The 71791-nt window shown below is 36.2% G+C and overlaps 5 protein-coding genes and 2 long non-coding RNA genes across 9 annotated transcripts in view; 4 read left to right on the forward strand and 3 right to left on the reverse strand.

Annotated features, from left to right (window-relative positions):
• LOC104898776 (WAT1-related protein At2g37460) overlaps positions 1-6783 on the forward strand; it is a 7065-nt gene extending 282 nt beyond the window's left edge. Inside the window, exons 1-7 of one of the 2 annotated variants that reach the window (XM_010685881.3) lie at positions 1-106; positions 533-595; positions 733-849; positions 3701-3944; positions 4098-4259; positions 6053-6204; positions 6370-6783. The exon at positions 1-106 is cut by the window's left edge and continues 279 nt beyond it. In XM_010685881.3, coding sequence (XP_010684183.1) covers positions 1-106; positions 533-595; positions 733-849; positions 3701-3944; positions 4098-4259; positions 6053-6204; positions 6370-6571 — 1046 coding nt within the window. In that variant the 3' untranslated portion in view covers positions 6572-6783. The remainder of the gene's footprint in view (positions 107-532; positions 596-732; positions 850-3700; positions 3945-4097; positions 4260-6052; positions 6205-6369) is intronic. The other variant, XM_048648571.2, reaches the window with a different exon arrangement.
• Positions 6784-18740: 11957 nt separating this feature from the next.
• Positions 18741-26516, forward strand: LOC104898775 (protein transport protein SEC23 A). Of its 2 annotated transcripts, none has more exons than XM_010685880.4 (6): positions 18741-19011; positions 19167-19640; positions 19985-21808; positions 24930-25046; positions 25160-25231; positions 25663-26516. In XM_010685880.4, exons 2-6 carry the CDS (start codon positions 19209-19211, stop codon positions 25798-25800), a joined length of 2583 nt encoding a protein of 860 aa, XP_010684182.1. In that variant the 5' UTR covers positions 18741-19011; positions 19167-19208; the 3' UTR covers positions 25801-26516. The 2 variants fall into 2 exon arrangements, with proteins under 2 accessions (XP_010684182.1, XP_048489676.1); XM_048633719.2 differs by having other exon boundaries at positions 18741-18964.
• Positions 26517-28389: 1873 nt separating this feature from the next.
• On the forward strand, positions 28390-37885 carry LOC104898774 (uncharacterized). Its single transcript, XM_010685878.4, has 4 exons — positions 28390-28789; positions 34706-35359; positions 35451-35651; positions 37506-37885. The coding sequence occupies exons 2-4, from the start codon at positions 35249-35251 to the stop codon at positions 37539-37541; spliced, it is 348 nt and encodes a 115-aa protein (XP_010684180.1). The 5' UTR covers positions 28390-28789; positions 34706-35248; the 3' UTR covers positions 37542-37885.
• Positions 35460-36026, reverse strand: LOC130592115 (uncharacterized). Its single transcript, XR_008970303.1, has 2 exons — positions 35965-36026; positions 35460-35825 (listed from the first exon to the last, which is right to left on the reverse strand). It is a non-coding gene; the product is annotated as an uncharacterized LOC130592115 (long non-coding RNA).
• A 4486-nt stretch (positions 37886-42371) lies between the features above and the next one.
• LOC104898773 (leucine-rich repeat extensin-like protein 5) lies at positions 42372-46758 on the forward strand. Its single transcript, XM_010685877.4, has 3 exons — positions 42372-42792; positions 44043-44954; positions 46312-46758. Exons 1-3 carry the CDS (start codon positions 42708-42710, stop codon positions 46341-46343), a joined length of 1029 nt encoding a protein of 342 aa, XP_010684179.1. The 5' UTR covers positions 42372-42707; the 3' UTR covers positions 46344-46758.
• A 2293-nt stretch (positions 46759-49051) lies between these two features.
• LOC104898803 (uncharacterized) lies at positions 49052-50774 on the reverse strand. Its single transcript, XR_007276489.2, has 2 exons — positions 49865-50774; positions 49052-49645 (listed from the first exon to the last, which is right to left on the reverse strand). It is a non-coding gene; the product is annotated as an uncharacterized LOC104898803 (long non-coding RNA).
• Positions 50775-55660: 4886 nt separating this feature from the next.
• On the reverse strand, positions 55661-63401 carry LOC104898772 (soluble inorganic pyrophosphatase 1). Its single transcript, XM_010685876.4, has 9 exons — positions 63152-63401; positions 60866-61027; positions 60706-60734; positions 57842-57907; positions 57644-57751; positions 57098-57163; positions 56912-57032; positions 56615-56696; positions 55661-55961 (listed from the first exon to the last, which is right to left on the reverse strand). Exons 2-9 carry the CDS (start codon positions 61014-61016, stop codon positions 55919-55921), a joined length of 666 nt encoding a protein of 221 aa, XP_010684178.1. The 5' UTR covers positions 61017-61027; positions 63152-63401; the 3' UTR covers positions 55661-55918.
• Positions 63402-71791: the final 8390 nt, after the last annotated feature.

A 71791-nucleotide genomic window follows, 5' to 3' on the forward strand; every position in this document is an offset into this window, starting at 1 on the left:
TCTCAAAGGTTGCACTCAACCATGGAATGAGCAACTATGTACTCGTTGTCTATCGCCATGCAGTTGCCACTATTGTCATCACTCCTTTTGCTCTTTTTTTTGACAAGTCTCTGATCTCTCTCTTTCCTTCTCCAATTTTTTTATAGCTCGAATCTCTATTCGCATGATGATTGCATGAGCGCCGTCAAAATTATACAGTAATATGCAAAAAAATATTTGGAATTTAGGGAAATTTTTTTGAAGAATTTTGGAGATACATAAAACTTACTCAATAATCTTATAAGAGACCTACATGCATTAATTATGGTAAAATATTAGTAATTATTCTATTTTAAAAGGTGATTCCTAATATATAACTTTTAACTTTTTACATAAGTTATTGTAAGTTCGCTTCACTGAGCGGCTGAGCCTTGTATCTTAGAGTGAGGGTCAGACAAATTTGATTGAGGATTTTGATTTATTGTTATAAATTCAATTAGATTACTACCAAAACTACTTATGTTTACGTATACAATTGAATTCTTCTGTGCAGGAAGGTGAGGCCAAAGATGACCTTATCAATTTTTATCAAGTTATTACTACTCAGTTTGCTTGAGTAATGATTCTTTCATCAAATATAATTATAATTTTTTTCCCTACTTTTTGAAGATTCATTCTTAATTTAATCAATCATTGAGAATCCAATTTATGTGCAATTATTAATTTACTCTTGAATTCTGCATTAATTGCTAGGCCTGTTATTGACCAGAACTTGTATTATATGGGAATGAAGTACACATCAGCAACTTTTGCTGCCACGATGGTGAATGTTCTTCCAGCAATAACATTTGTAATGGCTTGGATACTAAGGTAATCATTCAGAAGCAGCTTAATACTTTAATATAAGTAAAATGGGTATGATTATTTTAATTAAATCGGGAATTCTAGGGTTCATTTCATATGATTTCACCAATCAAAGAAAAAGAAATGGAACAAACGTTATTATTAGTCCGATATCCCCCACTAGCCACCAATATGTGTAGGAGTAGCATAAGAATTTCATCTCTATTCTATATGTGAATTCTAGAGTTGTTCAAGGGCGGGACGGTCCGCTAAATCCACCGAAACCGGCAACTTTGAAGTTGCAGACTTAGCTTGGACAATAATTTTGAAAAGAAATTCTAAATGGACGGGCCTAGTCTGGCCCACTAATATTAATGGGCGGGTATGGACAACCTCAAACATATTGCGGGCTAGCACGCCTGGCCCGTTTATCATAATATCTATTTTCTATAAAATTTAATTTTTTAAATCTTACTAATTCGGTGTTGATTTATCTTTTCGAATATATAGTTTATTTGCACTAATATAGCTTTGGTAACACATAATTATCTTTATTCTTACCTTTGCAACTTAATTTATCGTCCTCTAACATTTTGTTTTGCGAAAATTTTAACTTTATCTTTATCTTATGTTGTGATTATCAACTTATTTTCTATTTTAACCAAAATTATGTTTTAATCTATATATATTAAAGGAAATTAGGTAGACTTATTTGAAAAAAGAAAAGAAAGGTATTATTAGGTTTGTTAGGCCCGCTGGCAAACCCACTCGTTTATTAGGACAGGTCATGGAGAAGTAGTTAAGCTCGCATAAAAGGGCTTGGACTAAGCCCGCTCTAATTACCTAAATACATCCAACTATCACTAAATATTACTCCCTCCGTCCCATATTATAGTGCTTCTTTCCTTATAAGGCGTCCCAAAATATAATTATTGTTTTCATTTTTTATTCCACACATTTCCATGATTTTCCTAGAAAAATTGTGCCACCATTATTTATTTGCTTCTTGGAAATAGTTTTTTGCTTTGGTTTATCAACTCAAAGGTTGAATGAGTCATGCATTTAATTCTCTTTCACCACTTATGGTCATTCTCTCTCCTAAATCAGCTTTTCCCCATAACATTTATTTTCAATACACAAAAACTCTTTACATTTCTCTTAGATTCTATTTACCTTAATAAACGTGAAAAAACAGAATCAGGCACTATAATATGGGACGGAGGGAGTACAAAACTGATACAAATATCTATTATATATGGCAACGCATAGGGGACACCAAAAAGTAAAATTTAGAAAATGAAAAAACAAACAAGCTAACTGCCTACTTTAATTAAACAAAAAATAAATAAGATCACCGTATCTCTTTCTTTGTTATATATGAAGAATTTTATATGGTTTCGCATGCACGCATCACGTACATTACTTCATTTTTTTTAAGAGGCTAAAACATAACTCGTAAGAAAATTTACATGGAGATAGAAGTTTTCAATAAATCGGTCTGTTAACTTTATTCTATTAATATTAGTTGTACCGAGATCATAGTTAGGATTATAAATAGCTATCTCTGTTTGGCATTACTAGCTGAAAATAAACTGAGATCATAGTTAGGATTATAAATAGCTATCTCTTTTTGGCATTACTAGTTGAAAATAAACTGAAACTGATAAGTTAACTGAAACTGATAAGATAAAGCTGAAACTGATAAGATAAAGCTGAAACTGATAAGATAAAGCTGAAACTGATAAGGTGCTAGAACTGATAAGGTAACTAATTAGTTTAATTATTTGGCAAAATTAGTTGATTAAGTTTATAAGCTATTTTAGCAAAATTAGTTATTGTCAAAATTTTGAAAAGATTTTCCAAAATTTCAGTCACCTGATTTTGAAAAGGCAAATTTTTTAACTTATCATTTAAGTCATTTTAGCCACCAGAAATTTTATTTAAGGAGCTCCCCAAACATTACTAATTATTTTACCACCTAAAATATGTTAGCACATTATCATTTAATATAAGGTAGATAAAATGATTTCCCAAATAGAGCTAAAAGAAGATAGATAAGCATATAATTATTGCTCTTTAAGTTTATAAGCTATTAAATAGTGGACACTACTCTTGAATTATTTCAAACTCAAACCAAACATTAATCATTAATTCTTAATTAGTTAATTAAGATAAATACTGAATAGCTCGCGGAGAAATGAATGATTATTCCCTGGCAAGTAATTAAGTGCCAAGTGTGGTAGTTTTTATGGTGATCCGTGATCTTCAATTAACAATTCTATTAGTATCTTAAATTATATAGTGGTAAAATATTGTGATTTATTCTAAATTACGAAAACGAGACAAATTGAACAATATTACACAATTTTCTAAATATTTACGTGTAGAAATAATAAACATGGTTAAAGTGTTGTAATTTGACAACATACATAAATCATGAGTGGATTGTTTTTTGTAAAACAAAAGGAGTGATTAAAAGTATAATCATTGCTCACTAGATATAACAGAAAATGATGTAATAGAAAAATACTACTACCTCCGTTTCTTAATAAGTGCAACATTTCCCTTATTTAATATGCCATCAAAAAGCAAGAGGGGACCACAACTTTTTTGTTTCATCACTTAAATTACTCTACTTTATTGTGGTCCCTACTTTCTCTCTCTACATTCCTTGGTATTCTCCCACTTTCTCTATATTGCACTTATTAAGAAACGGATATCTCTCAACTAAAGGAGGAGGTACCACTTAACTTGTAAGTTTATCATCAAATTCACACTTATATATATATTAAAAAATTTGGCATGTATCTTACCAACTATCCAACTATGATAGATAAAGACACATTATTAATAACTGAAGTCTAATGTGGATGATTAGGCTTGAAAGAGTGAAGTGTAGAAGCATACGTAGTCAAGCAAAGATAGTAGGAACAGTGGCAACAGTTGGTGGGGCAATGATGATGACATTAATAAAAGGCCCAGCACTTACTTCTTGGTCTAAAAATACCGCAACTGATCATAATGGGGTTAAACCACTTGATATTAGTGTACACGATGCAATTAAAGGTTCCATTATGATCATTATTGGTTGCTTTAGTTGGGCTGCTTTTGTCATTCTTCAGGTACGTCGTATATACATCAATATTTATTGGACTTTCCTTTTTACTTTAATAATTTTATACTCACTTTTTACAATCCATACATAATACAACATAACTAATAATTACAAACTAACAGCTAAAAAGTTTTGGTATTGCTTTACTTTTTGTATGTAGGCTATTACTTTGAAGACATATCCTGTTGAGTTATCTCTAACTGCATGGATATGCCTTTTGGGCACACTTGAGGGTACAGCACTTGCTCTTGTTATGGAGAAAGGAAGATCCTCTGTATGGGCAATTAATTGGGATGCTAATTTATTGGCTGCCGTTTATAGTGTATGTTCATCGCTCCAAACCTCACTTGCATATATAATGGCTTCTTCTATCTCATTTTGTTACACACAACTTATTTTACTCAAATGAAAATAGACTAATTTACTTTTTATTCATTAATATTTGTTTTCTTAATGATAATTATAGTTTTTCTAAAAAAAGAATTATTGTATTTTCATTTATTGTATTTTCATTTATTATGGATATGCCGTTTATAGTAATCGATTTTCTTTTAAAAAAAGAATTATTGTATTTTCTATTATAATGATTGCTTTTCTCCGTTTTAATTAATGCCCAATACTATTGTTTTTATGTACTCAATACGTATTGGGATTATTATTTATTGTATTAATTAGTATTGGGCTTCATTTATTATGTGTGTTTGGTGTGAACATTAAAGACCAACTTTCTATTGATTTTTTGGAGACCCCTTTCGAGAATTCGTGGTAAGATGAACCTCTGGCCTGCCCTCGCACAACCGTACAGGACCACTTACCCAGCGGCTTAACAAGCCCCAAACCTCTGCTCCCTCCAAAAATATTGAATTTTACTTCTAACAAACTTTGAACCTCGGTCTCCCATGTGGGATATAAGAAGTCATACCATTAATCCCAAGGATCCTTGCTAACTTTGTATTGATTAGGTTGTACTCCCTCTGTCCCAAAATATAGTTCTCATTTTCCTTTTTCACGGTAATTTATGCAAGTAGAATATAAGAGGGATAGTAAAGATTTTTTGTTTATTTAAATAAATGTTGTATGGGAAAAGATGATTTTAGGAGAGAGAGTGGAGATTTGGAGAATAATTGGTGAAAGAGCATTAATTGTAACATTTTGGTTGAATAAATAAAGGAAAAAACAAAATTCAAGAAGCAAATAAATGATGGGACACGATTTTCTAGACAAATCACGAAAGAATGTGGAACTAAATATAGAAATGGGAACTATATTTTGGGACACTCAAAATAGAAATGGGAAGTATATTTTGGGACGGATGGAGTATATATAGATATTACTATGCAAAAACTATATATACAGGCTACAACCTAACCAATTGGGCTCTAATGTTTACACCAAAAACACATAATAAATGAAGCTCAATACTAATTATAATACAATGATAACTAATCTCAATAATACTCTCTATCCATTTTTCATAGAGATGCTTTCATTTGCTTTACTCAACCTAAGTATTCAGATTGTATTTTTTACCACTAAGATCTTATACTTCCTCCGTTTCTAAATAAGTGCAACATTTGCATAGTGTTTACTATTCACAGTTTAAACTTTAATTAGCTTTGGAAATTTACATTTTAGGAAAAACATAATCATGTGGGATCTTGTTAGATTCGTCTGAATGTGAATTTTTTTAATATCAACTTTTTATAATTTTTACTTATTGATAATTAAAGTTATTAATGGTTAAAATAATGCATTGGCAAACGTGAAAATAAGAAATGTTGCACTTATTTAGAAACGGAGAAAGTATATACGTAAAATTAGTATTTTGAATGTAAACATTGTAAAAAATCTAACAAGATTTCATATCATAATGTTATCTTTTTTTCTTACTAACAAATCACCAACTAAATACTGTTTGAATTTATTTGAACTTCAATTAAATGATTATAGAAAGCAAGCAGCTGACAAGCTAAGTCATACATATAAAGATTATTGAAATTGGAGCTGTCAATTCTATAGCTTTTGGTTAGCCATTTTAAATTGAAGTGAACCAATAAAAAACATCTGCGCAATGACATACCGATATAATTAAGCTAAGTACTTTCATGATTATAGGGCATATTTTGTTCTGGATTGCTGTATTTTATACAAGGAGTTGTGATGAAAGAAAGAGGCCCAGTCTTCGTCACCGCCTTCAGTCCTTTGTGCATGGTAATTGTTGCTATATTGAGCACCTTCTTCATGGCGGAAAAGATGTATCTTGGAAGGTACTTTCTTAATATCTTACTTCTTTTTTTTTCTTATTGTTGTAACTGACTTGAATTTTATCTTTTTGTGGGTATATTAAAATTGTTAAAATTAAAGTAAGTGTTGAATTGACAAAAGAAGAGTGGTAGATACGTGAAGAAGTCTAATGTTATGCCATTTTTTAGGGTACTTGGAGCTGTCGTTATTGTAGTCGGCTTGTATATGGTTATATGGGGCAAAGGCAAGGACTATGACGCTCCTCCACTAGATGAAGAAGATAAAACAGGCGAGAAAGTGACAACACAAGTACAATTTCAAGGTCCAGAGCAGGATAATCCGAACAAAAACTTTCACGTCTTGCAAATTAATCAAGATATTCATGTATAGCTTTCCACTAATCAACAAAGATAGAACTACAGCCATGGCGCCATTAGTTCTGAGCCTTGCTGCTGAAGAGGAATTAATTTCGATCTTTGCTAATGGCTCCTAATTTAACTTGTTTGTTGATACTTCATATTTGTATGTGCTAGTTGAGTTTATTTACAACTCATTGGAATATCAAATCTCACGTGGGATAAAAAATTGTACCCTTGCATCTATGAAGAGAAGAGTCAACCTTGCACGTCAAATGAGGCTTATGCCTCAGTCTAATCATTACCATACATTTGTCTCTTTATCCGAACAAATTAAATGGAAAGGACGGGTACATTCTCATTCCAAGTTTCGATTTTTGATTGTTTGAAAAATTATTTCCAAATATTAACAACACTATAATATGTATAAACAGTGGTGTCCAACTGGGTCACTAGGTGGGTTTGAGTTGACCCAACCTGGGTCGGAATGATATAGGTGAGAGTGGGTCGTGGGTCGAGTGTGCGTGGTTATAGGTGGCTCTAGGTGGGGTCCAACTGGATGAGGGTCAGGTTGGGGTGGTGTCAGGTGTTAGTTGGGCTGGGTGAACTTGGGTCAAACTTGAATAGGGTGAATTCGGCCCAAATTGGGTCTCGGATGGACCTGAGTCTGAACCAATTGGCTATCGGAAGAACTTGGGTCTCCGGTGTCGAATGACCTTGGGTCGACTCAAACTGGTTTCGGGTGACCTTGGGTAGGCTCAAGCTGGCTTTAAAGGGATTGGTCGGCTCAAGCCAGTGTTGGATGGACTTGGGTAAGCTCAAGTTGGCATCGGATGGGTTTAGATCGGCTTATGGCTTTCAGAAGGACTTGGGTCAGCTCTAGCCTGCATCATATGGAGTGAGGTCGGCTCAAGCCGTCTTTCGGATGGATTTGGCCACTTAGCTCGGCTCAAGCCAACTTGCAGAAGGACTTAATTGGGTCGGGTTTGATCCTTGGTAAACCTGAGTCGCTTCTGTGCCAGGACATAGCTGCATTTAGATTAAGTAGCATTTGAAGCGCATATTGGGTCTGGTTGGTTTGGTTCAGATATAATCGCAAATGGTTTATAGAAATTATAAATATCTATCAAGAAATATCAATAAAATCATAAAATACAATTATTTTAATTAACATGTGATATATGAACGATGAATCCTCATAACTGATATACTTGACTTATGATATCATTATCCATTATGGTATTGTCCATTACTGCAGTGTCATGAAAACATTAAATATTTGGATCAAATAATCAACACCCTGAATTATTTGTTAATATAGTACTACGTTTAGTATGTTATATAACAAGTTGTCACGTTAGCAACAAGAACATTAGCTGATAATTGAATGAAGGGTTTTTTCACCAAATACCCCTTACAAATTTTTTTATTCACCAGATACCCCAACTTTTTTTCGAATTCACCGTATACTCTTGACTTTCTAAAAAAAATACATCCAAATGCCCTTAATGACTAACAGCGGTTAACTCTGTTAGTCATTAGTGTTAATTAATCCTAAAACCCTTAATTAACTCCAAAAATCCTAGTAAACCCTAATTAACCCTAAAATCCTAACTAACCCTAAAAACCCTAACTAACCCTAATCCATCCATAGCCCAACAGCCCCCCACCCACCCCCATCCCACCACCCCCATAACCCCATCCCCACCAGCCCCCCTCCCCACCACCCCCAGCCCCCATCCCCTCTCCCTTTCGAAACAATATAAAGTTGTCGGCAGTTTTGTCCCTCGATCTCCCCCTTCGATCTGCTGGCAGTTTTGAGAGGTCGATCTCCCCCCTCGATCCGCCGGTAGTTTTGTGTTTTTCGAAAGAGGTTTTCAACGACATTTTGTGTTTTTCGAAGGGGGTGGGAAGGTTGCGGGCTGGAGGTGGTCGAGGCAAAGAGAGTTAGGGCTACGAGGGTGGTGGGGAGGGCGAGGCGCAACGGCGGGGGAGATCGAGGGGGGGGAGGCTATGAGGGAGAGGGAGAAGGGTTGGTGGGGATGGGCTAGGGGGGGCTGGTGGGGTTGGGGGCGGGTTAGGGAGAGAGAGAGTTGGGTTGACTTAGGGTTAATTGGGTTGATTTAGGTTTTTTGGGCTAATTAGGGTTTTTTAGGATTAATTAGGGTTTTTAGGATTAATTAACGTTAATGACTAACGGAGTTAACCATCGTTAGTCATTAAGGGTATTTTGTGTCATTTTTTGAAAAGTCAGGAGTATATGGTGAATTTTGAAAAGTGTTGGGGTATCTGTGGATAAAAAAATTTGTCAAGGTTATTTGATGAAAAACCCGTTGAATTAAATAATGAGAAATCGAGAATATGATATTAGAATATTAGATAATAGATATATGTACAATTGAAACTTATGAAACATACTAAGAAATAAGAATTGCAAAGTATGAACTTATGAAGTTAGTTATAAAAAAAGGAAATATATTGAATGATTACACTAATAACATATTGAATTTATTAAATAATATATATGAAGTTTCTAATTGCTAATAATGATAATAATAATGCATAGGATACTTGTATTACTAATTTATAAAGTTACTATATTAAGACTTGAATTATTGGTAATTTGCTTATTGCATTAATGCATTATGAAATTAATTAACTATTACATATATATATATATAATATATATATATATATATATATATATATATATATACATTGAAGTCATTAATAATCAATCATCACTATTATATAAGCCAAGTGGGGAGTAATATAATAGTTTCCTATTAGAAATTTAATTAATTGTCCATCCACAACAAAAATATTACATTCTAAATTTCCAAATACAACCTCTAGCAGTTAATCAAAACCAATTCCATACATAAACTTGCCAAAAAAAAAAATCAATCAAATCTCTATTAAATCCAAACAACTCATATAATGTTCAATCACATAAACTTGCTAATAAAAAAGATTCAATCAAAATAAAAAATTCATAATCAAGAATTTACCACACATTAATACCACGTACAATCAAAATAAAAAAATACATGACAACATTCTCAGCATTAAAGAGACAACATAACTTCAAACTTAAAACAAAATTTCCATAACGCAAACTGAATTACAAACAGAGACTTAAAACAAAAACAAAAAAAATAAGTTCTCTTCATAGATTGGAGCTTCATGACATTTCAAATACGATTCTTAAATTTGCGGATATTGTACTATTAATCAGGTACGCAATTTGTTATTGAAAATAAATATAGGTGTAATTTTCTATGTTCAGTAAATCTTAAAAGATATGTACTATATATGTTCGAGTAAGTTTAAACTCAAATAACAGTAAATATTAAGAACATGTCTTGTGTTAGATTTTTTTTAAAAAAAAAAAATTTAACTCAAATTACAATTTATTTAAAATTTCATTCAAATATAGTTGAAATTCTAATTAAAATTACATCAGAAATGGTCGGAAAAAATATCAGGTCAAAAAATATCTTCAAATTTGGGCCTAGATATTGAAAAAATTGAGACAAAATACTTAAACACGAATTATTTTTATACCCAGATATTAAAAAGAATTTGAGAAAAAATACTTCAAACCATATATTAAAATCAAAAATTTGTGCCTGTAATCAAATTTCAGCTCATCAACTCGATATTTAAAAATACCTTATTGACGACATGAAGAGCATCGCCATGACAGCCAAAGCCAGCTCCAACGTTGAAGAAATCATAATCGAAGGTCTCAGGAGAGTGAACTCGGCGACTCGGGAGCTGAACTCAACAAAAACTCACTAAGAAACTCAACGCTTCTCTTTTACGTCCACAAAAGCGGATTAAGATTGAGAGGTTTAGCTAAAAATGAGAATCGAGTGTGTGGTTTGATTTGGGGAAGATTAAGGAAGATGATGAAAAGGAGAGAAAAAGTGACGACTGCATTTTTTTTCAATTAAATAGAGAGGGAAAAATAATTACGTGAAATTAAGAGATTAGTTTGGGAAAAAAAAACTACATGCAATTTCATTACTTATACTTAACTATTAATGTGTTTTTAAATACTATTTGTATGTATTTCAATCTTTCTTATTCACAAAATGGAGGTGAACTTAGATACGAACTTTCGTTATTGATTTTTTTTACTACCGAGTAATAGTTATTCTCAAAATATCGTCGCATGCATAGTGTGCATAAAAAGCTAGTCAAATCTAACTTTTTTTAGACATTCGATACTTTGGTTCTTTGTGAAAAACTAACAACCATTCTGATTAATAATTAGAGTAGATAGACTAAGTCACTTAGTGACTAACTCACTTAGAGTTAGAATGTTAAACACTTACTCAACATATAACAACGAAAAGTTAAGTGAAATTAAAAAATGAGAAATTGAAAAATGAGAATATAATATTAGAATACTAGAGTATGATTATATGAAGTATGAATTTATGAAATTATAAATAAGGAAGTGTGAAGAATAGAGTATGAACTTATACTAACTCACTTACTCACAATATAACAACAAAAAGTTAAGTTATATATATGAAGACTAGAGTATGATTGTATGAAGTATGAACCTATGAAATTATAAATAGGAAAGTGTGAAGTTTGAACTTACAAAATTTTACAATAACTGATTAATGAATATTTTTTATTTCTTAGTATTTGAATATTTTGTGTTTATTAAATATTTATTATGAGTGTTATTATTTCAAATTTATTTGACTTGTTCGAGTTGATAAAAGTTATAGAGGGTGATTCCTTCACTACTTTAGTGTCAATTTGATAATTTTTGTATATACTTAAAAATTTAAAATTATTTTCATTATTTAGCTTATTGGAATTAATGAGAGTTATCATGGGTGACTCCTTGACTTTATTATTAATTTGATATGTTTATACTATTTATAAAATTTAGATACATTTTAATATTAAATACTATTAAGTTGATAATTTAAGTTTTAATGGGTGATTCCATCAACTCATTTTATAAATTTGATGAATTTGATGATGTTAATGTATTCTTAAACTTTAATACCTCTAGAATCTATTTTAATGTCTTTGTTATCATTGTTACCTTTTGTTTGTTTTTATGATTTAATTAAATTATTTTCATGTGAGCTTTTATTTTAAACCGTTTAAAAATACATCGATATCTTATTTTTCGAAATTATATTATTTAAAAGTGAAAACAACTAATACACCATAAAAATCAACTATTTAGATATATTAACCAATAATATGAATTCAAAACATAAGATACCAATGTATTTTTAAACGGTTTAAAATAAAACTTCACATGAAAATAATTTAATTAAATCATAAAAACAAACAAAAGGTAACAACGATAACAATGACATCAAAGTTATTAGGCTGTTTACATGACCCAATAGGTTGGAAAGAAAATGAATGTACATTAAGTACATGATTAAAGAAGTCATTCAAGGAGAGAGAAATAAGGAATGATGGAGGATATAATATAGAGAAAGAAGGAACGAGGTCAAATTTTTGAGAGAAAGGAACATGAGATTATAAAACAATAGGTCAAACCGATAAAGACTCGTGAATCACCACACTGATCTCATCGATGGACTACTTCAAGGTAGGATTTTCAACCAATGGGTTTTCCTTTAAAATATCTATCATGTTGATTTTTTTCTATAATTTGAACATCAATCCCATAACACTCATTTTCTATCCAACCCACATCATCATCATCATAAATATACGATTGGAGATGAGAATTTTGAGTAGAATAATCAAATTCATATTGGGGTGAGGGGTTAAAATTATTCACTAATGTAGCATCACACAAAGAATATAATAAAAGTAGAGTGACAATTCGAAGAATAAGGTGTTATAATATACATATGGGGTTGTGGGGTTGGTCTAGCATATTAAGACATATTCCACTCATAGTTATTCTTAGTCAACCACTCAATCAAATCCCAACTATAATATGGTGATTGGGCTAGAGATTTCTTGTTAGACATAGAATCAAACGCCATCCTAGTTTCTTCATTTAAACCTTCATAAATCAATAGGCACATATCCCAAATTTCAATTCCATGGTTAGTACCAAAAAAACTGCCAAGTCTATAATAGTATTTCCAAAACAATTCATTCATATATTGAGGAAAAGAAAAAAATTGCTCTTATATTACTAGCAAGAATATTGGGTTCATGGAACATATATGGTAATTCATGAGAACACATGAAAAAATCGGGAGAATTTTGATATGATGCATTAAAATTATAAACATGAGAACCACAAGAATCATTAATATGTTGCCTAGCATAAGAATTATTCTCATCATAATAATAATATGGCTCCATGATACCGAAAAAAACTATATTCACAAAAGAAAGCAAAAAAAAGTATCTACAATCGAGTCTCACTAGATAAAAAATCTAGATAAAAAAAAATTTCTCTCCGACAACAGTGCCAAAATTTGGTATGCGTGTTGCGCACCTAACAAAAAAGTTAACCTAACTGACCTCTTAACCATGTAGTAGGGTAAGTCAGGGTCGATCCATAGAGAGAAAGTTGTTCTATGATTAGCCCTTAAGTAATAGTAAGACTAAAGGAGATTAATATCAAGAATAGTAGAATCAACTATACTAATCAATTAATTCATAAAGTTTCTAGAGCTAAGTATCTCAACTAACAATGAATTAATACGATAATAATTCCTACCCCAAACTAATCAATTAAATCTTCACACAGAAAAGTACACCATATAAAATACCACAAACCCCTCCCGAGTATCTATGGCTTCCCTAATATGCACTTAAACCTACTCTCGTGGAATCATGCAAATTAAAGACATTAAACGCGACACTCTAACTTCCTAACAATCTATTCTAGCTACTCTTGTGGAGAACTTCATGTCCTTAATTGTAATATTCAAATCCGTCAAAATCCAAAGCTCGTTGTGATCAAGACAATGAAATCATAACAATACTAGTTTTCCCTAATCTGGTATTATTGAAATATGCACAAGGAATTAAGCAAGAACAATTAAGTAATTAATTTGGAAATTTAAAGGTATAATCATGAATTTATTCATACTAAGGTTCAACTTAACCATAGATTATAAACTATGAAAGCATAATTGAAATAAATAAAATATAGAGAAGAATAATAAAACATAATAATAGAAAACAAGGACAAAAGAAGAAGAAAAGAGATACTTGAATTAGTGGAAAAAAGGTAGAGTCCTGAAAAACAATGGAAATCTACAAGTTTTTTCTCTGCAACTTCTCTCTCTGAAAACCCTAAGTATAAACTAATAATGATGATAGTAATATCTAAAATATTGAGAATAAGGTTTAAAGTTCTATTTATAAGCTAAGTATAATATAAACCGACATAAGTTAGGACATGAGAAAAATACGACAATACAGCAAGTGGTAAGGTCAAGCAACTTCTTGCATTGTCGTACACGGTTGTGTAAAATCTCGACTGATCGTGTGAGCAAGGATTGCAGGTTGCACAGTCAAGCACAAATCCGCACGGGCGTGTGAGCGAGGCAGAGGTTTCAGATAACTTTTGATTTAGAGTTCTGTTTTACATATATAATATATAGTTAGAAAGCCCTTGAAGTATATTTTTAATCTCTAATAAGATTCGTATTATAATTTTTATGTCAAAAGTTATGGAAAAAATGGTGCACATGTGTCATATTTTGCACAAGTACACAAAATCATGTGTATCTTCTTGTTTTCCAATCTATTTTAGGCACATGATATATCGTTTTCAAGGTCATCCAAGTGCTTTAATCATCGTGTCCTCAAATAGGAGTCCAAAGAACCTGAGAATACATCAAAAGACAAAACAACTCGTAAAAGTATCGTAACGTATAATAAAAAGGGACCTAAATATGCATTATGCAATGTAAATGCTCTAATACTACATCAAAATGTACCTAATATGCAACTAAATAATGTTAGAATATGCACTTATTAGTTTTACGAGAAGTACCTATAAGGTATACGAGAAGTACCTTAACTCTATAGGACAATTAACTTTAGGCTATACAAGAAATACATCTAACATATACGAAAACTACCTCTAAGGTATACGAGAAATACCTTTATGTTATACAAGAAGTACCTCTAAGGTATACTAGGAGAAGGAGTACCTCTATGTTATACAAGAAGTATCGCCAAGGTATAGGAGAAGTACCTTGGGACTATATGAGAAGTACCTTCGGTTATATGAGAAGTACCTTCGGTTATATGAGAAGTACGTTTAGGTTATACAAAAATTACCTCTAAGGTATACGAAAAGTATCTATAGGCTACACAAAAAGTACCTTTTCCTATAGGATAAGTACCTGTGGGTTAGACAACAAATACTTGTATGCTTTATAAGAAGCACATATAAGGAATACGAAATGTACCTTAAGTCAACACGAGAAGTAACTCTATGCTATAGGAGAAGTACCTCTAGGCTACACGAGAAGTACCTTTAAGAAGTACCTCAATGCTACACGAGAAGTACCTTTACCTTACATAAGAAGTACCTTAAGCCTATACAAGAAATATGTCCACCTATATGATAAATACCTTAAGCTTATACAAGAAGTACCTTAAGCCTGTACGAGAAGTACATTCCCTCTATAAGAGAAGTACATTCACCCTATAGGAGAAGTACCTTTAACATATACAAGGAGTACCTTAAACTCATTTTTACGATGATTTTGCATATTTCACAATTATATTTTATTTTGCTCATTTTATGAAGTTTTTGCTCATTCTTAACTTGTTGCAGGAGGTCACTAGCCGATGTGGCACTCACCAGGACACGTGTTGTTGTTTCATTGGATGAATTTTTTTTTTTTTAAAAAAATAAAAAACCAAAACACTTTTTTCTTTTTTCGCTTTTTCTCAACTCTCTTTCTCTCTCCCCCCACCCAAGTCCCCTACACTCTTTCTCCCTCTCCCACCCCTGCCCACCGGAGAAGATGCCCCTTTCCCCTCCCACCCCACAAAAACCACAACCCACACTTTCTCTCTCTCTCTCTCTCTCTCTATTTCTTCAAGGCAAAAAAAATAACCATGAGAGTTCCCCTCTTTTTTATTTTAATTTTAAAGCCCATTAGAATTCCACCTTTCGATCCATAACTCACTCCACCACTGTTTTCTCCTCCAACTCTACCGCCACCTCCAGTCGAAAAACGAGGTTGAAACGCAGAGTATCGGGGATCAAATCCTTGAATTGAAACGGATTTGAAGAGATCAATGGCGGAAGCAGACGAGTCAAAGCTCGGCTGGTGAAGGAGCGAGTCCAGAGAGGATTTGAGGTGGATATGCGTCGATAATGGAGAAAGAAATGGAAGGGGAGAGTCAAAGCAAGTGAGAGAGTTGACACCATTGTTAAAGTGAGAGCACAGAGAGAAAGTGCTGACAACTCGGTGTAGAGGATCACATGATAAATATAAGAAGCAAAATATGACTTAATTTAATAAGACAAGTCATAAAAATATAACCATCAATTCAGTGTGTATCTTATAGAAAAATGTAAACCAAAATGAATCAAGATTTTATGAGCTAAAAAACCATATTCGAACTATGACAATTATCATCTTTAAATCAATATATGTCAAGAATTGTAGTTGATATTGGAAAGGGCCCATATTTCTTAGTTCACCCCAGGGCCTCCAATATGTCAGGAAGTGCAGATGGGGGAGGCGAGGGAGGAGAAGAAGCAGTAGAGGTGGTTTGGAAGGGGGGGCTGGAAAGGCTAGAGGGAAGGGGGGGTGTGGAAAAGGAGACAGGGGGTGGATCTAGGGATGCGGTGGTATTGGCTCAGGCATTCAGGTGGTGTTGGGTGGGGATGAGGTTAGAGAGTTAAAGAAAATGTTATTTTCTTTTTTACTTTTTTTAACCTGTTTTACCGGTTCTTGGCCAGGTTGGCCTATTCTAAGAATTTTTATATAAATTTTGATCTATTCAATAATAACCGAAAGTTTGTATTATTACGGACGAAGCGGTCAAAGTTTGTATTATTCTAGTTAATAATCCTATGAAATAACACAATGAAGTATTATTTAATCGTGATCATTGATGTTTGTATAGATTGTGAGGGATTTAAGTAGGAGATAAATATATATTGAAAAATGATGCATAGTGAAGAGAGAAACAAATTATTGCGAGGTAGAGTAGTGAAATAACATATAATTTATTCCCTAACTTCGTTTTGAAATGGCATATGATTTAAATGGTTTCCTTTATGAACACCAGCCTTTATATGCACGCGATGCGTGCGTTAATTTCAAAATTTGTTATTTTATTAGATACTTCATTCGTACTTTATTTATGATTAAACTTAAATGTGAAAAATTCAACAGTTAGATGAATTTAGATATATTAGTTCGCTAATGTAAAAAAATAAAAAGGTTGTGAGGGATTGTTAACATTATTTTTTTTGTGAATGAATATTGAACAGAAAGAAGAAAAATAATGAGTTGGTTTAACTGAATTAAAAAGTATCAAAGGTAGTGAATGTTCAGACTTTTCATGTGCACGTTATGTATGCCATCTTTTTTATAAGGTATAAATATTTTGTCCATTTAATTTTTGATTGAAGTATTTGATGCATATACCATTTTAAACTTGTTTTAAATGGCAAGTTGGAATGAGAATTTTTAAATGATTTGCTTTTGTAATTTTTTTCATTCCATTAATTAGATCATTAAGGGTATTTTAGTCACTTCAAAAGAGGACACTGCACCTCCTCTCTTGGCTTATATAATAGAGATATAATTGTTATCTTGAAAAATAAAAAGCAACTATATCTCCATAAAAAAAACACCATTACGACTATAATAATCGTCTTGCATGAGCATGCATTTAATATTGCTTGGTGACATGTTTTTTCATAGTAATTTTTGGGGTTGTACCATTGTTATATACTATGTTAGCTTGTTTGTTACTCTACATTCTCTTTTTTTTGGGGGGGAGGAGGAGAGTAAGTGTAATTTCCTTTTTCAATAAAATTTGAACATATATTATTAGAGTTTCATAATTTATTATAGTAATTAGAAAATGAATACTACATCTTTTTCTAAATACATGCAACATTGAAAATTTATATTATTGATATAGTATTTTTAACTGAATTTGAAAGCTAATATATAAATATAAATGCTATTGTATAATATATTATTGGATTTGTCTCAAAATAGGTTTTACTAACCAATAACTAAAGAAACCAATAGTCAAAGTATTAACATGTGTGATAGTCAATATTTTGAATCTATTTAGAAATAGAAGAATAACTAATGGTTGAATTATAATATGTCTGTGATGTTGCTTATATTACCGCTTCTGAAAATTTATATAAAAATGACATTCTTTATTCAAGTTTCCTGTTTAGAGATATAATATTATTATTCAATTTTCTTTGGTTTATATAATTTTATTGGATTCCCTTCTTTTTTATAGCTAGAGCTTGATAGGTGAGGATTGAGAATTTGGAGGACCATCATATATTTGACATTCAAATAATAACTACTATTTGGGTCCGGACGTTGCTCCGGATTCGCACTGTTTTCCGAATTTGATATGCATTTTTTTTCCGTTCCCATTAAAATATATTAAGAAAAACTCAACATTTAAAAAGTATAAATATAATAATGTGGACACTTAAAGCATGATTAAAAGTTGGTTCAGATAGTAATTGTGTCATGAATAATAGCAAGAGGTCATGGGTTCAAATTTTGTTGCAAGCTAATATTATTTTTGTTAATTGACATAACTTATGCACACATTGGACAATTCTAGTGGAGTAACAGAGGTGTCACGTGACATATATACATTATCACACACGCCTTTTAATATATTTGTATTGATATATTTATCAATTATTATTAAATGACTTTAGGGTTCAAGGGCCGAGTTTGAGAAGAGTCCAAATGACCTGGACCCAAACCTTGACCCTTGGGTTTAGAAAAATGGATCCAAATCCTTAAATTAAAGTCGAATCTAATAGAGTCCGGGTAAGATCGTGAACTGAACCCAAGCCTATTCCTAATTATTACACTTGAAAACCCCAAACACATGCATGTTGGAAGACCCAACCCATTAAAATCCCATACCTTTTATGCGCACTCCAAAGTCGTATTGGGCCATGGGCATGCTACATCTACTTGCAACTTCCGAGCAGGCCTGCAAAATCTCTACCTGTTCACCAAACTCATGATTTCTCAACCTTTTCTCCACTTTACTCACTCTTGACTTTTACTCCATTTGGCTGACCTCCCCTCTCACATTTTCCCGGTTCTTATTGGAGAGAAATACAGGCAGCCCTAAATCTTCATCAATTCTTCCAAATTCTTGGCTTCTGAATGAATTACACTCGATGAAGTAAATACTGAGGTTTACTTTGTCTCAAAATCTTAGTCAAAAGATGCCCACTTAAGTGAGTGATCTACAATGTTATAAGATCTTGAAAAAGGGCAAATCTTGGTAATTTGTTTTGTTGATCACAAATTAATTTACCATTTCATCGATCAACTTGGGTCTTTAGTGAAAATTCCAAGTCTTGCTCTGCGATCTCCAAAAGGGGTTTCTTCCTTGTAAATTTCAACTTGGATTTATCTTGTAAAATTCTTGAATTGCAGCAGCAGCAGCAGCAACAGGAGAGAGAAAGAAGTGGGAATTCAATGGCGACATTACCAAATTCAATGGAAAATAAAGCAAGATTTCCTCCGGCAATAATTGTGCAGCAGCAGCAGCAGCAGATGGGTGGTGGTTCATCGCCTTCAAGTAGTGGTGGTGGTGGTGGTGGTGTTGCAACGCCGAATTCGAATCAGAAATCGAATTCCCCGCAATTGAGTACACCGCCAGGGCCGCCTGTATTCAGCTCGCCGTTGCGGCCGGCTGCAGTACCGTTTCGAACATCTCCTGCTTCTCCTCAACCTGTTGCAGTTGCAGTGGCTTTTCCCCCACCTATTTCAACCACTCCTCCTTCTTCTTCTTCTACTTTACCCCCTTCTTCCCCTCCCACTTTTTCTTCTCATAACACCTCTTTTGACTTCAATTCTCTTTCCCCCCTCAACTCTCTTTCTCCCCTTGTTCAATTCTCTTCTCATAAGGTGATTCATTCAACCTCTCTTGTTTTCTTTTCTTTTGTTTAGTATTCATTGATTGAATTGGCTGCATTGTAATCGTTTCGTTGGATCAAGTTGTCTATTGCTCTGATGTGTTTCAACATGTTCTACATTTTGTATTCATTGATTGAATTGGCTGCATTGTAATTGTTCTGTTGGATCGAGTTGTCTATTGCTCTCATGTTTTCAACATGTTCTACATTTTGAAGTTTTTTATGTGTGTTGTGGGTGGTCATTGATCTTATATTGAACATATTATGACAATGTGTTGCTTTATTCTTGGTTGTTTGCTGAGTTTTAGCAGTGTGTTGCTTCATTGGTTTGGACAGATATTGAAGCAGAAAAAGCAAGCAAATGTGCCGAGTTTGGGGTTTGGGGCATTGGTGTCGTCTGGGGGAGAGATTGCTCAAGGTCCTCAAGTAATTCAGCGTGATCCTCATCGTTGCCAAAGTTGTGGGGCTTATCCCAATCCGTATTGTAATATTTTACCCGTTTCAGGGCAGTGGCAATGTGTTGTTTGTCGTAAATTGAATGGGAGTGATGGTGAGTATGTAGCATCGAGCAAGGAAGAGCTTCGTAGCTTTCCTGAATTATCCTCTTTGATGGTTGATTATGTTCAAAGTGGAAGTCGATTGTCGGGTTTTGTTCCTGTTTCGGATCCAAGAACGTCTGCTCCCATTGTTCTTGTCATTGACGAATGTTTAGATGAACCGCATCTTCAGCATTTGCAGAGTTCTCTTCATGCTTTTGTTGATTCGCTCCCCCCAACTGTAAGAATTGGAATTGTTTCGTATGGTCGAACTGTATCTGTATATGATTTCTCTGAGGACTCTACTGCATCTGCTGATGTCCTTCCTGGGGATAAGTCACCTAGTGAGGAGAGTTTAAGAGCATTGATTTATGGGACAGGTGTATACTTGTCTCCAATGCATGCTTCACTTCCCGTAGCACATACCATCTTCTCCTCATTCAGGCCCTACAAGGCAAGCATCCCAGAGACTGCAAGAGATCGCTGCCTGGGTACTGCAGTAGAAGTTGCCCTGGCAATGATCCAAGGGCCATCTGCTGCTGATTTGTCCCGAGGGGTGGTTAAGAGGCCGGGGGGGAAGAGCAGGTTAATTGTTTGTGCTGCTGGACCCAATACTTTTGGTCCTGGATCAGTTCCTCATTCCTTTAGTCACCCAAACTATCCTTATCTTGAGAAAACTGCAATAAAGTGGATGGAACATTTGGGTCAGGAGGCCCATAGACAGCATACAGTTGTAGATATTTTATGTGCCGGTTTTTGCCCTGTAAGAGTTCCTGTATTGCAACCCCTCTCAAGAGCCTCAGGTGGTGTGTTTATACTTCATGACGACTTTGGAGAGGTGTTTGGTGTAAATATGCAGAGGGCGTCAAGTAGGGCTGCAGGCTCCCATGGTTTTCTGGAGATACGCGTTCCTGAGGATATTCTCATCACACAAATTGTTGGTCCTGGTGAGGAAGCTCACTCGGATTCACGGGAAAATTTTAAGAATGATGCATCTCTTTCTGTTCAAATGCTAAGTGTGGAGGAAACACAAAGCTTCTCAATTTTCATGGAAACCAAAAGAGACATTAAAACTGAACATGTATTTTTCCAATTTGCCATGCAATATTCAAATGTTTATATTACTGATGTAACTAGGGTTATTACAGTGAGATTGCCTGCAGTTGATAGTGTGTCAGCCTATCTCGACAGTGTTCAAGATGATGTGGCTGCAGTTCTTATTGCCAAAAGGACTCTGCTGCGAGCTAAAAACGCTTCCGAAGCAGTAAACATGCGTTTGACAATAGATGAAAGATTGAAAGATATAGCTTCAAAGTTTGGCTCACAAGTTCCAAAATCTAAGCTCTATAAGTTTCCAAAAGAGCTTTCTTCCTTGCCAGAGTACTTGTTCCATCTTAGAAGAGGTCCATTGCTTGGAAACATTGTTGGTCATGAAGATGAGAGATCTGTGCTAAGAAACCTATTTCTAGATGCTTCTTTTGATCTTTCTTTGCGAATGGTGGCGCCTCGATGTTTAATGCATCGGGAAGGGGGCACCTTTGAAGAGCTTCCAGCTTATGATCTGGCAATGCAGTCAGATACTGCTGTTGTCCTAGATCATGGTACAGACATCTTCATCTGGCTGGTAAGCTTTTTTTACTTTCTTCACTGCCGCTTCCTCGTCTAATAGAGATTCTTAGAAGTAGCTATATGTTAATCTCTTGAGAGGCTTGCTTTGCATAACTTCAGCCATTATATATACATCTTGTTATACTCCCCATGTTTTCTTTTGATGCTCCTAGTTGGAATCTTTTGAAGTGACAACAAAAAGTCAACTAGGAGCATCCAAATGGAAAAGGTGTACTGGGTCTTTTGTGGTCAAGATAATGATTGTAGGACAAGTATATAGTACAGGAAGGACTTAGATACCTAATGTAGATGTAATAAAAAGCATGTCTACTTTGTTCAAGAATGGCTCAGATTTCAAAGAGCTAGGATGTGATATTGACATATATGCATGTGCATATCTGTTGTGTGTGTTGTTTGTGCTCGTGCATGCTTTTTGATGAATACACCAAATGCATGTCACTCATATATGAAGGGAGGAAGTATATTGATGATATCACCATAATGTCAAAAAGAAGAAAAAAAAGTATGCTTATACTGAAGCTGAGGAGTTCAGCGACCAACTTTTAAAAAGCTAAGCCTTGACAACTAATATAAAACTTAGACACCTGGCAGGACAAGGCTAAGCCGTGATGAACTTATTAACTTCTTTCTCACGTCATACTCCGCCAATTTTCCAAGGAACTCGCTTCCACCTTTCGATAATGCATCTATAATATACCTATTCATTCACATTACAAGTATATGGTTTGATTATTCTAAGAGCCAGCTAATCTGCCATTGCTGTTATGCTTGCTTCATAGGCGCTTATATTGTACATTTTGTTTTTCCAAAAGGGGTTTGTGCCAATTCAGATAGTTGTTCTAGGTTCTTTTTGGTCAAGGGTAAGTGTATCTTCTATTTAATTTTCAATTCCCACTTGTATACTTGAACTTAACGAATCCCAGTGGTATCCCCAAGTTTTTGGATTCCCAAAAACATACCTGAGATACTGCCATCTGCCCATACGTGACATAATTGGTTAAAAACAGTTAGTGTGCTGTTAACTGTATTTGTTTTAGGTAAATCTTGTTTAATGTTGGTTAATTGCCATAATTTAGCATTTCCCCCCTTTTTTGATTTCCCTCCAAAACTAAACCATAACAAGTATAAAACCGAAATCACCCTTCTTCCTCATTCTTTCATTTCTAATTCTTCAATCTCATCTTTCTTCTTGCTACTGCTGTTATGTCTCAAAAGACACGCTCATCCACTTCAACTGGCAGGTATCAGCTCCATGGTTGTTGGGTCAAATTTAGGAAGTGCAATTGTGACCCTTCTAATTTCTATGAGATCAAAGCATCTGGGTCAAAAATAACTTTTGTTCTACTTTATTTTTTGAGTACTTCGTTACTTAGTATAAGTGCATTATTTAATTTTTTTCTTTGTTGAGGGAGCAATACTTAACTTAATTGAACACATGACAGCAAAAGAGACAGAAGAGTGCTCATCCTTTTTTTTTGAAACAGTGATGCAAAAATGACAATAATCCAAACTGATGCACTGAAACAGTTATCCAAAAATGACAGTAATCCAAAAGTGTCACGACAGTAATCCAAAAGTGTCAAAAAGCCATACATGTTTCAAGGTTCTTTTTGCAAAACCAGAAAGTAGAAAAGATAAGAGTTTTATCTTACTGCACTACATAACTTAAAAACTAAGCGAAGGATCAGTACTCATACAAAAGAAACTGATCAGTTTTCATCCAGAACACATAAACTTAGTTATGTACCAAAATTATAAGCTGCTCCCCTAAACAGTACCAAGAATTCGTTGGAAGAAGATGATTTGACGAGAGTGAGTGAGAATTTGGTGAGAATTTTACGAGGCAAAACAGGGATACACTGAGTGAGAGATGAAGAATTTCGAGAGTTTTTGTCCAAACGATAAATAGAACAGAGGGTATACTAGTAGAAAAGGACGATTTTACCTTATTTTATCTACGTAGATGTCAAGCAGTTACCCTAATTTTACCTTAACCATGGTGTGTAACCACGTAAACAAGAGTTTAACAGAAAATAATAAGGTTTAGCAGATGGCAGTATCTCAGTTTTGTTTTTGGGAATCCAAAAAACTTGGGTATACCACTGGGATTTGTTAAAAGTTCAAGTATACCACTGGAATATGTTAAAAGTTCAGGTCTAGTTGAAGGATAAGTAAAATGCCTTGGATACCTGATGCAGATGTAATGACAGCATGTGAGCTTATGTCAAATCACTAATTGGTTATTTTGGTGGAATTTCTAGAAACTTCTGTCATATATGAAACAAGAGAGAGCAAAAAAAAAAAATTTGCTCTTGAAATGCTATGAAATCTCTAGTTCTCCAGGATCTAGGTTGCTATCTTGTTATTTGTGCATGCATATATATTTGTTGATGTCCATGCTCACTCTCGGGTGTGCATGTAAATATGTTTGCGCACATCAATGCTTTTGATGAATACGCTTCAGGGCTTGTCACCGATATACGAAGGATGTCCAAGAATGAGAAGGGATTCTTACAATGGAGCGTAGGAGTTGGGACACCAACTTTACGAAAGCCTCATCAAAAGAAAAAACAAGAAAACTTGGATCGGTGACATGGCCAAGCTAAGCCCTGTAAAAACCCATCAACTTCTGTTGTACCTCATACACCACCGAATTTCCTAAGGAAGTAGCCTCCACATTTCGGCCATGCAATTATTATTTAATCTATTTGTCCACATCACAAGCACACTGATGATTCTAGGAGCCAGCTAATCTGCCATTGCCTTTAACCTGTTGTTCATGCTTGCTTTTCTCCATATTCCCTTCTGCTATTCATGCTTGCTGAACGCACTGCCTGCATATGACCTTTTAAGCCCGGGCCACAGGCTTCTCTCTCTAATCGAATGATTTCTTTTCTCCTTGTGTTTGATGGTTCTTGGTACATCTTCACATTATCTATTTTATTCATTCTTGCTGAATGCACTGCCTGCATATATTATGTTTTATTTGTATAATGGCTTGCAGCTGGCTCTTCTTTCTTCCATTCTAATGAAAGCATGTACTCTCATCCTTTTCAAAAGTTTTTCCTTCTAATGCGTAGTTTATTTTTTATTTTCTTGTTAAATTTGATTTTCAGGGTGCAGAGCTTGCTGTTCAAGAAGGAAACTGTGCTGCAGCCTTAGCAGCTTGCAGAACGCTAGCAGAGGAGCTTAGTGAATCAAGGTTTCCAGCTCCACGCATTCTTGCATTTAAGGTTACATTCTTTTCTTCTGCTTCTGCTGTTTGAGTTTGTTACTTATATTTTCTAATATACCTCTCTCCCTCTAAAGAAGTAGTCAAATGCTAAAAAAAATTGATCCTTCACAGGAAGGGACCTCGCAAGCACGTTATTTTGTTTCTCGACTAATACCAGCTCACAAGGATCCAGCTTATGAACAGGTGGGTGCTCCCCGCTATTTTTGTATTTATTTGTTTGGTTCTTTTCACTCACTTATATTTTTCTTGCTCCTCTTAAAACCACCCTTCTAAATATAAAATCAAAACGAGAAAATTATTGCCAAAAAAATGAAGTTAAATGCTCTTTAGAGCCTTTTGAAATAAGGTGGTGGGTCTGATGTGCATGCTTCTGCCTTTCGCTTCACGCGTTGGCAGATCAGGATGCTTCATATTTATTAAAATAAGGCTGTGAAACATACTGTTTTCTTTTTTTATCTTGATTAAATTAAGCATGTAGGTATGGCCGTATGGGCGTATGGCGGTGTGATTTGTCTAATTTTTAAAATGGTGTCAGTTAGCTGGCCATATGCTTTTTTCAGTTAGTCCTTAGAAGGTGAAATATGTGATTTTCAATTGTTGAATATTGACTGCAGGAAGCAAGATTTCCACAACTACGAACATTGACTGTAGACCAGAGAGCTAAGTTGAAGAGTAGTTTCCTTCACTTTGACGATCCAAGCTTCTGTGAGTGGATGCGCAGTCTGAAACTTGTGCCACCAGAGCCAAGATAAGGGGTATCTTCAGTTTTGAACAGCCTAGTTAAATCTCAGAGGAGAGGCCGGAACTTAGGGGTTTTTTTATGGACATTTGCTCTTCTTTTGATGAATACTCGTTATTCCTTTTTGTTACTTGGACACATACAGTAGAGTTCCGCGGTTTAGAGTAGTGCAGTTTGCAGCAGAAGCAGTGAACTGCCTGACAATCCATATTCTGCCGATAATTCTGTTTTCTGTGATCTGGGCTGGGTACGCACAGAAAGACCCTTACCCCTTCACTCCCTCCCCTTTCTCTGCTCTTCTAGAGAGCGATTCTTTAAACTTTTTGCAACTTCAAAATTTGTTAAGGCATGTTGAGAACAATAAAGTTAATTTGGCTTTGCCCCCGTAAATGAGGATAATTTAACAGCGTTGCTTCTGAAGTGTGTGGCTCTGAATAACTAGGTACCAATGCGCTCTTATGATGACTTCCGAACACGAGGGAAAAAGGAGAGACGAGGGTTGAGAAGCTTCGAAGAAAGTTCGTGTGACTGGGTACCCATCTTATTCATGTAGCCATTTTTGTCTGATGGTGTATGAAAACTAGATTTGTCGAATGGGGTGAGATAGATCTCAACTCGGATGGGTTGGCTAGGTTGGTTATTAGGTAATACTTTATCCGTTTTTTAATTAGTTTGTAAAAATTGGAAGTTTCAAATTGATTGTGACATTACTTTCTTTTTTTTGGCTTCCGTTTCTCCGTCTCTTCTTGGCATATGGACTACCTATTTCATCTCCTATTTCGCTTTGATCACGTCGTCTCCTAAATTTATGAAAATTTCAAAGCATTTGAAGTTGTAAATTGCTTTGGTGCCCTAAAATTTGATGATGGCAAAAACTCTTTCTCCTCGAAAACTCTTCGCCCAAAACCCTAGCTCAAACTAGTACCTCCCAAGCCCCCTCCCTTCCCTTGATGGCGAGAGCATTTGCTCTTCCAAGGTTGTCGGTAAACCACCACATACACCACTGCAAGAAAAGATTCGTGATTCTGGCACGGTAGTTAGCCTCGCCCTGTCTCCACCACACTCCTTCGCCTCGTCGGTGTTTGGTGCTTCAGCCCTTTGCTTGAGTTTTAGGCAGATTTTCAGCGAGGTGTAAGTTAGTTATCCTTAGCTAGTGTTATGTTTTGGTGGATGATAAGTGAATTTCTCTACAAGTGTAATTTAATCGAGTTTTTCAGTTCAGTTATGAATGCGTTTTTTTTTTTCCTTTCTTAGCATGTTTGGTAATTCTGGGATGAGTTGGAGGAAGTCGTTATGTTGAGTTATTGAAGTTTGTTCTTCGTGGTTGGTTATGGAAATTGTAAGGTACTTGTCAGTTGGTTAGATGATGGTGGTTGATATTTGCAAAAGTACAATTTGTAGGCTTATTGGAGCCTTTGAGAATGGAAAATTTGAATCAAGAGGACCCTGAATTCTCTATAGAGTATAGTTGAATATCTGTCTTCATCTCTAGAATTAAATCTTACAGATACAATAGAATGTGCTACCTTGGTTTTGAGCATCTCTAGAATTAAATCTTACAAATACAATAGAATGTGCTACCTTGGTTTTGAGCATCTCTAGAATTAAATCTTACAAATACAATAGAATGTGCTACCTTGGTTTTGAGCGCAATGAATTCTCAATATCGAGGGTGAATAAAGAAAATGGTTCTAATGCGAGAATTCAAGATGGTGCTAGCTTAGAACTAGGGTAAATGGAAGAGGAACGTGGGGAACCAGTGTTTAGGGACCCCCCAATTTTTATTCCAAAGTTTGTGACCGTGGGAGAGGAAGAGAAAAGTTTTCATGGTTATGATGTGTTTTATATGATTTCAAAAATAGGAGATGTGTTCAAGAGCTAAAAGTGTTCGCTCTCTTTTTAGCTTGGCATTGATCTTAACGATCTTTGCCTTGAAAAATTGTCATATGCGAATTCATAAATCATCTCATGATCATCTCTGATTGTAAAAATGGTGTAGCAATGTTCAACACAAGTGTAATTCACCAAGGTACTTACAATAACGCAATTTATAAATGCAGGGAAATACTCCCAATATTTCAAGCTACCTAGTGCGTACTCGAGAGGCGTGATCAAAATCAATTGGCGAATGCATTAACAAATTAAAGGATTGTAGGAAAAACTTTTCAAGTGTGAATGAAATGAAATTATTACCCCTTTCTCCTCATTTTTGTGAACAATTTGTTGGAGGATGACTGTAGGAGGCTTTGATCCTGTTTGGCAAACAGAGTTTAGCTGTTAGAGTTTAGAGTTTGCTATTAGAGTTTTAACTTTTTTATGCAGTGGATTTGACTGCGGATTTGTCTGCTGTTTATATAAATGCGTTTGGTAAAATTTAGCTGTTTGATAAAAAATGATAAGTATTTTATAGTGTAAAATGTCAATTATAGACATTGGTCTTTTATTATTATTATTATTATTATTATTATTATTATTTTTATTATTATTATTATTTTTATTATTATTATTATACCCATCACAATTCACACGCCATTACCCAGTACCCACCAAATTCAATAACCCCATTCTCTCTCCTCCTCTTTCTCTTTCACTTTCATTCTACTGACTTCATCTTTTTAAATTTCTTTTCTTCTAAAACTACTCTGTGAAAACACCATCTTATCATTATCACCATCAATCGTGCATCAAGAATTCATCATCATCAAGTATCATCATCATCCCCAAGTATCACATAAATCATCATCATCAATCGACAATCGTTCATCATCAATATAAAGTCAACATCATCTAAATCATCATCATCGTTCATCATCAATTCATCACCACCAGGCAGCATCTCCATCGGCGATTCTTCATCAATGGTGGTGGTTGGTTTTTTGGTGGATGTCGATGCTGGTGTTTACGGTGGTGGATTTTGGTGAAATTGTTGGTGGTGGAAGTGTATGTTGGTTGTGTAAGTGATGGTGGTTTTGCATTGGATTAATAGTGATAATTAACTTTAGGTAGTTGTTTGGGCCCATTTCTTGGACCAGCCCACCTATGGCAAAGTTACTAAAATACCCCTACATCTAGGGAAGCAAATCCTCCACCAGCTGGAGATGACTAAAATACCCTCATTTATTGGGGCCCTCTCCTCTATAAATAGGGGTTGTCTCATCAGACAAAGGTACGCAATTCTAAGCTACAAAAACGAGAGCATCTCTCTCTACATTGATCCCTTTCTCTCTCTACCTCAATCATCAACTGACTTGAGCGTCGGAGGGGCGATCCCGGGACCACCCCCGGGGTAGGCTAACCTTGTTTTGCAGGATTCCGGTGTACGGATAACGGAGCTCAGACATACCTTCTTGGGGCCTACATTAAGTCTCTCAGCACACATCAACATTTGTGATCACCCTCAATTTCTTAGCAGAAACAGTTTGGCGCCGTCTGTGGGGAAAGTACAAGAAGTTACTTCGCCACCACTCAGCAAGATTCACCTTGTTGCTACTCAGCAAAACTCACCTCATTGCTGCTCAGCAATGGCCCCAACCATGAAGACATGCTCCTAAGCCAACCGTTCCTGGAGAGCTCAAGCATCCTATATGCACCTATGGTGCTATCCCTCTATCCGAATGATGAGGATTCCACCCCTATGGAAAATCCACTACGGAGTCGGTCACCCCTCAGCATCAGGTCAGATATGAGTAGCTGACCCAATGCCCATGACTGCAACAAACGTCACCTTGATTGCATCTCATCTTTAACAAACTCTCCAGCAAAGTCGAATGTGTATGGTCTCCACTCGTCGAGAGGAGATCATCGTCCTTCCTGAGATGGTCAGCCTAACCGGCTAGGGCCTAAATAGAGGGAAGGACCGTGTTAACCCTCAAAGGGCAAAACCTGTTATCACTCGGAAGAGGTTGTATTGAAGAACACAACCCATAAGACTGACCTGAACAAGGGGTGTGGTGACTCAGAACCGTAAAACCTCTCCAGAATAAGCAGTGGCACCCTCGAATTTATGATGTAGTTCAGCTAGAGGGGCCTATTCATCAAAAAACATCGACTCATTGACGAGGTCTACTCATTTAAGGTACCCACTCATCCTTGGGAGCCCACTCGGCGAAAAGAATATGCTCAGCCAGATGTGCCTATTCACCATCAAAGGCACCAACTCATCAACGGTACCTGCTCCTTCGATGTACCCATTCATCCATGGGTGCTTGCTCAGCCGAGACATCTACTCGGCCTCAGATGCCTAAACTTATGAGAAATTTATCCCAACTTCAAAGGCACACAAAAGCCTTGCATCACCCGGATCAGTCCAGCAAAACTAAAACTATCAAGCCAATAGAGGCGAGCAAAAGGAGGCTCAAAAGGCTAGAATTTCGCCATGACACCTCCTCGGTCAGGAGGAGAAATCTCACTAACATAGCCAAAAATGGCTAAGTACAACATACCGGAGCATTCATGACGTCAAAAGGGCGAAGCTCAAATCGACCCATATCCTCCATATCTGGACCCGCTCGGTCACTAGGAGACCCTTCTCCTTTGCTGAGTCACTCATACTTAGCGGCATACTCATTCAAGCTAAGCACTTAAATTGGCGCCCACTCGGACGGCATGTGGCTCATTAGTCCCTTATCCGAGTGGCATCCGACCCGCTCAGCTGATAGGAGGCCCTCTCCCCTTCGTCGAGCCGCCCTTATACTTAGGCCAAATTGAGGCTAAGTAATTCACTGATACCTGCTCGGACAGGGACCCGGTCGGCCACTCAGTCGTGCACATAACTTGAAGCGAGGCACAATCTCGGCCAAGGGAGCTGCTCGGGCAAACATATACTTTGCAAAAATTCGAGGGCGTTTCACCCCCCTCCCGGGCCCACCAGGGTCCCCCAGGAACATGGATCTCTCGTTTTCTGCTGGACGATCGCCTTGGGAAGGAATGATGCTACCCTATTCAATCATCCAGCGTGGGGCTAATTGCTTGAACGCCTTAGCTGGTCAAATGATATACACTTGATGGAGGTGCGATGATGTTCGTCATCTCCTGAACAAAAACTTCTCCAACGGCACTCAAATATGGAGAAGCCTCCCCCGACTAACTTAGTCGAAAAACGGCTAATTATCAACAATTGAACCTACTCGGGATCTGAGTAGCGTTAGAAGACCTCCTCGAGAAGCATGGGGCTAGCAAAGCCCTCCTGGATCGGGAAGCTCGTTCATTGGCACCTCCTCAGTCATAAGAGGAGCGTCCTAACCAACTTAGTCGAAATATAGCCAAGTATCAACGACTGGACCTACTCGGGAGTCGAGTAGCGTCGCAAGACCTCCTCGGCCAAACATGGGGCTCAGTAGCCTCCCGAGTCGAGCATATCTCGCGGTACCTCCTTGGCTAGGCCAGGAGTACCCTACCACTTAGCGAAAATAGCTAAGTGCAAACAAAATCACCTCCTCGGCCAAACATGGGGCTCATTAGCCTCCCGAGTCGAGCGTGCCAACAAATTCACCTCCTCGGACAAACATGGGGCTCATTAGCCTCCCGAGTCGAGCGTGCCAACAAATTCACCTCCTCGGCCAAACATGGGGCTCATTAGCCTCCCGAGTCGAGCGTGCCAACAAATTCACCTCCTCGGACAAACATGGGGCTCATTAGCCTCCCGAGTCGAGCGTGCCAACAAATTCACCTCCTCGGACAAACATGGGGCTCATTAGCCTCCCGAGTCGAGCGTGCCAACAAATTCACCTCCTCGGACAAACATGGGGCTCATTAGCCTCCCGAGTCGAGCGTGCCAACAAATTCACCTCCTCGGACAAACATGGGGCTCATTACCTCCCGAGTTGAGCGTGCAAACAAGTTCACCTCCTCGGACAAACATGGGGCTCATTAGCCTCCCGAGTCGAGCGTACAAACAAGCTCACCTCCTCGGAAAACATGGGGCTCATTAGCCTCCCGAGTCGAGCGTGCAAACAAGTTCACCTCCTCGGAAAACATGGGGCTCATTACCTCCCGAGTCGAGCGTGCAAACAAGTTCACCTCCTCGGACAAACATGGGGCTCATTAGCCTCCCGAGTCGAGCGTGCCAACAAATTCACCTCCTCGGACAAACATGGGGCTCATTACCTCCCGAGTTGAGCGTGCAAACAAGTTCACCTCCTCGGACAAACATGGGGCTCATTAGCCTCCCGAGTCGAGCGTGCCAACAAATTCACCTCATCGGACAAACATGGGGCTCATTACCTCCCGAGTTGAGCGTGCAAACAAGTTCACCTCCTCGGACAAACATGGGGCTCATTAGCCTCCCGAGTCGAGCGTACAAACAAGCTCACCTCCTCGGAAAACATGGGGCTCATTAGCCTCCCGAGTCGAGCGTGCAAACAAGTTCACCTCCTCGGAAAACATGGGGCTCATTACCTCCCGAGTCGAGCGTGCAAACAAGTTACCTCCTCGGACAAACATGGGGCTCATTAGCCTCCCGAGTCGAGCGTGCAAACAAATTCACCTCCTCGGAAAACATGGGGCTCATTAGCCTCCCGAGTCGAGCGTGCAAAGTTACCTCCTCGGCTATGCCAGGAGTACCCTACCACTTAGCGAAAATAGCTAAGTGCAAACAAATCGAGTCGCTCGGCCAGTAGGAGACCCTCTCTTCCTTTGACGAGTCGCTCTCATACTTAGCCAAATTAAAGCTGAGTACTTCATGGCACCCATCGGACAACATGGAGCTCATTAGCTTCTCATCCGAGTGGCGTCCGACCAGCTCGGCTTATTGGAGACCTGCTCGGCTACTAGGAGACCCTCTCTCTTTGACGAGTAACTCTCACACTTAGCCAAATTCAAGCTAAGTAATTCATTGGCACCCGCTCGGACAGCATGGGGCTCATTAGCTTCTCATCCGAGTGGCGTCCGACCAGCTCGGCTTATTGGAGACCCGCTCGGCCACTAGGAGACCCTCTCTCCTTTGACGAGTAACTCTCACACTTAGCCAAATTCAAGCTAAGTAATTCATTGGCTCCCGCTCGGAAAACATGGGGCTCATTAGCTCCTCATCCAAGTGACGTCCCACTCACTCAGCACAAGGAGCCGCTCGGCGCAAGGAAACCCAAAAGGACAAAGAACCAGTTAGCCCAAGGACCTACTCGGCTTCGGCATTCGCTCGGCCACTTACGTGGGACCTCGGTCAGCCATCCTTACGTACCTGGTCGGCCAACATCAACGCGCCGGCTCGACTCGGTCGTCATCCTCGAACAGCAGCTCGGCCAACCTCAAAGGCCACCTAGTCGGATTCGGTCAGCAAAGCTCGAGAGAGCTGCTCGGACACTCGGCCAATGCCACCCCCCTGCTCGGCCAACTTCAAGGGCACCCTGCTCGGATGGCCTCAAGCGCACCCTGCTCGGCCAGCCTTAAGGGCACCCTGCTCGGCCAACTTCAAGGGCACCCTGCTCGGATGGCCTCAAGAGCACCCTGCTCGGCCAGCCTTAAGGGCACCCTGCTCGGCCAGCCTTAAGGGCACCCTGCTCGGCCAGCCTTAAGGGCACCCTACTCGGCCAGCCTCAAGGGCACACCTGGTCGGCCCGGGTAACCAAGGAGCGTGGTCGGTCCTCTCGACCAATGTACTCGGTCGGCTGCTCATCCTAGGCACCCGGTCGGCCAGTAGGGCTGGTCGCCAGCATGTTTCAAGGTGTAGCTCGGCAAAGGCTGGTCGGCCAGTAGGGTTGGTCGCCAGTAGAGCTGGTCGGCCAGCATGGTTCAAGGAGCATCTCGGCCTGCTCGGGCAACTCAGCCAGCCTCAGAGGACCTGCTCGGCCAGCCTCAAGACACATGGTCGGCCTGCTTCAAAAGCACCCGGTCGGCCAACTTCAAAAGCATCCCATCAGCTCGACCAAGGCTTTGAAAAAGTTCGGGGGCGTTGCCCCCTAACCCCCACCAGGACCCCGACTCGCTGACCGGGCAGCGAGACCCCCGTGCTTGATTAATTCTAGCGCCAAAAGATTTCCTCGACAATGATCCGGCACAAAAATTCTTGGGTCCCGCTCAATATCGGCAAAAAGGCAATGATCTTATTCGCCAATCAACCGCACTAAAAATGGCGATTTCCATTCCATTACTTGGCGTGGGGCTAATTGTTTGGGCTCCTTTCTTGGACCAGCCCACCTATGGCAAAATTATTAAAAATACCTCTACATCTAGGGAAGCCAATCCTCCACCAGCTGGAGATGACTAAAATACCTCATTTATTGGGGCTCTCTCCTCTATAAATAGGGGTTGTCTCATCAGACAAAGGTACGCAATTCTAAGCTACAAAAACGAGAGCATCTCTCTACATTGATCCCTTTCTCTCTCTACCTCAATCATCAACTGACTTGAGCGTCGGAGGGCGATCCGGGACCACCCCGGGGTAGGCTAACCTTGTTTTGCAGGATTCCGGTGTACGGATAACGGAGCTCAGACATACCTTCTTGGGGCCTACATTAAGTCTCTCAGCACACATCAACATTTGTGATCACCCTCAATTTCTTAGCAGAAACAGTAGTGTTTGGAAACTTGTATTTCATTTCAAATAATGGAATTGAAATATGGAATTTAAAGTTTGTATTTCAATTCCTAATCATTATTTTGTAAAGGGGGTTTGATAGAGGAAAGAGAAATAGAAGTTTAATGGAGAGAGAGAAAAAGTGTGTGTTTACTAAAGGAGAGAGAAATAAATATTAGAAAGAGAATGAGTGAAGTTGGGATATAAAACTCATGGAGTTGGGATATGTATGAGGAGAGAATTTCAAATGACAAGGTAATAGCTTGAATTTTAAATTCTACTAATATAGGCTTTTGATAAGAATTTGGACAAATTCCATAATTTCAAATTCCATGCCATCCAAACAATAGATTTCATCCAAATCCAGGATTTGAAATGAAATCTTGCTATCCAAACATAGCATTAGGTAAAATTGTCTTCAAAATCTATACTAATATATTAAAAGGCGTGCGTAAACGAGGAAGGGTGCCACGTGGCGCTCTCCCTAAGAAGTTTTAATTCATGTTATCATATCAAAGTACAATATTAATAAATGAAAATTTTTCTTACCCGGGGCATAGTCCGGGCCTAATAACTAGTTTTGTTTTGTAAAACTCTAAACAAAATGTTGCATTTTGCAGCGTTTTTGTTTTGAGAGTTATGGGCCCAGAACTCTTCTATAAACCTCTCCTCACCAAACACCGATATTAGCGTTTTGACTGATCAAAACTCTAAAATAAGTTCAAAACCTCTAAAAGCTCATGAAAAAGCTCATTACCAAACAGGGCCTTTGTGTTAGCCAAAACTAATCTATTTATGCATTCCTTTCTCACCAAAAAAAAAAAAAAAAAAAAAAAAACAGCCTTTCCTTCCTACTGAAGTCCATTCAAGTGACCCTATAATTTGCTAAACACCTTATCTAGTTATCTAGACTCTTTACATTTGCACCCGATATTGGTGCGGAGAAAACATGCCTACCTTAAATCTTTTCACAAATGTCCCTGTGGATGCCGTAGTCGCTTCAGATATTCTCAAGGATGCTACCAAAGCTGTTTCTAAGACCATTGGAAAACCCGAATCTGTAATTCATATGATACTAATTAATTTAACTTATTTTGTCCTTTTATTTGATATTTTATTAATTGGGTTGTGATGTATATTTGTTGTTGAAGTATGTGATGGTGTTGATAAATGGAGGAGTTCCAATTGCATTTGCGGGGACTGAAGAAGCAGCTGCATATGGAGAATTGATCTCCATTGGTGGACTTGGCCCCACTGTTAATGGCAAATTAAGTTCACTTATTGCAGAAATTCTCCAAACTAAGCTATCTATTGATACCTCCAGATTCTACATTAAATTTTATGATGTCCAGGTAACTTCTTTATAAAATTCAGTTTTATTTGTACTATGCAGAACTCATTTAAAGATATGCAATACTGTTTCTGCTAAAAAATTGAGGGTGATCACAAGTGTTGATGTGTGCTGAGAAACTTGATATGGGCCCCAAGAAGGTACGCCTGAGCTCCGTTATCCGTACATCGGAATCCTGCAAAAGGTAAGGTTAGCCTACCCGGGTGGTCCCGGGATCGCCCCTCCGACGCTCAAGTCAGTAAAGATTGAGGTAGAGAGAGAAAGGATCAATGTAGAGAGAGATGCTCTGGTTTTGGCAGCTTAGAATCGCTTACCTTTGTCTGATGAGACAACCCCTATTTATAGAGGAGAGGAGCCCCAATAAATGAGGGTATTTAGTCATCTCCAGCTGGTGGAGGATTTGCTTCCCTAGATGTAGGGGTATTTTAGTAACTTTGCCATAGGTGGGCTGGTCCAAGAAATGGGCCCAAACAGTTTCTTTAGTTAATCTAAAGAAAAGCAGAATGTTTAAGGGTATACAGAAAAGAGAACACTTTTTTTCTGGAGTTGGAATGGGTTATTGAGGTCTTTAACTTCTTTTAGGGTAGTGAAATGGTATTTCAATAAGTGGCAACTATGTGCTGAACTGAACTGAACTAAACGAAGCTGAACTCGATTAAATATACCCCTTACATTAGACAAAAAGAAAATAATAGCATTAATTTGTTTTTTTTGGTTGTAACAAACGTATACATTTTTTAACTCCCTTCGAATTTAAGGGTCTCTTTTATGTTTAAGTGCAGTGACCATTAATGAACATTAGCCTTTCTAAGTCAAAACACCTTATTTGGTCTGTGAACAGCTTGGAACTTGTTTTGGTCTGTGAGTTACACCCAGCACTTATAAGAAGAATATGTTGTCACAAATACATGTCTTTCTAGGAAATTTAGCTAGTTTTGACTGAACTAATGCACCTATGTGCTTTGGTGATACTTGAGAATGCTCCTACATAATATCATCCAAGTTTAAATTGCATATGATGGAAATGAATAAAGAAGAAGACCTGCAGCGGAGGGCGACAGGGGTTAGACATTCTAGATTATATCATCCAAGTTTAAAAAGCATATGTTGGAACTGCAGTGGAGGGCGAGGTTGGGGCAGGGGGTGGGTTGGGGAGGTAGTCCCTTCGAATTTACTTGCTCTGTCCATTACCCTTGAATGGATTTCAATAATATTATTCTTGATGCTTCATGCCCCCTAATTCCATCTTTGTCATTTATCTTGACATTTTATTTCTGCCTAGCATTCAGCACCTCTTGCTTCTTGTCTTCTTGAGATTTCCCTCAAAAATATTTTAGACGATTGTTTTGTGGTCAGTTTTTATTATACGACGAATGTATCCTTGACCACTTAATTATGTGGAAAGGCACATCAGAAAGACCGGAAGGGGTTAACTCTAGCGGTCCGTTTGGTAGTTGGTCATAAATGGTGGTAATGGGAATGAATTTGTGGGTAAATTTGTGAAAAATATCATTGTCCATTCCCATGGTAATGCTAATTTATCCTAAAGTCTTCACTTTCCTTCTTGAATTTTCATTCCCATCCAATACCACCTTGTAAGTGATAATGAAAATTGCTTCCCCTTGGAGACAAAAACACAAGTTTAGAGGTAAAATTGCTTGCCAATGGGAAAAAAATGCCTCCCCATGGAGATTTTAAGGGTGATTCCCTAATAAAATTACACATAAAATTCATTCTCATTACCGCAATTTATTAACGACTACCAAACGGGCCGTAGGGGTCCAACTTCATTTTACTACTATCTGATAGTTTATTGTGTATTTTGCTGACTTTGGGTACTCTTGCTTCATTGCAGCGATCTTTTTTCGGATTCAATGGTTCCACATTTTGAGCTCCTCGCTGTTACAGTCTGGCAACACTAGTCTAGCTCTTTGGAGGAATTTGGGTGTTGCCACACCAAATTACACTAGTTTGTATGTAGTTACTACTTTTTGTGCTGGTTGTAGCAGAAAATCTATTCTATTTGCCTTAGTGCGTTAGCCATATTCCCTCTTGGATAATACCTTTATGGCTAACAGTTTGCGCGTAACACCCATACCAAAATGACCAAATTGCGTTCTCACTCTCCTCAAGCTAGTACTTTCTTGTCTAAAGGTCACTGTATGCAACAGTTTCTTGGTCATATTTGTCCTGCATTAGGTATATTATAGAAGTTTAGAGCTTTTGTTTCTCTTATTTGCTATGCAGTAGGAGGATATGATGCCAATTTATTGAGATGGTCTAAAAGATTATCTCACCGGAGCTTTGTGCAGATAAGTCGAGGTTCATGCTTTCCGAATCAAGTCGTCTTAAGGTGAGAGCTGTATTTAGTAGTTCTTTAGCTACAAAAATCAACACTCTCAGGATGCACTTTCTTCACCTTAACTTTACCGAAGCGTGTACTATCAAAAAGCAGTTTACAGCTTACTAATTCATTTACATTCTGTAAGACTATATGAGTCTCCGCATGAGCAGCCTTTTAGGAAGGTCCCCTCTACTTTTATGCGCAGGAACTCGGCACTTGGGCTAAAAGCCAACTCTTGCACCCAAGTGATGGTCTATTGAGGCCATTTACAATTAACTCTACAAAAAAAAATCTATTACAAACCTCATTTTTTTTTTATGTTTCTTACAACTGTATCAGGACTGGGTACAACATCATACCAATAAATGATTTCTGGATTTCCCGATGTGACATGAAAGCTGCTAAGGTAGCAAAACATAACTGCCTCTGATTTTACTTCTCTGCTTGCGATCCCATTTCTTCCATGAAGTATAGAGACTTTCAACAGGATAAAATCTGACGTGCGGGCATTGCACGATGCTCCCACAAATTCTGTTACTGTAAACACAACCAAAATAGAGGTGTTGAGTGGATTGAACATAAGAACCACAAAGCAGACAGCTGGTTGTTAAGGTGAAAATTTGCCCTAACGCAACTATGATTGGAGGGACGACGACAATTGGATTGTTTGACAAATTGACAAGATGGATGAAAGGGGAAACACGGAAAGAACACAAGGAGATTTTGAAGCAAGAAAACCCCAATTAAGATGGGTAAAAAATCGCACTTGGTTATGAGTCCACCAAGCCACTAATGCAACTGTCGTCAATGAAGTACGATAGTCAATACATTCTAATGCAAATAATAATCAATAAGTATAATTTAGGAAAATGCAAATAATAATCAATAAGTATAATTTAGGAATGTAAATATAATATGATTCAAGTAAGAACAAGTATGCATTTGTAATTGCTTTTCTACAAAACTGTAAAAGGAGTGAAATAGATAGAGAAAAAAGAGAAAGTGTTTTTACGTATTATTTAGTTATTTTCTTTTCAAATGATCCACCATGATTCTAATCCAAAAATCACTATTATTATTCAGCATAAACTACACTCGGCAGAACCATAATACAACATCATAATTTATTCTTGGGTTGTCATTATAAATCCTTAAAAAACAGTTTTTTCACCATATAACCCTAGCAAATTATTTTTGCATCATATACCTTCGACGTTTTAAAACATACATCAAACTATCCTAACCCTAATCTTAACCCCTAAACTAATACCCTAACAACACAACTAGGGATGGCAACGGGTCGGATCTGGATCGGGTCCAAGCGGACCCGGATCCAGATCTGTTTTTAGACCCTGGATCCAAATCCGACCCGGATCCGCCGGGTCTAAGAAAGTTGGACCCAGATCCAGATCCAACGAATCCTGCGGATCCGGGTCTAAAACGAGTCCAAAACGGATCCGACTCATTTCATGCAATTTCACCTACTTTTTGATATTAAAATGATTTCCAAAGCGATTAAAATGATTTCCGAAGCGTTGAAACGCTAATTGTTCACATCTCCAAAGAAAATTGTGTTTTCTAGGTGAAGTCTTTCTACATGAATGATCTAAGAACAACTAAATATTAAGCATAATTGAGAGGTAGACATTTATGAATAATATGGCTCATAAGTGCAATATTATCCTCTGGAAGCAAACCCCAGACTAGGTGTACTTTGCCCTGGAGGGAAAATCAAGTTTTTAACAGGTAAAAAGGTTAAGTATTCAATCTTAACTCAATCACATCCTTTTTTCATTCTCTTCATTTCTCCTATATTGCATATCTGAATTCACATTCTAGATCTAAAACCCTCACTGAAGCACATGTTAATCTACATAAAGTTCAAAACTCGTGATGGAACATTGAGCATAACAACCAACATTATGCTTGAAAGTATTTCGAGCAAAATAATATCCCAAATTGTGAAAGTAAGCAATCAATATAACTGAAGTATTACATAATCAGCCAGATAACCAACATGCTGATGGTTTTCAAAACTTATATTTTTTTATGTATATAACCATCAATCCTACAGATGGAACTAGAGGCACCTGTTTGTCCATATGCAAAACATGTGGCTTTTGTGCGTTGGAAAATTATAGGCACTATGGGTTCCACTGTCTCATGGTAGACCTGTAGCAAAGAAAATTGTTATGTACAGAAGCCATCACCAAGTATGACACTAAAATGGACCAGCCAGCCCAATGTCGGCATTTTTCAAAAAAAAAAAGGATCTGCGGATCCGGGTCTATTATGCATATCCGGACCCGGATCCGTGATCTGACAAATGGACCCGAATCCGACCCGGATCCAACGGATCCGGGTCTAGGATCCGCTACCATCTCTAAACACAACCATCACCCTTCCCCCCTCCCCACCACCCCAACTGCCCCCCTTTCCCCCCGCCCCCGCCCCGCCCCACCCACACAAACCCCCTCCCACCACCCCAGGCCGCAGCCCCCTCCCCCACCCCTTCGAATCTCGCAGTCCCTCCACAACCCCCTTCGATCCAGCAACCCCCGCCCCTTCCCCTGCAGTTTCTGGTTCATGAGTTCCGGTGATGCGAGGGTTCGATGAGTGGATTCACGAGTTCTGGTGCAGACAAATGGTGGGTTCGATGCGTGGGTTGTGAGTTTCGGTGTAGACAAATGGAAAGGGAGGGTGGTGCGTGGGTTACGGGGGAAGGGGAGGGGGTTGCGCGACTATGGGGGAAGGGGAGGGGAGAAGCCAGGGGGCTTCTAGGTAGTGGTAGTTGGGGGAGGGGTAGGGGGAGGGGAGGGGAGAGGGGGTGTCCGAGGGTGGTGGGGTGGTGGAGGGAAGGGGTAAGGGGAGGGGGAAGGGTACTTAGGGTTTTGGCTTAACTTTAGCTAAGTTAATTAGGATTAGAGGGGGAATTATGGATTGATGACTAACAGCATTAGCTTTCCGTTAGTCATAAGGGTAAGTGGATGTATTTTTCTAAACGTCGGGGGTATATAGTGAATTTGAAAACTTACGAGGATATATAGTGCAAAAAATAATTTCATGTAGTATATGATGAAAAAACCGTAAAATGAAAAATTATGAATAGCGTACAAATGCCTCACTTAATCAGAAGCAAAGATGTGAATCGAGAGCTAATACAAACATCTTAATTAATATCTTGCATTTAATGTTGTTATAAATACAATCAGGGGCGGCTTTTAGCATGTTCAACATGTTCTATGGAACAGGGCCTCTTAATTGTGAGGGCCCCAAAATAGAAAAAGTCCAAGTAGTAAGAAGAAAAAGTTTATCTACTTATTTGGACTATTTTTTTTCATAATATGATTATATGAAGTATGGATGAGCTACTACATTATTGAATTCTTTAAATATGAGATCGCACAGGGCCTCTATATAGTTTGAGACGGGCCTGAATACAATTACATTTATTTCAATATTTTAGTTAAGTTGTTTAACGGTATCGCCCGAGCGTGCAGTGCCATAACTAGCTATAGAAAAAGTGTACGTCAATACGTCCACAACAATATTGCGCAATACCAAAACCAATATGAATTAAATATATGTCTAACTTGTGACTTACTCCCTTTAGTTTTTATTAGTTTACCCATCTTGTTTTTTGAGTTGTTCCTTATTAATTAGCTAACTACTCCCTCTGTTTCAAATTATAAGGCATTTAAGCTAAAAAAATTTGTTTCACAATATAAGGCGTTTTACATTACCAATGTAAAATTAAATGCAATTTTATACTATCAAGATAAGATTATAGGTTATTTTCTATTATCAATACAATATTTAATGTCAATTCTTATTACCTATGCAAATCTAACTAAAACTAACTAAATTCTTAATATGCGTAAAAGTGGTTTACATGCCTTATAATTTGAAACGGAGGGAGTACTTTTTTTTCTCTTTTTGAAATACTCCCCCTAATTGTTTTTTGAGTACTATTTGTACCTTCTCACTCTACTTTTCTTGACCCATAATATTAACTTCAATACACTATGTCAATTAATTAATATTTTTCCTTTTCATCTAAGACTCACATATATATTTTACTAAAACTTTATGTCGAAAAAAATTGGTAAACTAATAAGAATCGAAAAGAGTATTAGATGGGGTAACCTTTCTAATATTAATACTAATTCATCAACTTCTCTCACCACTACATGAACCAACTTTTCAAAAGACTAGTCAGCTCATATTGTTAATTATTGCCCAAAAAAGAAAACTATACAAAGGTCCAAATGTTTCTTACATTATTTTCTACGAGAGCTTTCCAGTATGGAGTATAAAGCAAGCAAAAGAAAAGAGAGTGGCAAAATCACCAACTTTCCACATTTTTGCTATCTTCAAGCTAAGCATATATGCCAATGCAACAAAACAGTACAAACACTCCAACCAAATTTGTAGCATAAAATTTAATTTTCTTAAGCTAGTACCAGAATCTACATATACATACATAAAATATATGGTTCTATGTTTAGCATTTCTTCATCTGCACATCTTCGATAGTTGCATCAGCTAAGGAATCATAAGTCTTTATTACATGCAATCTTACTAAGTATATAATCTAGATATCCTCGCTATTCATGCTCCTGGATACTCTGCTGAGTTAGCTACTATTTTCAGTTTACATATGAGTGAGTGAGTGTGCAACTTAAGAGTGTTTACGTTATTAATTGAGGAGATATGGAAGCTAGTAGAAACGGTGGGAAATTCACGAATGTGAGGCTTCTTTATTTCTATTTTCTGGCCCTTTCATTTACATATTGTGGTAAGTGCTGTTCCGTATGATTTACCTCATTATTCCGCTTTCGGAGGTCTTTTTGGCCTTCCGTATGAGATTAAAGCCATATTTGATCACATATTTCTTTTGTTGTTCTTGTTTTTCTCATTAGAAAATTTTAATAAATTGTTTCTATTTTGAATATTTTCATAAATAATATAGTTTATAAATTAAATATTTCATTAGCTCTACTTTGTAATAAATGTGCTCACACTATTTAGTAGTCATTTTTTTATATTTTAACCTCTCAAATTTTTTGCCTAATTGGTTGTCTAACATAGAGCAACTCAAATAACAATAAATGCGTTTACACTAGTTTGAAGTTACTATACTCCTTTATCCTTCAAAAGTTTGTATTACTCGTTGTCAAACTTAGAATAACTCAAAGGGATGGAATCTTTATTTTTAGTTAATTTAATTTAATTAATAATAGTGGAATCTTGCCTATTTTTTGAGTTGTATTGGTTTTTTTTTTCCGATTTCATATAGGAACAACAAATGAAAACGAAGAGAGTATATGGTACCATTAATTTTGTCTCTTAAAAACTTCATTCAAGCAAATATTTTAAAAAAGCAATTTAGCCTAATATAACAAACAAAGGAAACATCTACTTAAAAAAACAATAACCTGTCAGATTAATTGAAAATCAATTGTCAAGGCCATTTGTAAATCTGCTAAGGTATGAACCAGATCTTATTATTATATTTTTATATATTCTTGTTGTGTTTTTGGTTATAAAAAATTTTTATGGTTGATGTTTTTCAAATTGTATTTTAACTTGAATATCACGAATCATTAATTATTTTTTTTGAGATACAATAGAAAGTTGGGACATCTTTTTTTAAGAGAGAATAAATTCATTAATATTATAGAACTATAATTACTCTAAAATTATCAGGAGTATACTATATGTCATACTGAGTGGGAATTTTCAAATTAAGCTTATACATTTTATAAATGTATAATTTATGACTTTGCAACATAAGTATCAAAATGCATTACCTCCCATCAAAACATTGAAGTCGATAAAAATGTCATTTTGTTGTAATAAAAAGGTTTTACAAGTACATTTTCTTAATAATTTGCATAAAGTAGATAAAAATATAAGGTAACTTGTGTAATTAGAGCTTGAGTTTTAATTATGTGTAAAAAAATTACTGTAGTGTTTTGTGCTATGTCTTTTATATAACACATACTACATTTTCCTAATTTGATTTAACTTTTTATCTGTTCACAGATGCAAGAAGATCTCTGTTACTAGCTAAAGATCCCTCACATCTTAAAACTCAAGACATAAAACACTTGACAATTTTGGACATGGCAAAGAACTTGAATATGCTAATAGATGTATCAATGAAAGATTCATCAAATACTGAGTCTTTTGTCAGCTCCCCATTTACTTTACCACCTTATGATTCCTTAGCTCCAATCCCTTTAACTGACAATAACAATTCCCCACCATTTTGTGTATACCCACCTCCCAATCCACAATCCCCTGACACCACTTCCCCAAGCCCATTTGACTATAGTCCAACACCACCCTCAAGCCCAACTGAAAGCATACCTACCCCTAACACACCAGAAACATATCCTAGCCCAACTATCATCACTCCTGGGCCTCCAGAGTCTTTTTCTAGCCCACCAATTATCACTCCTGGGCCTCCAGAGTCCTTTCCTAGCCCACCAATTATCACTCCTGGGACTCCAGAGTATGCTACAAGCCCACCTTTCGACGAACCAAGCCCGCCTTATTATGAACCAAGCCCACCAAGTGGTGACAATCCTAGCCCACCAGAAGATGTACCATCTCCAATAGGTTTTGAGCCAAGTCCACCAGTTTTTGAACCACCTGTAGTATATCCACCACCAACAACACCACCACCATCTAGAAGTAAAGGACATGGATCAGGAAGTGTTTGGTGTGTCGCAAAACCATCGGTACCTGACCCAATTATTCAAGAGGCTATGAATTATGCTTGTGCATCTGGTGCTGATTGTGATCCTTTACAAACCAATGGACAATGTTATCAACCTAACACAATTTTAGCACATGCTTCATATGCCTTCAATAGTTATTGGCAAAGGACTAAAGTTGCTGGGGGAACTTGTTCTTTTGGAGGGATTGCTATTCTAGTTACCGTAGATCCAAGTAAGTTAACACTTATTTTTCATTATTCCTATTTGTTATTCGTAGTTGCTTTATTTTTGACGTTCTTCGATGGACATTTTAACCCATTAATATTTTTGAGTATTGAAAAAATGAATATCAAACACATACACTAGAACAAATCTAACAAATTTCCACATGATATTTTCAACTCTATACTAGTGACAAACAATAGCAAAAATTATGGTTGAATGACCTATCCATTCACAATGAGTGACTCACAGTTCAAAATGGATAAAAATTCTTCCACTTATTTATAAAATTGTCACCTCTTATTTACAATATTTTCACCCATTTTTACTTTATTCACTTAATATCTTCTTATGGCCCCAACTTTCTCTCTACACTTCTTGGTGTTGCCTCATTTTCTCTCTCAGTCACTTAAAAATAAACGGAAGACGTATATTGGTTATCTAGATTATCCTTTTTCTTTACATAACTTCTATGAGAGTTTCTTTATTATTCTTTTCAGTAGTGTAGACATAATAAGAGTTATAAGTACTTTTCTTCTTTTCTTGTCCTTTGTTTTAGTAACAAACATACTCTGAAAACTCCCCTAAAAGAGAACATACTCTGAAAACAAAAAAAAAATGTCAAGTAGAACATTACATTACTATCAAGGCACTTTATGCTCAAATCTTTGAAGATAGTAAAGGTAAAAAAAAAAAAACAAGATAAATGTATATAGCTACCCTTTCTTTTTCATACTTTGCAAGTGATTGATGTTTAACAACACATGTTAATAAGTTAATTTGTTAACATGTGTTGTTAAACATCGATCACTTGCACCATTAACCCTAATTTCCAATCAAGTTGTTATTCTTGTTTGGTTCAACAGTTATAATCAATGAGATCTAACTCTATTTCATATTAAAGCCAAGGATTTGAATGTACTTGTCAAAAAAAAAAGCTAAGAATTTGAATGTTAACTACAAACGAAGATGAATTTGCACCATTAACTGTAAAAAATTATATATTGGATCTTCCATAAATAAAGTTGCAAAAATATTTAGTAATGTTAATGATGTTACAAGTTCCACAGGTATATCTTTGAAAACATATCAACTTTATTTATGGAACTTTATTTATCATTAAGGAACTTGTAAACATAAATGATATTTATCATTAAGGAACTTTATTTATGGAACTTGAAACATCATTAAGGAACTTGTAACATAAATAAACTTAATGATATCAACTTTATTTATGTTACAAGAGGCAAACTTGAAATGCTTTGAGATTAATCATTAACCCCACATTACATGCAAAACTATGTAATAATTAATATCAAGATCAATAATAATATAATTAAAGAAATTACTTTTTCATGTACTTGCAGGTTCACAAGGATGTCGTTTTGACAGTGTTTAATCAACAGAAGTGCAGATGTAACTGTGATCCAACTTTAGCTCACTGCATCAAGCAGCATATAACAAGGTTCATTTTTAGAAAAATAATGAATCAATACAAATTAGAATTTTCAAAGGCTTCAATGCTTCATAAGCATCCTTTCCCATGGAATGTGGAACAGGGTATAAGTTTTGTACTTAAAAGTAGATTCAAGAGGAATGTTTTGTAGCCATTGAATTAATAAATATTTCTTAATTTCAGTAACGGTTATGAAAGAAAATTAGGACATATATTCATGTATGTTTTATAAACAAGGGTAAAACTTAAAAGCTAGAAAAATAAACATATTGTAAATTGTAATGATATGCTTCCTTAAAACAAAGGACATATTTTCAGTTTCTATGGATGCAACTTTGAGCAACAAAAATATCTTGAGACATGAGCAACTTTTTTTAAATAAAGACAGCGATTACTGTTTAAAATATATATTGGGATGAACTAACAAAATTACAAACAAGTATGTTATTCTTTACATACAGTTAATACAACTTTTAGGACCCGTGCATAATGCACGGATTTATTTATTGTTTTGTTACATATTTAAAGGAAGTCACATAATAACAATGATACAAATTACACAAGATCATATAATCATAATGTAAGAGTGGTGAAGAACAAAAATTACAAATATAAATGTCCAAATCAATTTATATGTTTGCAAGCACTTTCTTATAAACATTTGTTGTACTAATACACACATCGTGCTCTTTATCAAACGAAAGGATTTTGAACCTTTTTTGCTTGTAACTCTTGAAACGGCAATACAAAATTGTACATGGCTGAAAACAGGCCTCAGGAGATACATGCCTATATGAGACAAAGATTATACATGGCTGAAACCAAGAACATCAGCACGTAGCATGTACTAAAGAATAGACGGACGTGTAAATGTTGATGAATTGACGCAAAATCGAAGTTTATATTTTGTAAAATCTAAAAAACTGATAAGTGTTCTTTCTATACGAAATTAATTATCAATTCGCATATATTATTCTCAGTTTGTGTATTGTATTTATAGTAAGTTTATCTTGTTCAATTCAATAACAACTTGTAATAATTTTTGTTTGGATATCAAGGAAATTTGCATTAATTAAAAATTGGAGTACAACCTAATGGTAATACAACCAAACTAAATAGAAATAGCTGACACTACCAAAACTACAGTAACTCTTACGAACAATTTAAAGTAAATAATAACTATTGAAAGGCCAATCCGAAGAAAGTTTGTCGTGAGCGATGGGAGGTGAAGTTGGATATGAGAGGAAATTTGTTGAGATTCACAACTCTGACGATCTTGATAAAGAGATTGTCGTACAACTGCTAGTAGATCCCAATGTCCACTAGACGCGAAATCCCAAGGTCCTTCCTGGGATTCTCCTGATTCAACAAACAAAGAAGTCACGTTCGATAGTGACTTCTGACCCTGCTGCGAGGGTATTAGAAGTTCAGTCACACTAGACTGAAACTCGAAAGACATGAAGGTCGTGACGTGCCCTAAATCAAGTTGGAGCGCCTCCCACAAGATGCGTTTTTTAGGTGTGATGACACACAAAGTCATCACGAGAATTTGGGGAGAGTTAGATTGATGAATTTCGCGCAACTAACGGATCCTAAGATCCAAACTAACAATCCTAAACCCATAAGATCGGCGAACAACAGATCTTAAGAAGGAGCCTCCTCTCATCTTAACCAACACCTGAAACCCTAAAGTGGCAAAAACCACATGCCTAAGTCCGGGATTATTGACTCTACTGACCAGGTTGCCTGGACCTTTCTGTATCATAGGAAACCAAGAGCCCTGAACTGCCCACCAATCACTGGTAATGAACACCCCAACACAACTATTCTCAAAAAGGCAAGGGTAATCGGATCTGAAATAAATAAACATGAAAATAACGAAAACATAAACTACCACTCGAACCATAGAACAATGCCAGCAAACAACACCGTCAAAATCCTGCACCGTAGCTTTCACAAACCCAACAAATGTTTGTGTGCCAAGGAAGCATTTGTTGGGTTTGTGAACAACTTGTAATACTAATACATTAAGAATTTGACAAAGAGAATTAGTTTAAAATTAACACAAATTCTCGAATACGGCCGGCTAAACCTATAATTTTGGTGTGGCTGGCCCATATATGTGGCCCAGGCAGATATAATACCACAAAATCTCCTCCTTTATTTTTCCCACTTCTTCTTGCATCCATGTACAACAATTTGTAGGTTTTGTTCAACAACAATGGCATCCTGACGCCACACTTTCTCTAACCTCCATCTTTACCATCACTAGTGGAAAAAGGTTGATTTGCTTCGGACCCGAGACCCCTATTTGTGTCGGACTTGGGTCCGACGGCATAGGTCTCGACGTAGATGACCTATCAATGATCTGCGTCGAATGCAGATCCGACGTACATTTTCATCTATTTGTGTCGCACCTCGTATACGGTGCGACGCAGATGGCTATCCCAACCTAATTCTCAGAGCTTCGCATATTGGATAATTAAAATAGTAATGTGTGTCGCACATTGCCTAGGGTGCGATGCACATTAGTGATTTGCGTCGCACCTCAGGTTACGTGCGACGCAAATTACTATTTTAATAAAAAAATATATTTGTGAAACACCAATTAATAAGTTTCTCTCTTCATCAAACTAATCGATCAGTAAAGATTAAAAAAAGTACTGAAAATGGCAATAATTAACGACAAATAACATGGGTGGAGCAAATGTTACCAAACAACCTAATGGTGTAAGTGTAACCATATTTACAATCTCTCTCCCAAAAGTTAAGGGAAAGAAAGAAAAATCCTAATTATCTGGGTATCAACAGTGAACAAAAAAAATTGATCTTCAAACATATAAAAAAAAAAATCATTCATGATACTTTACATGATGATGATGGTGATGATGTAGTTGATGAACATGATTTAGCCCTTCTCTCGGCTATCTTTGTAAGGGATTGTAAGTTGCAGCGTACAATAGTATCCACAAAAACACATGTTTCTTCTTTTGTATTACCAGGTGTACATCTACCAAATAAGATTCAACCACTACTGTCCCCTTGTTGCAAGTGGAGGATTCATCAGTGGACTAAGTCAATGGGTGTAAACTGGTGATTGATCGGTAGTTGTGTAAGCGATGTTCGCCAGCTACAACACGAAATCCTATAGCGTGAGATTCTTCATCAAGTACCTCTAAACGTTCTGTACTTCAATTTCCTTCTATTTCCGACAAAGAAAACTTCCAGAGAAACCAAAAACAGATCTGCAAATTAAAAAAAAAAAAAAAAAATCAAATCTAAAAAGTAAAAAAACAGAAGAACATAATTTCAGATGTACAAAACTCGAAAACAATGAAAAAATTAGATCTAAACAATGTAAAAATGAAAAAACGAAAGGAAAAAATTGTAGATCTGAAAACATGAAAAAAATGAAACAACGAAATTGTAGTTATAAACAATGAAAAAATGAAAAAACGAAAAACCAAAATTGTAGATTGTAAAGAGTTCGTCGATTGTAAAGAGTTCGTCAATGTTCATATCAGTTCGTCGATTGAGTATAAAATCAGTTCGTTCATATCAAATTGTAAAGAGTTCGTCCTTGTTCGCCGGAGAGAGAGAGTTTGAGCTGTTTGATTTTGGCCGGTCAATTTGTGTTGAAGACAAATAAGATCTACTTTTTTTAGGTTAGAGGGTGAGAAGGAGAGAGAGTAGCGGCTCTTAGAGAGAGAGTAGGGAAGTTTTAGGTTAGAGGGTGATGAGAAGGAGTTTTAGGTTAGAGGGTGAGAGGAGTGGGCGTGTAATGTTAGAATATTTTAAGTGTTTGTGAGATGTGGGCTTGCGTCGGATGGGACCATGGGTCCGACGCAATTTATTCTTTTGCAACGCACCATAGGATAGTGCGACGCACATAGTGTGAATTTTTTTTATCAAAGAGGAGATGATCTGCGTCGTATGCTCCAGGTGGTCCGATGCACATTGAGCTTTTGCAACGCACCAGAGGCACGTGCGACGCATATAGCTCGTACTGGTGCTCACGTACCTATGTTATGCGTCGCACTCCTTGCATGCGACGCAAATTACGTTATTGCATCGTTTCCGTTTCAGTGCGACTCAAATGGGGCGACGCAAATCGTCCTTTTTCTACTAGTGCATCACCTCTAGACCAGAATTTTTATTGGAAGTCCTTTGAAGTCCTTCAAATCTATCAATAACAACTTGACGAGTGTAAATCGTAGCTTTGATGAAAGGCCTTCGAATTCATCGTAGTCCAGAAGATCGTTGTTTTGTTAGCCACTAATACTACTTGATATTGAAACTGCACATCGGGAACAAATACTTTGATCTAACATGGGGCCACACTTCATCTAGTTGACCATAAACTAGAATAAATGATTAAGCAAATTAATGAAAAGAGAAGGCAAGCAAACTTTTACCGAGAAACATGGACAATATCCATGTTAATCTATTTTGATGGAATTTGAAATTTAAAATATTTATTTTGTTTAATCTTATGAGTAACCTCGTTAACCACATTTGTTTATACGAGTAACCTCATTTAATAATAAGAGTAACCTCGTTTAATCATATGAGTAACCTCAATTTTTTACACAAGTAACCCTTTATTTATTAATACAAGTAACCTTATTCGTTTATAAAGAGTAACCCTATTTATTCGTACTAGTAACCCCATTTGATCATATGAGTTCCCTCATTATTTTCACATAAATAAACCCATTTTTTTCGCATCAGTATCCCCAATTGTTCATATAAGTAACCCCCACTTATTAATACGAGTAACCTCATTCGTTCGTAAGGAATAATCCATTTGTTCATACTAGTAACCCCATTTAATTATAATGAGTGACCTCATTTTGTTTACATAAGTAACCCCATTTTATTCGTATCAGTAACCTTTACTTATGAATTCGAGTAACTTCATTCATTCATAAGGAGTAACCCCATATATTCATACTAGTAAACTCATTTAATCATATGAGTACCCCTATTTGCTCATTTAGATAATCCCATTTTGCTTATATGAGTAACCACATTTTTTTAATAGGAGTGAAACCCTTTTATTGTTAAATAACCACATACTCATATAAGTAACTCTATTTGGTCATAAGAGTAACTCCGTCTTTTCATAAGAGTAATTTCATCTGTTCATAAGGGTTTGTGTATAAGGGTCAACTTCAAAAGGTCATATCTCACAACACACTTAATATTTTTGGAATATTAAAATTTGAGATGAAAATTTGGCTCGATAGCTTTCCAAAACCTGGTCAAAGCTCGATTCCAATGAGAAAGGAGTGAGATATGACCATTTGAAAATGACCTGATGGGCTGACAGATTGTCGCGCGCGGCCACACGTGTAATTTTGCGTGTGGCCGGCCACGCACACGCAAGACGCGCTGTAAAATTAATTATATATGATTATGAACTAAGTTCCCAGTTTATGAATTTGTGAATTTATGAGAATAATGAGATATGACTAATGATAATCGTCTTTCGGTTTATAAATATGAGTTATTAGTTTATAAAATTTCTTTGTTAGTATGTATATATATACATAATTATCCTGCTTATGCTTTCATCACCAAAATGTTGTTATTGTTAATCGAGAACTAAAAAAAATTCTAACATTAATCAGATAATTTGGACAACCTGTTAGGAGCCATATAATTTTGATTGCTTAATAACATGTCACAAAAAAAGTAGTCTTTTTTATGTGTTTAATCAACTAACTTATACTAACATTTTTATGGTGCTTGAAAATATTATCTGGTTGTTCTTTTACATAAACTTTAATATGAATCGATAATTAGCAAAGGCCAGCAATAATGGACAAACGTGGTTAATAACCGTGTTCGTACCCTCATCCTCCAAAACTCACTTTTGATTCTTGACCATTAATGAAGTTATGACGGGGAAATCTACATTCCATAAGTCCCTAAGATAATTTTCCTAAGTTTCAAAATATCCAATTAAGTGTATGAGTCTTTCTCTAAAGACTTGTTGGTGATTTCAAAAAATATTTTTAATAAAATCTTAACAACGGGGTAAACAAAATGTGCTCACACCGCGTAGGCGAATAAAATCCCACATATATCTGATAAGTGTCAAGAGAATTTTGGGATGGAGTGAGAAAATGACACAAGAATAATTTGATTTTACCAAAATCAAATCCCTTAAGGTAGTGTTTGGAAACTTGTATTTCATTTCAAATAATGGAATTGAAATCTGGAATTTAAAGTTTGTATTTCAATTCCTAACCATTGTTTAAAGGGGATTTGATAGAAGAGAGAGAAATAGAGGTTTAATGTAGGAGAGAGAAAAAGTGTGGGTTTACTAAAGGAGAGAGAAATAAATATTAGAAAGAGAATGAGTGAAGTTGGGATATAAATACTCATGGAGTTGGGATATGCATGAGGAAAGAATTTCAAATGACAAGGTAATAGCTTGAATTTCAAATTCTACTAATATAGGCTTTTGAAAAGAATTTGGACAAATTCCATAATTTCAAATTCCATGCCATCCAAACAATAGATTTCATCCAAATCCAGGATTTGAAATGAAATCTTGCTATCCAAACATAGCATAAGTGATTTTGATTGCACAAACAAATGATTAAATAACTGATCTTATGGGCTTAAAAACTTAATCAGTTAATAATAACTGATCGGATTTTTAAGCTCACCCGCACCAGTTATTGTGTCCTCATTTGAGGCCTAATATATTTACCCATGTAACACCTTCCTCTCATCCCTCCTTACCCATGAAACACTAATCACCACCGTCTCTCATCCATCTTTTCTCGAGAAGAATAATGGTAACGCCACCGTTAGAGTTCACTGCACCGTCGAAACTTCCTCAGAGTCTTTGATGGCGACTTTCAGAGTCACAAACTCCTACTGTTGAAGATATCGAGGCGAATCTTGTCAATTGCTCCGAGCAACTGACTCTATCCAAAACCGGTTACGTAACACCTGTTTTGACCAGATCCAATGATGTTTTTCCATTAGTGTTACTGAGATATCTTGATCCTTTTGGAGTATAGTTTCTTTCTTTCTTTAGTTTTCTGTTATCACGATTAACAAAGATTTGTGGAATAAAAAGCCTATTAAAATATACAAATTGTAATATGTAACTAAATTTATTAATATATAGATTTCAATTAGGAGAAATTGATTTAATCAGTCCCAACTATGGGCACACAGACGAAAACAGTCTCAACTATGGTTTTTTATTATTCAGTCCCAACTTTAAAACCTCCCCCCCCCCCCCCCTACATGGTACGAGTGGAATAGTGACTTGCTACACCGGTAAAAGAATGAATAAACCCTTATTTTTCATTTTATATTTTATTTTCAAATGTTTCTTGTACCTCCTCTTTCAATCTTTCTCTCTTCTCTCACCTTCCTCCCCTTCCCCTACCACCCCACAATCAGTGCCACCACCCTCAGTCCCCTGTCCCAACCCCACCACAAGTCGAGTCCACCCCAGGCCTACCCACACCCTCCCAGCCCACCCACAACCCCTATCTGCAGCCCATACCCCCACCCCACCCCATAGCCCCCCGCAAAACCTTCTCCCAACCCCCACCCCGCATCCTTAGAAACGCCCCTATTGTCGGCGCCCACCCTCCAATCCCCAATCCCCCCACATCCTCCCTCCTTTGCTCTCACCTTCATCTTTAGGGTTTTCGGGAGGTAGTTTTGAAAGTGGTGGAGGTGTTTCGGGGGTGATTTTGAGGGTGGAGAAAGTGCTTCAAGGGTCATTTGAGGGAGGGAAAGGTGCTTCAGGGGTGATTCAGGTATGGCGGAGGTGTTTCGTGTGTGATTTCAAGGGTGGGTGAGGTGTTTTAGGGCAGCGGGACAAGGGGAGGAGTTTGGGGCGGATGAGGGGGTGGTTGGGGTGAGGGAGTGGTTCCGATAACAGTGGAGGGGTTTCGGGGACAAGGGACGGGGGAAGATGGTGGTCGGGGAGGTAAAGAAGTTTTGGGGACGAGGGAGAGGTTGGTGACAATTAGGGGAGTTGGGTGATGAGGTAGTAGGGGTGGAAGGGGAGGGGGTTGGATGGCAGGGGAGAGGAGGAGGAAGATAAAAAAAAATTGACAAAGTTTACCTGCTACAGTAGGTTAGAAAACAGTTGGGACTGCTATGTAAAATATCATTTAAAGTTGAAATTGAACAATAAAAATTGATAGTTGGGACTGATTAAATCAATTTTTCCTTTCAATTATAATTTAATCATAAAGTTAACTTAATGAATGTTTAGAATCCAAGATTAAATTTAAATAGTTCAATCACAAGTTATGGTGACTATAATTTTATTGTAGCCATTATAAAATTGTCCCTATTTCTAAGACTTTATAATGTATACACCGATACTAGTTAAAATTGTTAGGGCATGAATTAATACACAAAGGAGAGTGGAGAATGCATCAAAAGTCAAAACTTTGAACGGTAAATCTTAAATACAATAACATACTTCCTCTACTTTGTTTTTTTAATTGCACCATTTGATTTTTGCACCAATTTTAAGAAAAGAGAAGAGAAGAAGATTAGACCCATTTGACTTGGCAAAATTAATTGAGTTGAGTGGTAGTGAAATGAGGGTGAAAAGGTAAAATATCCCCAAAAAACTTTGTCAAAGTTGAAATAGTGCAATTATAAGAAAATGTTTCAAATTACAAATGGTGCAATTAAAATAAATGGTGCTTGGAAGCCCCCCGCTATAGGTTTTTTCAAATTAAAATTTGATGGTTCTAAATTACAAAAGGCTCAGACTTCTTTTGGCTTTATCATTAGAAATATTAATGAGGGTGTTATTTTTTGTGGTGCTAATTCTATTAATTTAAATCTTTACAATCTAGTTGCGGAAGCTTGGGGGTTAGGAAAGGGATTAGAGGTGTCATTTCTCTTGGAATGAAGAAACTTATTATTGTAAGAGATAATTTTGATGTGATTCAATCCATTAAAAGGGTGTGAAATGTTCCTTGCACTATTAACTTTCTTGTTCTAAATGCAGGCAAAGATTTGAAGTTGTTTCAAGAAGTCCAGATATGCCATGTGTTCAGAGAGTTTAATGTGCTGTTGATTGTATGACTCACCGAGGGCAAAATTCTTCTAATCTTACCTAGTAGTTTGATTCTCCAGATATTTCCTTTTCTATGATAATTTGAAAGAATGCTCTACGGTGACCCTTATCTTGAACCTCTCTAGCTTTTCTTTTCTTATAATAAACAAAAGAAAAATCAAAGTGGAAAATAGTGCAATTAAAAAATAGAAAAAATATATAGTAATATGAAGAAAATACCGAAAAAATTTCAATTCATGTGGACCATTACAACGCTTAAGATGTGTATTACACAGACGTGAGCATCCAACTTCAAGCGACACTTAGAATGAATGTCACCACTCACTTCAGCATCTATATTTCAACAGATAAGGGAATAAACCTGTTTGAAATATCTTCAATACAAGAGCCTTACAAGTTACAATACAAACTTCAATATCAACTCCATTAACGAATACTACTGCCTCAAGGTCTCCACGACGTAGTTTGCGTAAAGATCCCTGCAAGACAAACAGCAGACGTGAGATGATTCTTGTTGAATATCATAGCAAATACAACACAGTAAATAAAATTTTCACCAATTGATGGTAATATAACTATATAAGAATATGTATAATTAGTAAACTACTAGTTCTTATTCAATAATTCGCCTTTCAGATGTCTAAAACGAACACATAGCAAGTCTCTACAATGATTTACAGTTTCATCAGGTAAAAGTTGGCAGACTGCCGATAGAAGAATCCATTCATCAACGAACATGTCATGAAGTAGTTTAAACGGTTAAAAAACTATAAAAAGCCTTGATCCGCTAATTAGGGCTAGTTCAGTATTACTACTACATTCAAACTTTTGTTTTTTAACTTTTAAGTCAATAATTGACTGGCACAAATTAATGTCAAGTAGTCTACTACTTTTCCTATGTTTCATGTTTCTTGTATGTTAAATGTATCTAGGTCAGTATGTAACGCAAGTACTTCTTCTAGGTCACGTACTAGTACCCGATACAATAGGTGTCCTACATAGTTATGCGTATCCATTCCTAAAATTTTAAAATCTTGTCCTTTTCTGTCCCCGTACTCCTATCTGTCTCTATGCAACCTAAAGGCCACTAATGGTGAACAAAAGCAATTGGAAAGGAAAGGAGCAAACATACATTGAGTACTGTATTGCCTCATGGGCCATAGAAGCGGGCAGAAACTCATCAACTGCTACTTCCTTGTTTTCATTTTTCTTATCTGAAAAAAATTGTCAGGGAAAAACACACTGAAGTACAAGATTCTCAAAAATAGCTATTCGTTCCAGCAGTGAGAAAAAAAAGAAGATTAAATGCCATGACATATAAACCAAAAACGGAATACTGAAAATTGAGGTGGCAACATATATATGCTTGAATGCCATTTTTTTTTTTTTTTTGGAATTGGAAATGAGCAGATAGTAAAAGCAAGGATACAATCTTCAAAAAAGCGACGTATCTCAGCCAAACGATGAGGTGGGAGCTCTTTGATGTCATTGAAATGCCGGTACTCAGGATCATCAGCACAAACAGCGATTATCTTGTCATCTTTCTCACCCTGAACAAATTAAAGTTAGCATTCCTGAATGAGATTAATATTTACTTCAGTATGAAAATACATACCTGGTCTATCATAGGCATCAATCCTATGGCTTTGGCCCGCAAGAAGCATCCCGGAAGAACAGGCTCCTGCAAGTTTGGAAAACCACAAGATTATAGATGTATCGAAGTCCTACATGTAAGCAGTAAATTCACAAACAAAATTTACAGGACACGTAACAGAACATACAAACTCTAAAAAGACACGCAGTTAAAACTTAAAAGAATTAAGACATGGAGCCACTCATGAAAATGAAAAAGGACAGATTCATGTGATATGAAAATGAGAAAAAGGTCAACATCAACAGGAAACCATGAAGACAAGCATCTAGTGTACTTTCAGCCAGCATCAAGGACAATCCAGTTTTTAATACAGAATGCAGCATCTTTACAGGTATTGGCCAACATCAATTTTGATAGCACAACTTTTTCTCAACTGGATACTTCACTTGAGATTTTATCTTTGTTGTTAAATAGAACAATTGACAGTATATTTGGTTGTGAAAACACTTTGATCTAATAAAGCATATAATGAACATTTTCATGCATAATATTTGATCTAAATGGTACCTGCATGATAACCAAGACATCCATGGGGTCACTGTCTTCACAAAGAGTTCGAGGGATGAATCCGTAGTTGTGGGGATAAACAACGGATGAATAAAGAATACGATCAACCTGAACAAGAACATTTATCATGTTAGTTTACAATATCAATCTCAAATTATTGGTCACAAGAAGCAAATATGACCAAGATCACTTTCATACCTTAATCAAACCAGTCTTTTTGTCAAGTTCATATTTCACCTTACTCCCTCTAGCTATCTCAATGACCTGCACGCATCAAACAAGCTTTAATGGTCGGAATACTCAAGTTAGCAACACAAAACTAATGTTCCTCATCATCAATAGTTATATATTGAACACCGCCTTCAAGAATTGGAGCTTTAATAAAAGCATCGTAATTATTTGATTCTGTTTGTCGATAAACACATGGAACACAACTTTCTGCGAAGTTCTACTTCCCATCTACGGGGAGGAGTTGCTTACCTAGTACCCCATGATAAGTAGAATTTCATTTCTGTGCTTGACCAAAAAATATGGCACTTTCCAACTTTGTTACGCCATAGGAATTACAGCTTCACAGGATTCATCTCCCTATGTCTAAACAAACGACCTGGTAAAATAGTTGTGGCAGGAGCCAGGGAGATGGAGAATAAAACTATTCGTATAGCAGAATATGTGGCTTTAAGTGGAGGTAAAGCTGTTGATATTCAGCATTACATATGGGCCAATCACAAAAGTTAATTAGATAAAAAGTTGAACTTGTCCCATATGGTTTGCCTTTCTATTAAGTATTAACCATTGTTTTAAGGAGGAAAGCGAAGATGTTTCATGGCTTATCATGATTTTGATGTTATCTTTGTTACTATTATCCACAAGGATGATTAGGTTTGGTCCTTTCAGAAACATCATCCACAATGACGATGAGGCTGGTTCTTCCTGAAATGGCTGCACTACTTCCCTGTCTAAATTAGAAACAAGGGCATAATGGTTACAGTCAAATTAATCATTGGCTAAAGAACAGAGGACATTTGTTGTTTTCTTTTTTCCTTTGTTCACTTTGTACCTTCTAAAAGAAACGGGTTGATGTAAGCTCATGTCAACAAGAAGTAAATTTAGATATGAACCTTTAGAACCATAACAAACTCACGAGATAGCTTCAGCCTTCAGGTAGTTCAGTTCTACTTTGTTGGCAGATGACCATATGAACATGAAAAGCTCAATTTTAACATGTAAATATTTCACCAAACAAACGAATATCCCAAATTCTAAGTCCTATGCGCTTGGGTTACTTGGCGAGCAATGCAGAAGAAAAACATGAATATTCTTAAGGGTCTAAATGTGCAATACAAAATACAATAAGCTAGAGGGCAATCACGAAGCGCATAAGCAATGTGAATCGTTGGAGAGAAATATGTTGTATACACTATTTCGATGATAGACAAATACTTAGTAATTTATATAATTTTATTTTGCCAAAAATATAAAATGCCAAAAATATTGTTTTATTTATTACATGCCGATATATATTTTATCTTGTAGAGAAAGAATAATGAGTTTAAGATATTAATCTAGTCAAGATATTTAATGAGAAAGATTTTCACTATGGTATGTTGATGTATCTAGTAACTAGAATCTTTTGAATAAAAAGATTCTTAAGTGATTAGAGATTTTATTGTTGTTTTTGTTATGGAATTCAGGTTGGATAATCGTGCCTACAAAGAAGGAGAGTGGGGCAAAATTCCTCTAACCACTCATGGGATAATGTAGCACAACGGCTAGTGGAAGGTGGTTACAATCTGTTGCAAAAATCGTGGAGATAGTGCAGCGAGTTATGGGCCATGAAGCCTCATACCAGCAAGAGCAAAACGTGGATTAAGAGGCATGAAGAACAAGAAGTAACAGCTACTATATAAGCAATTTACTTGTTCGAAAATAAACACAACTTTCAAGCATTCAAAAAGGCACTAAATTAACTTAGAAAGTTTTTCCGTAATTATACTCCTCTTCATATGTAAATCATTGTAATGCTTCGAGGGTTTGGGTGAGTGAAAATATCAAATATCACAGAATATCTTTGTAATCAAGTGAGAAGAAGAAAGAGAGAAATAGAAGACTTCGAGTAAGGTCAAGAGAGTGTTACTAGTCCAAGGAAAAAGTTCCTAGAGAAACAGGGTGAGGTCCAGTATTAGGTTGTATGAAGTGTCATTTGGCCTATTCTAATAAGAGAAATATTGAGTCAAAATCCCTTGGGTCAAGGTTTTTCTTCCTATTGGGCTTAGAAAGTTTTCCTTGTAGGTTAAACTTGTGTGTCAATTCTTTCGTTTCTTTCAAGTTATTTTAATTCTGCAAATTAGGTTAAAAGTCCCTACAACTACAATTCACCCCCTCTTGTAGTTGATCTAGTGTTCATACTAGATTAGAATAACAAAATATATGATGAAAAAAATACAAACACTAAACCAAGAATTGGCACAAGTGGAGCTTATAAAGATCTTACTATTACATTGTTTTCCCTTTAAAAAAAGGCATATGCTCATACATATACCCTACCAGCTATTCAGTATGTACACAATAGACAAAGTCAATGAGCTTTACCATGATCTCATGACAACTTAATCAACTTTTGACTACTTGATGAAAAAGATATTTACGAATAACTACTAATGCAGTTTTCCATCAATTAGGAGAGTGGGGTGGGAAAAATGACTATTTCGAAATCAAGGAAGATGTCCAAAACATTTTTGTTTCTACCACTACAATTTTCAATTTCCCCATCTTCATCATGACCTATTTGTCTGGTCCAAACATTCAATATCGAACACCAATTATCCAAGAGGTTTATCTTAGGTGGGGAAAGAGGGTCATGCGGAAAGCAAACCATTGTTTTGTTAATTACTCTTGAGTCCTGACCTAATATGCAACTATTATGCCACTCCAAAATAAGAATATATAGCTCGTTTAACATTTCGCGAGTCGAAAAAATATCCACCAAAAATACATAATAACATGAAAATGATCTATACAGAAACTAGCATATGCATGCCAAATAAAGTTAAGGTTCTTACACAGTTGAAAATTACAGGAGCTCCAGGACCTACATAAGCATCAACACCGAAAAACCAAAAACCAAATAAATAAGAAAAACAAAACATAACAACAGTACAAAGTGTCTAAGAATGTAACTGACAACACACAAATTAGATGATCATATAGAAGAATGGATACCTATCTCCAGATCATGCCATGGGTGTGCAGCAACTGATCTTCTAGTCATGGACGAAAGTATTCTTTCATTTAAACGAGGATGCCTAGGATACTTTGAATATCCAACATCCTTTTTCTCAGTCTCATTCTCAATCTCAACGGGAGAAACCATGTTCTTTTTAGCTGCAGATAGATATCTCCACTTGTTAAGAAGTTAAAACAAAAATGTTTTACAAAAATAAAGAATAATAAAAACTCACAGTTGGTCTTGTAAGAGACCGTCTACTTTTAATTTAAAAGTAGGCGCGGCCCAAGCCCAATATTAAGAAAGAATAGATCATATTTCTTAATATAGTGACTACTTTAATCTATTTAGTGACCATTTTAATCTATTTAGTGACCAGTTTAATCTATTAATTAATAACATTCTTTAATTCATTTAGTGACTGATTTAATCCATTTAGTGACTAGCTTAATCCATTTTGTAAGACTGACGGACTATTTTTAAAAATTGTTTGTTCTGATTTGAATTTAGAAGGGAAATAAAAGAAGGAGAAGAGAATGGACGACTAGGATGGTGCAAGATACCTAAAAATAGTGTTAGGTTAGAGAAAAATTGAATGGGCTTCTTAGGAGAACGTAGGTTTGCATTGTCTAATTTTATATTAAAATTAGACCGTCTATTATAATAATTTGTGTAAAAACTCAATAGAGTACAAGTAATAATTTCTAGATCAAACATTCAATGGAAACTTCTCAAAATGAGACGATCTTATCATTATCATTAGAGTGTGTGACTATATATTTAAAAGGGACCAGTTTTTGTTTACGCTACTTTTCAACTGAAATTTTTAGCTAAAAGAACAAGGTAAAACAGTCTATTTTCAAACCAACTAAATGTTAGGGGTATCAAAAAAAAAAATCCTTACATGGAAAAATAAAGAGTACTATCTTATTTATGTATTACTAATCATGAAATTAAACAATGTATATAGTATTATGATAATATCATATTGTTTGTAGCATAGACATTGGCATTAGCCAATTGAACTTCATCAAGTTTATCTAATTATATTGATATATGCACTATTTGGCATATCTCAATGGCATGTATTAAAAACTTAATACCCTCATGACCTAGAGAATTCTCAACTTTACAAAAGTGATATGCATATTTGGAAGACGAGAAATGCCTAAACTATAACCATTTTGAACATTTTTTTTGTTCAGAACCATTTTTAGTGGTATATTTAGCAAAAACAATAATATATTAATTACAAAAGATAGCATATATACACAAAAAGTAGTATGTAAAAACCGAACATATGACCAGGATACAAGTGTATTAGTAAAGTGATGTTTTTGGTTCCAATAAATTACTTTAATTCTTAAATATACCACCTCTTTACCAGATATACTTTCAGATATACTTTCTCTCTGTTCTACTACCTCCGTCCTTTATTAGTTTACCCACTTTGACTAATAACACTATTCATCTTTATTACTTTGACCATTATTTATACTTTATATGATGTAAGGAAAATATAATCATGTGTCATATTGTTTGATTCGTCTCAATATATAATTTTGGAATATTAAATTTTTATAATTTTTATAAATATATAATTAGAGATATTATTACTCAAAATTTTACATTGATAAATATGAAAAGTCAAAAGAGGTAAACTAATAAAATACGGAGGGAGTATTTTAAAGGAAATGTAATGCGTTGGCACGAGAATTCAAGAGAAAAGAGAGATAAAGAAAAAGAAAAAGAAAAAGAGGGATCCATGTGAGGAATACATAGAAAAAAATAAGTAAGCATCAAATAGACTAATGTTTTATTTATTTTGAAACGGCCTAAAATGATTTAGTATTTCATTTATTTAGAACGGAGGAAGTATTACTTTTCTTGATAATCTGAACAAAAAAGGTATAGAAGGATCCTGAATTGGGCAAAGCTACCTGCGAGTCTGGGAGACAAACTCTGCATCACTCATTGAGTGTTAACAACATGCACTAAATTTCATCTAAAGTCCAACAAAATAACCCAAATGACGCCTAAATCAACTGTTTATACCTCAAAAAATGAGACTCGGGAGTTGAAAAAGGGTGAGAATCCCTTTCAAAATACTCCAAACTAAAAGCAATTAAAACTGGAAAAAAAAACAATTAATATGTATATGAACTGATCAATACAGAAAAAATGATAGCAGCAAAAAAGATTCGACTAATTTTAAAGAGAATTGACAAGGGTAATCACAAATAAAAAAGACATAATTAAGCTTGAAGAGGAAAGAAATTTACCTGAGAAGAGGAAAACTAAGGAGGAAACTTGAACAAAAAACAAATGAAAGTCAGATCTCAATAAAAACTCGTAGATCGCGTGGTATTTAAGCTTATGAAAGAAGCAAAAGGATGGAGAAGAAAAAGAAAAAGGAGAAAGAAGGGAGATGACTGTCAGCTCAAGGTAAGCAAACTAGCAAAGCAGAGAGGAGAGAGAGTAGCAATGCCTTCCCGCTCTCTGTCACTTTCTTTCTTAACCATTTTAAAAGCAACACCAAAACTCAACAAATATCCCCCTCCTCAAATAATACAATATTACAATTTTACAATTTTTTTTACCTTATCAGATATCGTATTAGGAAATCCCTAGGGGTGTTAATGAGTCAGGGTGGCTCGCAAACTGTTCGAGCTCGACTTGGTCAAAGCTCGGCTCGAGTGGGCTCGGATCGAGTTCGAGATCGGCTCGTGACCTTAACGAGTCAAGCCTGAGCCTAGTAGAGTTCTGCTCGAAAGCTCACAAACATGTTCGAAAAATTTTAAAGTAAAATTTTTATACATTAATTTTTAACCCAACTTAAATTTCAATTTCAAGTCCACTTTAAAAATAATACCAATTTGAAAGTTTTAGCCCAATTAAAAATACAAACTAAGGGTTTTTTTCTTAGCCCAATTAAATTTTAAAACAAAACAAACAATTGAAACAAAGACCAAAAAGAAAGACTAGAAAGTTAAACACTAGCATTCAGATTTTTCAGCCATTCTTCTTCAAGGGTTTTCGAAAAACCCTACATCCCCAATCTCGAGTACCAGACCATCGACGGCGAACCTTCGACGGCGACCAGCGTGCGTTGGTTTTCTTGGTGGCGAGAAGCAGTCTGCGGCGGCGAGCGACATCTTCGGCGGCGAGTAGGATGACAGGTAATGTTCCACTTGTTTTCGTTATTTTTAGTTTTTTTTTCCGATTTAATCTGAATTCGAAGTTTCTATGTGCCATAGTATGATGAATTCGAAATTTTCTATTTAATCTGAATTCGAAGTTTTTCGATTTAATCTGAATTTGAGCTTTTATGTGTTGTCTATACATTTTTTGAGTTTAAGTGGTTTTGCTGGAGTTGGGTGGGAATGAGTTCGACTGTTTGAGTGGTCGCCTAACTTACACAAACATTCTTGAGCTTTTTCGAGCCGAATATTTTCACGAATTCTTTCGAGCCGAGCCGAATTTTTCTTTTCTCAAGCTCGAGCCGAGCCCGGATTTTCGAGCTCGATCCGAGCTCGGACCCTCACATTCTCGAGCCGAGCCGAGCCTAGCCCTGTTCCGTCTCGGCTCGGGTCGTTAACACCCCTAGGAATGCCAATGAGTCAAATCGATCGTATTTTTACAAACCCTTGATTCGACCCAGCTTTACATGGATTGAACTAGTTTTCAGCTCGGATTTTAATTAAGTAATTGATTTATATCAGATTATTTTGCATCGCATTAAGACGAATTTTAACTATTAACTTCGTTTTTTTAAGTGTAACATTTTCTATTTTAGTAAATGTCATAATAAGTTAGAGGTGATCATTTTGGTCCGGCCCAACCCGTTTTCGGGCCGGGTTTTGTGCAGAATTTTCCGGGCCCGGTCAGCCCGTATATTTTTGGCTTTGGGCAAGCCAAAAACGACTTTTTAGTCTTTTTTTTTGCCCGACCCGTTTTGGCCCGCAAAAGCCCGCTAATTTAGGCCCGAAATAGCGGGCTTTGGACACAAAAATTCGGCCCGAATTTAGGCCCGGCCCGGCCCGACCAATGGGCAAAATTTTTTGGCCGCGGCCCGGCCCGGGCCAATGATCACCTTTATAATAAGTGCAACATAGAATAATATGAAATAAAATTTATTTTTATTTATAGAAATGCCACTACTTAATTCCCCCAACAACTTAATTAATTTATCATCTACCAACCTAAACAACATTATTAATCGACCCACCAAAGCCCCCTCTCGGATCTCAGCCACCTCTCTCTCGTCCCCACCCACCTCTCTCTCTCCTCAATTTAACCCACCCAACCCCGCCTCTTCTCAACTCAACCCATCAATCCGACATATGTTAGATATGGCATTCGATTTCGTGAAAGAATATGATGGCGCGCGTCAATGGTGTTGGTGAAATAAGGTTTAGGGTTTCGAAGGGTGTGACTTTTGAACAGCGGTAGTTGGTGTGTTGATGTGATGGTGGTGAGGGGAGATAGAGGATGTCGTGGTGGTGGTTGATGCATTGCTGGTAGTGAATCAGAAATGGTGGTTGTTGGTGATTGTTGTTTGTAGTTGGTGAAAATGGTGATTGGGTTGGGAAAGAGGAGGGTGTTGGTTTTATGGGTGAGGGAGGGGAAAGGGGGTGGTTTTCGGTGGGCAGTGTGAGGAGGGGGGTCTTTAGTGGGCGGGGGTGGTGGAGGGGGAAAGAGGTTTTTCGATGGTAGTTGTGGTGGCGTCTTGTGGTGAATGGTGGGTGGAAGGTGTTCGAGATATAAAGTTGCTTTGTAATTAGTGTAGGTGTTTTATTTAATTAAGTAGCCTAATCTCTCTTTTAATTATGGTCCCCAACTTTCTTTCTCTAACTGCTTTGTTCTGTGTGTTAATGCTCTCTTTTGCACTTTTTTAGGAATGGAGGAAGTATATATTTTTATCACTTCAAATTACAAAAATCAAACATTTAGAAAAGTAATGATAATATTTTTTTTTTACTTGACTTGTAATAATATATACAAATATAATTTTCATATTGTAACATGGATTTAGTCAATAACTTGATGAGGTGCCAATATTAATCAGATTCGGGTCAGATTTTTGTCAGAATTTTTCTTAGGTTCATCCATTCTGATTAGATTTTTCACTATTTCAAATTCAAATGGGATTGAGTTGGACTCGGATCAGATTCAGACTAATTGATATCTTAGAATTACCAAAATTTGACATGGTATTTATCACAAGATATGAATCGGACATGAAAGAAATTATTAGTTTTGAGACCTTTTCACGGGTATATTTAACCGGATTTATGCAAGTATTATTGTTTTATAATGGATCTCATTAGTATTGGCATTTTCAACGTGAAACCAACACATTCTTTTTCAGTTTACTTAAGTATATATGACCATTTATAAAACTATACTTTATCCGTTTCAAAATGTAGTTCATGTTTATGTTTGCACAGTCTCCAATACGTACATTTGACCTACAATATCTTCTATTTTGTATTAGTAAAAAATATAAAAAATTGATATTATAAAATATACACATTGAGGCAAATCTAACAAGACCTCACATGAGTATGTTTTTTTTGTATACATTAATAAGGATATTTGGTCGAAAATTTTAAAGTTTGATTCCCAAAATAGAAACAGGAACTATTGTAAGACCCTCAAGTTTTAATATTATTTAAACAATAACTAATCTTAATTATTAAACTAAAAGTGAACCAATTTTAGTAAATAAAAATCTCTAAGTTAATTTCTAAGTTATTTTGTTTAATAATTTATGGTTGATGAAGTTCATAAATTAAATTACTAAAGTCTTGTAGTCAACCTTGCAAGAAACTTGGGTGTAAGACTAAATGTTAATAACAAAATTCTGATGGCCCAATGCCCTATTCTTTGAGCCCAAACAAGTAAAAGAAACCCAAATCAGAATTTTGAGCTTGAAAGCCAAAGAAAACAAGAAACAAAATATGGGGAAATCCCCTGAGGGAACCATGGTCAACCGACCACCTCCCCCTACTCCTGTGGCGAATCTTGACCAACTATTTTACAAGGGTCGAGTAATCAAATCAAAATTTTTAATGTAACATTTTAAATGTTGAATAAAAACACTTGAAGAAGCATATGAAAGTTTATATATACTATCATTAATGTCTACAAAGAAGTTATTTGTTCATAATCTTAAATCTTTTAATTTTAAGCAAATTTATCAACTTATTATTTGTTCGACCATTATCAAATCTTCAAGGATTGAAGAATACTCCCTCTGTTTTTTTTTTATCATTCTCACTTTCCTATGCGCGCCTTCCAATGCACGTTTTAAAACTTAAATATCTTTCATTATATATTAGTAAAAATTATAACGATTGAATATTAATAAAGTACTAATTGAGACGAATCAAACAAGACCCCACATGATATGACTATGTTTTTTCTTATAAATTGAGAACATTTGAGAAGATTTTCTCTATGCATGAATAGTGTCAAGATTCTAAGTGAGAAAGATAAAAAAAAACAGAGGGAGTAGTTTATAAGTTTATGGATAGATTTCTAAGAAATTGGAAGAATAGTTTTATTTTAAATAAAAGGAGGAATAGTTCATTCACTTTGGAAGAACAAAAAAATAATAATACACAGTAAGTTGATTGTCGGCTGCGAGATTCGAACTTTGTATCTAAAGGGAAATGCTCCATGTCTTACCACTATGCCAAGATATATTTCATTTATTATCTTGCAGGTTGTTGAATTTATTTCTAACTTAAGGGGGGCCAGGCCCCGGCCTGCCCCTCTTATAATCCGCCACTGCCCTACTCCCTCCTTGTTCCCTACACTACCTCCCCTATGATAAACCACCATTCATCATCTACCACCTCCATGTTTGTCTCCAGAAATTTGCCTATAAATACCCAGAGGAACTAAGCTTAGAAATCAGAAAATCAAACCATAAAAATCACAAAATTTCTTCTCCTCCCTCCTCCTCTTCTCGGCACCACCGAGCCACCACCACCGTGCGGACCACCTTTTGCGCACCACCCATTGACCGACGAAATTTCGTCACTTGCTCGCCGACGATCCTCGTCGTACCCCGCAACCCTTCGCTACTCTCTCTCCTCTTTTCTTCGCTCACTCCTTTGTTCTCGTTCGTTGCTCGTTGTTGCTGTCGTGGCTGGGACGCGCGTGTTACACCGACGAACGCCGTCGTTGTTTCGCGCTGCTCGTCGCCGACTACTGAGACTCGCCGGATCGCTCTGTCGGAGAATCGTTTCCCCTTGCTGCTCGTACTTCTCTGCTCTAAGTAGCAGAGGTAAAGGAAACCCACCCCTCTATAAATTAGTTTTTCCCCCCTTTAAATTCAGAAGTTTAACTTTAAAGTTAGTCTAAGTTCACTATTGTAAACTGATTTAGGCCCAAATATATTTAGTTAAACCAATTCAATAGTTGCATGTTTATTTATTGGGATCAGATCTGTTTTTTTTAAGTGTTAGTTAAGCTATTTAATCACTAGGGGAAAAAAAGGAAGGGCTGCGCTGGAAGAGCTGCTCTTTCTTCATTACGCGGCCCTTTTATATAGTAGGGTTGCACTTTTAAATAAAACGCAGCCCTTCGTTAAAGTAGGGCTGCGTTTTAATAGAAAAGCGCGGCTCTTCACATAGAAAGGCTGCACTTGTCAAAAAAACGCAGCCCTACTGTAAAACAGTAGGGCTGCGCTTTTTAGACACGCAGCCCTTTTTAGTGAAGGGTTGCGCTTGACTAAAAAACGCAGCCCTTCTTAATTAGAAGGGCTGCGTTTTTTAGTCAAGCGCAATCCTATTGAGCCTTAAATTCCCTCCAATTCTTTCATTATGTCACTCCCTCTCTCTCCTCCTATTTCATCTCCTCAACTCACAAAAAGTGCTGAAAGGGCTTCTCTCTCACCCCCATCTCGTTTCTCTCTCACCCTATACCTATATTCTGAACGAAAAGGTGAAATAATGTAGGGACGAAGTGCAATACGACGGTGGCTACGAGAACCAAGAGAAGGAAGAAGGCCATTAGAAAGACGATAAGTGCTTGTTCCATCAATGGAAGCTGGTTCTACAGTTTCATCAATGGCGTCCTTCACATTTCTTCCACCACCACCACCACCACATTTTGATGCGTTTAACAAACTTTTCATTTTTATTTTTTTATGTTTTTTTTGGGTTTCTCAAATTTGCCTGATTTTCTCTCTAATTTTTTCTTCCTAATTTCCCTCCCCCTAAATTCTTGTTTTTTTCTCCTTCTTCCCTTGTTTTTGTTTCTTCACCATCTTTTCTTGTTACACGATTCATCGCTTTTTTAGAGCAAATTTTGTTGTTTGTTTATTTCAATGTTATTCGTGTTTTACATAATCATGAGAATTTTTATGTGTACTATGATTCCTCCACTTTTAAAAGGTTGGACGATGATTTTTTTTTCTATTTGTGTGATGATTCTGATCTATAATTTTAGGGTTATTTTCGTTCCTTTTTTTTCTATTTCCGTTCGTTTTTTTTTCATTTCAGCACTAAGATTTCTGGAATAATCATTATTTTGTTATATCTATTATTTCATTTCAGTTGTATATTACATTATTTTGGTTGTATGATATTCATCAGAATCAATAAAAATCTAAATTTTAATTTCAATTCTGGATTTGCATTTACACGCCTTTGGTTGTTGCTGCTGCTTTATCAAACTATATTATTTCATTTATTTTTTTTGGTCTAAAGCGCTTTTTACCTAAAAACGCAGCCCTTCACTTGTAGAAGGGCTGCGTTTTTAGGTAAAAAGCGCAGCCCTTCCTTATTTTTCCACTAGTGAATAAATGTTGGGCTAATGGAGTTGAACTGAAGCTGATTCAGTACTTTGTTAAGCCATCACTAGTGGAAAAATAAGGAAGGGTTGCGCTAAAAAAGGCCCTTAGGGCTGCACTTTTTGACAGCTGTTCTTTCAATAGCAGCCCTTCATTTTTTTAGTAGGGCTGCGCTTTTTAGGTAAAAGCGCAGCCCTTCACAAGGAAGGGTTGCGCTTTTTAGGTAAAAGCGCAGCCCTTCTAAGCTAGAAAGGTTGCGCTTTTACCTAAAAAGCGCAGCCCTTCCTACCAAAAAAAAAAAATTTTTTTCGACATTTTTTTTACTCATATATTAATCTCACATTTTCTGAATTTTAACATTTGCATTAAACTTTAAAGTAAACCATCCAAATCCAGAAGAGAAGAAATTATTAGATCTACAATGCAACTAAACCCAAATATATAGAGAAAGAAATTATAGATTTACAATGCAACTAAACCCAAAAAAAAAAAAAGAACAAAACGAAAATGAAAAAAAAGGAACAAAAACTAATATACAGAAGAGAAGAAATTATAGATCTGAAAATACAAGAACATTAATCAAAACAAAGATTAAGAAATTATAGATCTGAAAATACAAGAACATTAATCAAAAACTGCCTCCAAACATTGACCTGATAATGTTTAAATACGTAAAACAAACCCTAATACATAATTAAGGAAATAATAAAATTCGGAAATACTTAAAATGGCTATTTCGAGCCTTAAACGAACTCGGATGGCTTAAAAAGCCTATACATCACAGCATAGCGGTGAGTTTGACTCGTTGGCCCGTTCCACTTCCGAAAAGGTATCACAATAGGCAATCGGACTCCGTCGACATGATTAGTGCAAATCATTTCAGGCTTTTTGTCACGTTTCTGGGCTTTTTTGAGAGAGAAGAGAGGATGAGAGAGAAGGAGGAAAGGGAGGAGGGACAGAAGAGAGAAGGAGGAAAAGGGAGGAGGGACATGAGAGAGGAGAGAGAGGGATAATATATTTGAAGCCCGCGAATTTTTTATTTCAAATTTTTTTAAGAAGGGTTGCGCTTTTCTTCCAAAGCGCAGCCCTACATAACAGAAGGGCTGCGCTTTTTCTAAAAGCGCAGCCCTTCACTAAGTAGCGGAGCCCTTCTTTTTTTTTCCCCTAATGCATGTTAGTTTAATTTATTAAGTTAAGCATAATTTTTGGGCTTATAAACTGATTTGTTAAGTTAAGTCATCAACTTAATTTAGTTGCTTTGTTATATTGGGCTTAAGTGGACTGTTTTGTTGAATTTAATTAAATCACTTGGTTTAGCTTGAATTTCTAACTAGTTGGGTTAATAATTATGTTGTGGATTAATTAAAAATGTTATGTTAAACTAATTACCTTGTAGTTCTTATAATCTGAATTTTATAATTGAATACTAGGAACACTTTAGTTTGCAAAATGACTTTATATTTAGTTCATAAGCACTATAATATATTAGTCATCATTAGATTAATGATAATAATTTATGGGTAATTAGGCAAGGAATGTTTGTAGTAGGTACTTTCCTAAAATAGTCACTTATAATTTTAATAAGTAACTCACTTATATGAATGCAACTATATATGAAATTATAAGCTTATAATATAGTAATATGACTAAAGGATAAATAATACTTCTAATTTGATTTCAAACTATGTTTATGAACAAGTATATAAAAGATTCCCATGAAATATTATGTCAGGAACATATATATATACAACCAATTAGTTACGAGAACGTTTAATAAGTTACGCGCAACTACATAACTTATAAAATAAGAATCGTTCTTAAAGAGCACTAACACTAATATTTTCTATTTAATTACTAACTTATAAAATACTCAACTAAAATTAAAAGAACTCGTTCCTCAGAGCTCAGTAAGGACGATACCAAGGACATAAGGAGAAGATTATTACTATTCTACAATGAAGGTAACATCTACTGCTAGTACTCGCAATTTTCTTTAAATATCTTTATGAAATATGAGAACAATTGGATAGTAAAAGTTTATCAAAATGATTATTCTTGAGTTGCGGGATGACTATTATGATTTATTTGTAACTACATTTTATGAGTTTTATGAACT

The sequence above is a fragment of the Beta vulgaris genome, chromosome 7 (assembly GCF_026745355.1).
Source record: "Beta vulgaris subsp. vulgaris cultivar EL10 chromosome 7, EL10.2, whole genome shotgun sequence".
Lineage (NCBI taxonomy): Eukaryota > Viridiplantae > Streptophyta > Magnoliopsida > Caryophyllales > Amaranthaceae > Beta > Beta vulgaris.

Bases quoted from the DNA above. Each gene is read 5' to 3' on its own strand.
- LOC104898775 (XM_010685880.4), top strand. From the start codon at position 19,209: ATGGCGACATTACCAAATTCAATGGAAAATAAAGCAAGATTTCCTCCG. The intron at 21,809-24,929 runs GTAAGCTTTTTT...TTTGATTTTCAG, and splicing joins CAGACATCTTCATCTGGCTG to GGTGCAGAGCTTGCTGTTCA. The intron at 25,232-25,662 runs GTGGGTGCTCCC...TATTGACTGCAG, and splicing joins AGGATCCAGCTTATGAACAG to GAAGCAAGATTTCCACAACT.
- LOC104898773 (XM_010685877.4), top strand. From the start codon at position 42,708: ATGGAAGCTAGTAGAAACGGTGGGAAATTCACGAATGTGAGGCTTCTT. The intron at 42,793-44,042 runs GTAAGTGCTGTT...ATCTGTTCACAG, and splicing joins CCTTTCATTTACATATTGTG to ATGCAAGAAGATCTCTGTTA. The intron at 44,955-46,311 runs GTAAGTTAACAC...ATGTACTTGCAG, and splicing joins TCTAGTTACCGTAGATCCAA to GTTCACAAGGATGTCGTTTT.
- LOC104898772 (XM_010685876.4), bottom strand. From the start codon at position 61,016: ATGGTTTCTCCCGTTGAGATTGAGAATGAGACTGAGAAAAAGGATGTT. The intron at 60,735-60,865 runs GTATCCATTCTT...ATGCTTATGTAG, and splicing joins ATGGCATGATCTGGAGATAG to GTCCTGGAGCTCCTGTAATT. The intron at 56,697-56,911 runs GTATCCTTGCTT...AATTTTTTTCAG, and splicing joins ACGTCGCTTTTTTGAAGATT to ATAAGAAAAATGAAAACAAG.
- LOC104898774 (XM_010685878.4), top strand. From the start codon at position 35,249: ATGCCTACCTTAAATCTTTTCACAAATGTCCCTGTGGATGCCGTAGTC. The intron at 35,360-35,450 runs GTAATTCATATG...TTGTTGTTGAAG, and splicing joins CCATTGGAAAACCCGAATCT to TATGTGATGGTGTTGATAAA. The intron at 35,652-37,505 runs GTAACTTCTTTA...GCTTCATTGCAG, and splicing joins TTAAATTTTATGATGTCCAG to CGATCTTTTTTCGGATTCAA.